Source organism: Thamnophis elegans, chromosome 11 (genome assembly GCF_009769535.1).
Source record: "Thamnophis elegans isolate rThaEle1 chromosome 11, rThaEle1.pri, whole genome shotgun sequence".
Taxonomy (NCBI): domain Eukaryota; kingdom Metazoa; phylum Chordata; class Lepidosauria; order Squamata; family Colubridae; genus Thamnophis; species Thamnophis elegans.
The window spans coordinates 41,567,007-41,639,095 of NC_045551.1; positions in this window are offsets into that span (position 1 = coordinate 41,567,007).

Here is a 72,089-nt window from a genome sequence, read left to right on the forward strand (position 1 = left end):
TTAATTCTGATTATTAAATTTTATTGCTTTTAAAAATAATTTAAATGTCATAATATAAGAGATTTGGAATTCAGTATCCAACTGGAGGCTGAGAAAACTAAAAATGCATTCTGGGATTTCATAAAGCAACCATATAGAAATAGTAGACAAGATCACATATTCTTCTTGTTTGCATGTCCCTGCAAAAACACACAATGATTATAATGAAGTGTTTTTTATGAAGGCAGCCTGGTCTATCTAAATAAGAAGCAGAGCATATTGCTTCTGCTTTCACCTTTCAGCCCCAATCCAGGAGCCTTCGCAGGCGGGCGCTTTCACAAGGAACTACTTTTGTGTTAAATTTATATTTGTTGGTAAATATAAATTTAACAATGACTATAATGGTTTTTTAAACAATGGTTGTTTTTTTTTTATGAACCAAAATGCCGTAATGTACACATCATAACACCATGTGTCATGGAATTATTAGACCCCAAACTTGAACCATATAATAGCTTAAGATGATATGTCTGACTAATGTGGTGGAAGCTATCTGCTCTTAAGGTACTCACATTATTTTGATTTGCAAAATTGCTACCATTTTAAAATTGGAAACTAAAACTGAAGTGGATGTATAGGAATTACCGGGATTGGGGGGGGGGGGAATAAAAATTAGCTTCTCTTCAGCTGACATTCCACAGTTTCATAGGTGGAAGCAATTTTTATATGAATGGAACATATGGATACTCCTGTGAGAAAACTCATATTGAAAACCAGCCACATTATTTATTCCATTTTATTCCTAAATATGAAAATGTCAGTCTTGTTTCACGAAGTGATCCTTCTTACTTTCAAAATGAAAAAAGCAAAGTTTTCCTAATATAAAACAAAATTGCAGCATATTTTAAGGATGACACTTTGTTCTGTAACAGATTGACAGGCATCAAAGATAAATTTATATAAACTTGTTCCATGGTTAGTATAGATTCTTTCTATGGATTGCACACACGTTGGCTTCCTTGCACTATGAGGTAAATATTTTATGTTAATAAAGTAGTTTTGGAACAATTTATTTTTGGGGGATACAAATAATTAAATGAAGAAGCACACCTGAATAATGAGGATCTTTTTAATAGGCATGAACTTTTTAGTTTGCAAGCTTCTTTTACTGTAGGTTTTAATCTTTAAAAGTTAAATTATTGAACTCTATTTCTTTGAATATTATAATATTTAAGCCCTATTGTAGTCAGAAGTGCTACTTATAATGAGCATTCCAAAACCTAAGTGGGGCACTGACCAGCTATGGGATGCAGTTATACCTGATATACAAGATATATAACTATTTATCTAGAAATGAGTATTTTAGAAGAATTGATAATAACACTGCTCTTTAGAAGGCCAGATCCTTAAGATGAAACTCAAATACTTTGGCCACCTAATGAGAAGGAAGGACTCACTGGAAAAGAGCCTAATGCTGGGAAAGATTGAGGGCAAAAGAAGAAGAGGACGACGGAGAATGAGGTGGCCGGATGGAGTCACTGATGCAGTAGGACTCACTGCATGCAGATGGAGTCACTGATGGAGACTCCAGAGGATGGTAGAGGACAAGAACGCATGGAGGAATGTTGTCCATAAGGTTGCGATGGGTTGGACACGACTTCACAACTAACAACAACTCCTCTGATTCATACAGCAATTGATATAATTAATTTATGATTAGGCTCTAAAGAGTCAATTACTTGATTAACTGAATAAAAATAAGCATAGTTAAATCATAATTAAAAATATTGCCAGTATTCAGAAAATTCATATTAAATACAGAAAAGGACACTTGTCATCTTATGTTAAGCTGTACTCAGCTTCCATTTCTTGACAGGAAAAGATGGTTAGAAACAGTTGCTTTTGCTCTTCAAAATTATAATTTCTAGTGTAATGCCCATAAAGTACAGAATGGAACCAGTTGATGCATGCATTTGTGATACTTGTTTATAAACAAACAAGACTTGTTCCTTAATAGCTGATTGTGTGAACTGCCTCAGCTAAAAAGCATGAATATCTGCTGAAATCAGGCTGAACAGATCTTGCCATGCATGCAAGCACGTAGAAGTATATCAGCTGTCTCATCAAGCTTGCTGAATCAGGAAGTTTGAGGCAAAGGTGTGGGGTGCTAGATTTGTGAGGGTGGATTTACAAATTCAAGTTATGCCTGACGTAGCCAGCTGGAACATTAACCTATGTAAACAAATTCAGAGATGTTTGATGGAAACAGTAAGATGCATAAGATAAAAGAAATATGCATTTTCTCCACACCCACATCGGTAGTCAAATGCACAGATAATTTAAACTTAGTATGATGTATGGAGACGATGTGGAATTAAAAAGCAGATATCCCTTTTTTTTTAAAAAAAAGTCATATTTTGGACTTGAGATGCTTTCAGGAAAGCAGTTTTAGCTGGGTATGAATGATCCAGAAGGGCTCTTCATGACAGAAATTAGAATTGTGGCTGGAAACAAATCCTAATGCATTAATGCTGCATGATACATTATAATAGATTAGCCCCTTCAGGGGTGATACATAACTCAGAAGCAACTTGTGACATTACAGAGGAAGACAGCTTTTTAAAAAATGCAGTACTCCATATTCAGCAGCTGATTCATATGAATATCGAAGAGAGAATTTCCAAAGAAATTCACTGAAGCGCACTAATAGCACACAACATATTGTTACTGATATATAATGTGGTACATAGTTGTCTCAGTGAACTAAGATAAGCTAAATCTCATACATGCGACAGAGAAGGAATATATTGTATTTAAATTCAAGCATAGGAAAGGAGCAGGATTACAAGGAGGAACCAGAGCAATGTAACACAGACAAAAAGATTTACTTCCATCACTTTACTGAATTGCAAAAGGATTTCTACTTAATAAGCTGAAAGATTAAGCTCTGTTTTCTTGAAGGAGTGTTTAATTCTCAGTGATTTGGTTTTGAGATGCTTTGTTAGATAGTACAGAATACACTTCTAAGAATATAGGTGAGGGGGGGGAAACGCAAGCTGTTCTCTCCCCCCTCCCTAATTAGCAAAGGAAACCTCAGCAGCTACTGTATTCACAAAACCTCTGATCGTCAGCAAAAGCATCAAATATCTGAACCTAATTGCCAGAACAAAACATGAATTAAAATAGATGCCTCAGATCTAATATCTATTACTATTCTAGGAAACAGGTTTAGCCTGATCTTTCATTTGAAGGAGCCAGTAAGATGGTCTTTCTTTCTTTCTTTCTTTCTTTCTTTCTTTCTTTCTTTCTTTCTTTCTTTCTTTCTTTCTTTCTTTCTCTCTCTCTCTCTCTCTCTCTCTTTCTCTCTCTTCTTTCTTTCTGCTTTGCTTTGCTTTTTAGGGAAAGAAATGTCCACAGAGTTGTTACAGCCATGACCACACATCCCTTCTCTAGTGGTGTCTGGGAGGACTTGAGGAGAAGTATTAGAAAAAATATTAGCCTGTGGGAGTTGGGGGATCATAAATGACAGAAAACAGCAGAATTGAATATGCAGAGAGTGACTTTCCACCAGCAGCCCATTTATTTATTTATGGGTGCATTGATTTGCCTGTTTGCATCACCATGCATTGGTCTCCATGCAGTTTTTTTTTTTTCTGGTGGCTTTTAAACACCTTTAATACTCATGAAGATGGCAGATAGTCTGTCCTGTTGTGGAAACGTTTTGCTTAGGTAGTTAAAATGTTTGACGAATGTGTGTAATGGAGGGGAACTCTATTTTATGATTACTGTCAATGGAGAAAACCAATCGCCAATCAAAAATGTTGAAATCCAGCTTAGTAAGCTCTGCCAAGTTCTGCTACTTGCTTCTCTAGGTAGACAATCACCATGAAAAATGGTAGAAAGTAATAATGTTTGGGATTTTGGGGGACAGGAGTACTATGTTTCAACTTGACACCCATTGATGGTAGCTGCTCTAGACCCATCATTGTATATAAAGTACCATTCTAAAGTCATCCACTTCTGATACTGATTCCCATGATGGGTGAAAATGAACAGTGTGAGAAATATATCAAGCATAAATTCATTACCAGTGAAGGTGTTGGAAGAAATATCCATCTGGATCAGTTCCAAGTGGGGAGAAAGGCATTGGAAACATGGAGACTGATTGGAAAGATGGTTTAATGGTGAAGTAGAATCACCAAGCACGTGTGATTCTGGGTAGCTGACTACATGGAATGGAAAATGAGCATTATTTATACCCTCTCTTGGGCCTTGAGCTTCGTGTGCATGTACACACACTTCGCGTGCATGCACAATACAGTAAACATTGTTCTGCACATGCGCAGAAGCCCAAAACAAGATCACAGCACCATAGGCACTGCCAGGAGAACTAGTTCAGGGGCATGGCAGGCCTCGGTCAATGCTGGTTCCAGCAATCCAAGACACCAAACCGCTTCCGGTTCATCCGAACTGGTAGGAACCTTCCACTGGTGTCTTCTGTCTGAGAGCCGCTCTTCAGCACTTCAGCAGGTTCAGCTATCATTCCATTTCCCATCATGGGATCATGCTAACATTTTAAAAGGCATTTTAAAGAACACTGTGATTTCTAGATGTCAATAGAAGAATTTGAATTTAAAGTTGCAATCTAGGCTGTGATTGTTGCATTTAAGCTCAATTGATTATGGTGCTTTAGTGTCCAAAACTGGAGACTTGGTTGCAGCTAGATTTGGAGTTTCCTGATTAAGATTTGCTTGTTAGTCTACCAGCAGATCTGCCCTCTCTTTATTTGTCATTTGTTAGTTGACATTTCTGAGTTTTTTAAAGTGAAAGTTGATTTTCAACATGAACAGCAGTGGTAATATAAGCTTTTAAAATTTTATTTTGCAATTGATGCCCTGTATGTTATTTCATTTTCTTTTCTTCTTTCCCATTTTGGTACAAAGTGATTGCAAAGTGAGGCCGTGAAATTATGATTCAACAATTGCCATAGGGAAGTTTTGGAAGATGAAAACACTAGACTTCTGATGTGACCTGATGCAGTTGAGTGACTCCAAAGTCACCAATCAGTTTCCAAATATAAAAAAAGACATCTGATCAGATTGTCATGCTTTGTGTTTAATGAAGTGTTACAAGGACTTTGACACAAGCCATTACCCAGTATTTACTTATCCAAGGCAGAAACCTACTGGAAAATTGAGTGAAATTATCCATAGTTTAAACAGCTTCAAGCAGATTGCAGTCTGATACACATTTTTAAGACATGACCCTTTGAGTTTGTTGATGTTCATATATTGTTGTAGTGCAATATTATACCTTAATAACTATGTTTTATTGATTCTTTTTAAATTTCAGGATACTTCATGCAGGAAAAACATAGTTTGCCAGTGTTATATTCAAGCAAATACTAATATCCTATTTCATAACCAAGCTAATCTCTTCTTTGATTGAGCTAATATATTGTGATAGCATACCCTAATCAAATTCATACTGGCTACAAGCCTTATTGTTTCATCCATTATCAGCTGTGTCTATAGAAAGCAATTATATGCAGGTAAAGCAGACAGAATTCAAGTAAATGGTTGGGACGAGTGATAATAATGCTCTGCATTTTATAGATGTCCCAGTATTGATCTACATTTTCCTACTTTGTTAGTGTACATTGATATATGCTCTCAAATCAAGAAATTGACCTCTTTTTTAGAATGTACTTGGGATCATTAGCATTATGTGATACATTATTTCACAGTCATCAACATTTATCAATGAGAACTTTTAGTGGCCTGCAAATTCTGTGTGGAAAGTGAGTGTGCAGATATCCACTGTGATGTATCTATGCTGAAATACAATCATACAATCATCACAGATGACAAGTACAGTCTGCAGGGGATTTAATTTTGGGTTCTGGTACATTTAAGAAAGCATATTAACATTTCCCTCTATGACACAAGTATACTTTCCAAAGACTTTCCTATACAGCAGCCACAGATTCACTTAGGATATGTTGTAAGGAACACTGGGAGGACAATTATCTGCTTTGTATAGTAGGGATCACCATGTGAGATTTGTCTTTTTTCTCCCAAACAATGAATACCTGTTTAGAGACAACATGTGCTTCTAGGTCAGGGTTGTCAAACTGGAGGCCCTTGGGCCAGATGTGCTATGTGCAGGCTATGCCCACCCCAGCTTCGTGAGTGGGAAAAAACATTGCAAAAAACCACGTGATGGCAATGTGATGCTGCGAGTTTGACACCTGTGTTCTAGCTGATTCAGCTTAACTTTGTTCTCCATTATATATAATAAAGTGCACTGTCCATTGTTTAAAGGTGTAACTAAAGTATATATTATATCCCTCATTTGGTTAAGATGGGACGAACTCACAGTCTCTTGCTTTCTAGCTTGGCGCCTTAACCACTGGATCAAACTGGCACTCTCCATATGAATAAAGATCTTAAGCACTGTAACTGTGGCAGTACATTTTTTTTAAATAAACAGAAAAGTATCATTTAGGAATGTTTGTACCTCCACTTCCCATTGGAAACTTGGTATACAAGAATTTGAAGAAATATGGCAATATATAATGATTTTCCATGGAGTTTTGCATTTTAGGGACCACTCCAGGGATGTCTCAGAATTCAGTCACTTCCTCCTGTCTTTAGACCCCTTAAATCCCCAAGGAGACATCTTTCTCCCTCTATGGTGGGAAAGAGTCTTTGGCTGCAAGATCCATAAATCAGGAAAGATTCCTCCAAAAAGGGAAAAACAATGTATCGGAAAGGAGAATTTGCAGAATCTGCCCAATTACACTTTTGAAACAAGAATGACAAGTGAAAGTTACAATATTTACAATGCTGTTTATGTATGTTCTGGCACATGCTTTACATGCAATGTATGGAATCGTACTTAATATCCTTAAGCATCAAGAATTAATATATCTATTGAGAGCAATGCCTATATTGGTTATACTTAAAATATTTTAAAATGATTCATAACTTGATAAAACTTTATAGAAGAGGCCAATATTAAGGACCTCCTTGTTAAAATAATATATAATTGAAGATAATAGTGTTTTAATTTTCCTAATTTTAAACAATATCACTGCACTTATCGGTTAACTTAAACATGTACTGGAATGTACATAATATTGACTATGCACCATTGTGGCTGAACTGTAAGATGACACTTGAATGCTTGGATAATTCTTATCCCAATTAAAATTGAGCTACTTTTCCAACACTGAAGCTGATTAGACATATTTAGCCATTAATGGACAGAAAAGAAATGAAACTGATTTTTTCCTCTTATAAGAAATTGATATTTTGGAAAAAAATAATTCATTTATAATAATGCCTTTTCTTTATTTTTTTAGACATGGACTTTTCTTTGCCCTTAACCATTAAGTAATTACTATTTTATAACTTTGTGAAAAATATATAATTCATCTAAAAAGGCTGAGTAGCACTAATATTTTTTGACCCAAAGCCCTCCTGGCCTCTTTAAAGAAAATTAGTGTGGTGGAGGAAATTTTATTAAAACTAAATTTTATTAAAACTAAACTACATATATAGCCAATATTTTTAGAAAATAAAATTAATTTTGGCCAATCTACAAGAAATTTGAAATAGAAATTCAGAGCTTCCTATATTTGCCAATCAATGACTTCCAATTTTAAGGAATATTCATTATTTATGAAGTTGAGCAAAATATTTATTTTGGCATATTGGACCCCTCATAGAATGTTTTAAAAATAGTTGTCCCTTTGTTTGTTTGCTGAAGAAAAGATATATTTGAAATAACTTTGTTTTATATGCTATGGGTGTGACTTATTGAAATTTTATTAACCATATTGGTTAAATATTATCACTATATATTGTTAATGATATTAATGTTTTTATTAGATGTTTAAAAAATCTGGAATTTTCTGTATAAGAAAGCTTTGGTTATATTGAGCTTCAGTTATTGAGAAAACAGGAATTATATATTTATGGAAGAATATTAATAGAACACAGCTTCCGAAAACTGCAAGTAGGCATCGAATACTGCTCAGAGGCTAACATACATGGACAGAAATGAATTATAAAGATTGCTTAGAAGTGGGAGATACTTCCAATATAATCTTCCAGATCTCCTGCATGGATTGTCCCTGTGACTCTGTAGGACAGATGGGAGGAAACTAACTACCAGACTGCAAGAACACAAGCAAGCGGTCAGACAAGGAGACCCAATTTATTGGTAGAATCACATTGCAACAAATATAGGCATACATTCAATTTTGCAGTTAATGAGATTGTTGGGTGAGCAGCCATAAAAAACAACCAGAGATGTGATTAAAGGCTGGGAAGCAGGCCCCTTGTCAATCAACAGAAGGGCTGATTTACCCCAGCTTATCAAGTATTTAGGAGGTGGAGGCTTGGCAGCACAAGGAAACAACAGTCAACAATTTAATAGCCAGTCATCAACACCCCGATCTACATCTAAAAAGCTACACACAACAACCACCATATAAATACTCTACGTAGAACAGCCCAGGGAACACAGAGAAGTTCCCTGAGAATGGGTTCTAACATGGGTCTGAAAGCTCAGAAGACAAAAACTCTGGTCCCAGTGACAGACCCAGATTAGACCCTACAGAAGTCAATTCTTTTAAGAAAGTTTAATATCTTACTGAAAATAATTGTGGTTAGGTTAGGGTTAGGTAGAGGCTGGATATTATGCTGTTTTAGGTATTGTAATGGATTCTGCACCAGAAAAGGGTTGAAGTAATTGACTTTTAAGATCTCTTCTATATTTATGACAAGCTGATAACATGGGAAAATGTCCGGACCAAACGTAATGTTGTACAGTAGAACTCATTTGAAGGCACAACAGGCTGTATCATAACAGAACACAAACCCTGAGGAGTGTTAGGGGTGTCTTACCCCCAGAGTATTTCTTTTCATAGAGTAAGTCATCTATGTACCAAGTTTGGTCAAAATTGCTCGAAGCATTCCAGAGTTATGCTGGAACACACACACATAGATACACAAACAGCCATTTATATAGATATAGATTCTATGTTAATAGTGACTTGAAAAGTTTCAGGATAGTCAAGAACAGAGAAAAGAAGACTAACATTTCCTCTCCCTGTTTGTTCTGCTTCCAGACTGGCAAAGTCGTTTGCTGGGGCTTTCAGCCCAATGTAACAAAGTCAAGAGTCAAGGAAAATTAACCAAATCCAAGGCCAAAGTAAAGCCTGGAGGAGATGTAAGTTGCAGATACCAAAGATGCAAGACTAACATAACCCAATTAAAATTATCCAACAATAATCCAATGCCCCAACTTTTTAATGAAATAAGTAAATCCTCCAAAAGGACCCTTCTCATTAAAATCCTTCCTTCTTAGAAATATTAATCATCCTCTGCTCAAATATATGAATAATACTAATTTAGTCCCAGATGTAGGAGCATTGCCTAAATTAAGCCTAAGTACATTGGGGGATCTTCCAGTTTTGTGCCAAAGAAAGGATGATAATTACTGAGCATTTACAAAGCTAACAGGTTTTTTTTCCTGCTCAATTGTATAGGGAAAAATATAAAACTAATTTATAATCTAATATATAAATATCAATTCTCATCCCCTGGTGGCCCCAATGCTACTCAAACAAAAATGGAGTACACTGTTTGCCTCAATGTAATTAACACTGCATTTAGTTTAGACAAGTAAATCTCAGGAGGTGTATTACATTTGCAGTGCAAGATACCAACCCAAGCTTGCTCTATTCACATTCACTACGTTTTAGAACAGTTTTCAAAGAATTAATTAGAGTAAACTAGGACAAAACTGAACATTCTCAAATATAACAACTGCATTCCAACAGAGCCTGTAATGCTAAGTTACCTCTTCAGATAAAGTCTTGGGACAAAGTCAAAGATTAAACTTGTTTTTTCATCATATAATGTAGCTGCACTAAGATGAGACCCAGAGGTTAATCATATTAACAGAATCCAAATATGGGGAGGAAGTGGGTCAACAGAGAAATGCTTGAACATCTGCACTGACATTTGAAATAATTGGCTAGGCTCAAATGCCATCTTTTAAAAGATGAAAGTTACAATTTCCTTTTCCCACACCAATCATCCTGGCTGAAAGAAATATGGTTCTCAACAGAGACTAAATATATGCGCACATTTGGCAAGGCATAGAAACTTTCCAGCATACTCCTATCATTAGGGAACAACTCTATACATATTTACCAGGAAATAAGCCACTCTAACAAAGTGGGACTGGCTTGTAGGTAACATGTACTTAATCCAATACTTGTGCTCAAGCTTTGTTTTATGTGTGTGTATGCATGCAAACATGTGAGGGTCATTAAGTCAGAATTAACTACTAGTGACTGCCTGGAGAAATGGCATGGTCAAACCCTGCAATTTTCTTAGCAAGGTTTTCAATAAGAGGTTGCCTCCTTGCTAGGGCTGATAGGAAAGTGACTGGCCCAAGCACATCCAGCTGGCTTTGTGCCCAAGGTGAGACTAGATCTCATGATTTCCCCTTAACCACTACAGGAACCGGCTCTCATAACTCTTTAAAGTAATGAAAAGCTTTACATTAAAGCTTTTCCAAGGTGGTGCAATGTTTAGTGCAGTACTTCAGGCTACATCACCTACCATTTTCTCTAGGCGTCGTTGAAATGGTTGTATCTATTCAAAAGCAGTCCTGGGATATGCACAAGCATACTGTATCTACGTGTGTATACAGTTTTTAATCTTCTGAAGCATCAGAATAATTTTGGAATTAAGTGGCTTAGACTAAGAAATAGCACAGGATCCTCTATGTTCATGCTTAGTTAGCCATGAGCCATGGTGATGGAGTGGTTAGAGTGCAGTACTGCAGGCTACTTCTGCTGCCTGCTGGCTGCCTGCAGTTCAAATTTCACCAGCTCAAGGTTGACTCAGCCTTCCATCCTTCGGAGGTGAGTAAAATGAGATGCAGATTGTTGGGGGCAATGTGCTGACTCTGTAAACCATTTGAAGAGGGCTGTAAAAGCACTATGAAGTGGTATATAAGTCTATGTGCTGCTATTACTTCAAAAAATTAAACTAATGAGGTTATTTTTCATGATTTCCCCATCATGTTGCATATCTTTTGTGGGCAAACAGCTGCTGGAAAAATCTGAAGGATTTGCAACAAATATAGGCATACATTTAAGACAATTGGGAGTGTGTGCTGAAAAGTATACTTGCTTGAGCTTCTTGATCAGGCTTGTAATTCAAATGGTGATAATTCACAGATTAGAAACCTGAATCTTTTAGGCATTTTATAGATTTTTAGATATCTTTTGCACATAGAACCATCATTTAGCATGATGTTCATGATCATGGAGGCCTACGTAGCTATTAGCAGGTGATCAGTAGGTGGTATTTCCATCTTCAGCTGACCTCATTAGCTTGTTATAGCCAATCTTAATCCTGGACAAAGTGATTAATATGAACTATATTTTAGGATGGGAAAACTCATCTATCAATTTTGATGAATTATCCTAGCATATTACACTAAAATAGCATTCTCCAGCATGGTCAATTTCAACCTCCAAGATCCAATGGGACTATCAAAGGGGTCAAGGCTATTATTCTTACTAGTTGTAGCAATATTAAAGTAATACATAATTTTTCATATAACAATGTTTGTGCATTGCTGAACAATCTGCAACTTCATGAAGGGGTCCATGAGCTGAAGCATCTGGGAATCCCTGATCTAAACTGTAGTCTACAGAATCCATACCTTTGGTTTAAGCAAAAATAGAAAGTGTAATTTGTGAAAAATTACACCAATGCTTCCCAAATCAAAGTCATGATAAGGGAGGAAAAAGGGAAAATTTAGCTTTTCCAATCCTGTAAAAATGCAGCCAAAGATTATGTGTGAATAAACAAGAAGAATGCATCAAGAGAACAATTAGCAATCAAAGAGAAATCATGGCAGACAAGAGAAGCAATCAGTAATGTTAGTTTCATGATTTTGATAGTTACCCATCACCATCTCTACTGATGAGTTACATAGCAACAGAATTCATTCTATGTAGTAAGCCCTAGTTTGCTTAATCATGGCTTATTAAATAAATACAATTTAGCTAGTTAATTTTTCCGTGTAATATTTATTTATCTTAGTTGATTAGATATAAGGAAGTAGAAAAAGTTTCTTGTTTCAACCCTAACAGCCTTTTTTTTTGACATGTTTGTAAAAACTACAGATTCTTAATCAATGATCTCTGCAGCTGGGACTAAAACATTCCCAGATATCACTTTGTATAGAATCAATGAGATTTTAGTCCCACACATCTGATGATACTAAATTGAGATCTGATGTATACTTGTAAGGTTACCATGATACATCCATAGCTATAAAGATCAAAATCATACAGGAATAGTTTTCCCTCTGACATTCTATTGAGATAAATAAAAACTGGACTTTGAGGAAACAGAATAGAAGGAGTATTGAACTTTATTATTGGAGAACAACTCTTGAAAATATCATGGATAGCCAAGCAAACAAATGAATAACAGAACATATCAAACCAAAAATTTTAAGTGAAAGTATAAGTTACAAGACTTAATTTGGGATACATTATGCAAAGACATATCACTTTTGAAAAATGCAAAATGCTGAGAAAATTAAAAGAAAAAAAAGAATGATGAGCAGCAAACTGAAGTTATTAAATTACAGTACAATATTTTCTGACATTCAACACTAACTTGATGGTATACAATCAATCAAATCAATCAATCAAGATTCAAAGAATGTCAATCATCACTCAAGGTGTATAGATATTTACACAAGGACCTTTTTATAAATAAGTTATTTATTTATTAGCTTTATACCCTAACTAAATTTATTAGATTTATACCCCACTACATTCAGGAGCACAATGTAGCATACAGGTTGTTGTCTTCTCTTTTTCCCACAGCAGCAACACGGTAAGTTTGGTTGGGCTGAGAAATGGTCCAATTCAAAGTGAAGCAAGGTGTGTACTAGATCCCAGCTCTCCTAGTCCAATGGTTTAGTCACTACACTACAATGGCCCACTCTGCCTTTGTGTAGTGCTTGATTTAATGAAGAGTTGTACTTCACAGAATATACAAATGGTAAGAATAACAATAAAATAAGTTATACATACCATTTTGAGTATCAGTAGTGTCCCCAAACTTTGTTAGTATAGGACCAAAGTCTTTTTCATAGCAGAAGGGAAAAAAGGAGAACAAACTCACTGCCTAGTGTGTCCTCAGCCACAAACACGTGGAGAAGAACAGTCTTCAGTCGGCGAGCAGATCACACATACTTCTAAATCATACAGAGCCAGCTCCATTCTGCCAAATCTGATGCTTCAAGACCCTGTATCACCCGGGAGCTTTTTTGTATGATCTTACGGCATTTCAAAGAGTGAGGGGAAAAGATTCAACAGACTAGCGAGAAAGTAGGGTTTTCCAAAGCAAGGGTTTTGTTCATAGCTTCCATTATATAAAAGAAAAAGGAGCACTATCTTTCTTTTCACCATTTGCTCAGTTGGAACCCAGCTTCCCATTCACAAAACAGTCAAGTCACCCCTTGTCCAGCCATTTGTTCCAGAGCAATTCATGCAGATTGAAGGATTAGACATAAGCCACATTTACACTTAACAACAACAACAACAACAACAACAACAACAACAACAACAACAGGTTGAGAAGGTTCTAGGGAATGAGAAAGTCAAGATCTTGTGGGACTTCAGAATTCAGACTGATAGGCACTTGGCCCACAACACATCTGACATAACAATAGCTGAAAAGAAAAAAGTATGGTTCATCGACATTGCAATACCTGGAGATGCACAAATTGAAGATAAACAGCAAGAAAAAAAATCACAAAGTACCGGGACTTGCATATTGAAGTTGAGCGACTGTGGAAAAAGAAATTATGTGTTGTCCCGATTGTAATTGGAGCGCTTGGAGCAATACCTGAAGGGCTACCTCGCTATTTGGAAATTTTAAATTTATCAGACTTGAACATTCTGATTCTACAAAAAACCACCCTACTTAGAATAGCTTATATCCTCCAATGTTACCTTAACAGTTCCTAGGTCCTTGGTTAGGACTCGAGCTGTTGAGCTACCAACCAGCCCCAAATCTCACCAAAGATTAACCACATAATAATAATACATCTTCTTGCAGCTATTGGGTTTCATAGCCAATAGTGTTTCTCCCTTAAGGTTTATCTGTTCATAGGCTTCAGATTTATTCATTGAGGCTTAAATTATAATTTTGTTTCAAGATGTTTGGCTAACAATAGCAGCCAGCAAAATCTTCTTAAGAATGATTTGACTCGGCCAAAATTAATGAAGACTAAACAAATACAAAAAAACCCAGGACAATTCTTGTGGTTTGGGAGAGAAAAAAAAGAATGCATTGATAATAGCATACTGGCAGATGTCTGTGTGAAATGGGGAAGGGGTGTGTGTTATGAACAGAAATAAAGCTCATAATCCATGCAACGTTTTAAAACAGATGCGGACTGGTTGCATGGCTTCCAGAAATTGGTTTGAGACATGCTAAGTAAATGTATAGCTGTCACCAGGAATATAGCTTACATTCTTGCTGTCTTAACCTCAGGCAGAAAAAAACCCCTCCCTTTAAAATTAATGCTTATTGGCATAACACATTTTCCCCTCAAAATAAGCACCTAAATTAATGTCCTAGGAGAAAGATGGGGTGGGGGGAATTTAGTGAAAAGATAATTGTTCCAAAGAGCAGTAGGTTTTTAGTATGGAAGGAATGCAATGTACTTGCTCAATCTCTTTTTTTTTCTTTTCCAATTAAGTAGTTATTCTTTCCCCCCAAGAGTTGTTTGTTTGAAAACTCATTTAACATGTGTTCCTCATCTGGATAGTGAAAATCGGAATACAAAAGCAATTGTTGGCAAAACTCTTGAGACAAGGATGTAACACCCATGTGTGATCCTATCTCTTCTAAGAGAAAAATTTCCTTACTCCCCCAAAAACTTTATTTCAAAAAAAAATCATACACAGCCTTTTTTGATCAGGTCTGGATTGGTTTAATGCAAGGGTGTCAAACTCAAATTCATTGGGGGCAGCATCAAGGTTGTGCTTGACTTTGGGGTGCCAAGGTGGGCATGGCCAGGGTAGGTGTGGCCATCTTGACATCACTTGTGTCAGGGGTGCCTGTGGTGGCCCAAGTGCTCTGCCAGCGAAAATGGGCTCCCAAGCTTCAGTCCTCTGCCAGAGAAAACAGAGTTTGGGGTGGGAAATCACAGCCCTCCTCAGCTCCATTATCGACTGTGATGGCCTCCTGCAGCCCTCTATCAGTGCCCCCCCCCTTGAACTCTGTTTTCACTGGCAGAGGCACCACGGGCTGGTCCTTTGCTGTTTCCAGGGTGGTTCCATGGGCCCCATCTAAGCACTCCAGAGGCCAGATCTGGTCCCTAAGCCTTGAGTTTGACACCCCTGGTTTCATGCAACAACACTCTATAATATTGTATTGTGCATTGACATTAAATTGCAATTATAGGGATTTGTTAAAGGAAAGCAATATAGGACATTGGTTTGTTCTCTGATTTTATTCCATTAAAATCTATGCACAAGATTGAATTATGCTGACTACTTGTTTGAGGTATCCTTCCCCAATATATATTCCTGTTTTTGTTCCATTCTTTCACAGTTTACAACAACTATTAGAGCCAATATTAACATATTTCTAACCCATTGTTTATGAAAAGGCAATGGTAGAGTTGAAAAAGGAATGCACTTCCCAGGAAGCTGAGCTTCCAGTTTCTGGCACATGCATGCATGCTGGCCAGCTGGTCTTCATGCATGCATGTGTAACAGAAACCATAAGACCATGTGACTTGCATGCATGCATGCCAGAGAACTGCTTTTCCGGTTTCCAGTGTCCCCCCCCCCCCCAATGTGTGCTCCCGTTTCGATACTTGGTGTTGAAAAGTTTCACCAACACTGCCCTAAACTCTTTGTTCTGCCCTTTGGTACATCAGGTGATGTTCTTACATGAGATGAAATATCCTGAATGGGCAGAAACGGAAAATAGAGATGTGCAAAACATGATGAATTCAAAAATGTTCTGAGCTCCAATGGTATTTGGGAGGGGGTGCTTAAAATTCAAATCTGAAATAACATAGAAGATTGGGCGAGTTCTGGTGTTCTGAGCTTGACATGTGATTGGTTTGAATTCAGAAGTCTTCTGGAATCAGTGAAATATCACAAATGCATCCATGAAGGGCAGACTAGCCTTTTAAAACCTGAAACATAGTTTTGAGCTTAGAACTTTTTGAATGCAACATATTTTACTGCTTTGGAGGATTCCAAAATTGCACCAGTGAATTCAGAAGCCAAATAAATAAATAAATTCCTAAGCACATTATTTTCTGCATCTCAAAAATCTATTAAGCATTTTGGAGGAAGAATCTTGTAAGCCTATACTCTTTCTTCAATATCTCTTTGATCAGCCAAAAGACAAACCCAGTGCAAAAGAATTACCCATCCCTGGAATATGCGTGTAGATTTCGTAAGGAACAATTTGAGGTCCATCTCTCAGAGAAGTAGAAACATGAAGAGTTTGGTCAAAATGTATCCCTGCCTCTTTGGAGACCTTGAGTCTTCTGAGGAAGACTGTTATTTGTCCCAAGATGTAGAATCAAAATTGTGGGGCTTGGGACCTCTATCCTCGATATTAATGATTTTGTCACAGATTCCTAAATTTGAATATCTACTGTACTCTTTAGTTCTTTAGTTGTTTGCTTTTAAATGTCTATTTCTTAAGTAATACACAGCAAGAAATAAAAACTTCTTGATGATGTATGAATGAACTTTCTGCAAAGAAATACTGAGTGATAAAATGTCCTGCAATTCAAACATGAAAAGCCATTACAACTTCCCTACCTCCTCTTTTAAAATCTCTTCTAGGAATAGCTGGTAAAGAGATGAACTTTGTAAAATACAGAAATGCAGAAAATGAATGCGAATACCGCTAATGAATTAAGTGTCTTTTTTATGACTTGTCTGTCTGATAGGAAAATACCAGGGCTGGTAAAAACTAGTAAAATGATGATTGCCTAGAGAGTACCTTGAAATAAGGAATGCGAGCTTATAGGAATGTTACTATTTTCAAATGATAAACTGGGGGCTATTTTGCACATTACATTATTAAAGGGATGCACCTAAGATGTCTTAAGTGCCACTGAGGTTGGTGGTTCATTTCTTTATTGTTCAATTGTTGATAATGAAAGCATTTTATCAGTCCGAAGTAATAAAATAAATGTTTCAGCATTCTTCATTTTGCTGCTGCCTTGCAGCGCACACTTAAAAAGACACAATTCTGTCATTTTGCTTTATTTATCTATTGTTTCTATGTCTAGACAATCCATCACCAAAAATCCTTGATTAATGTAGAAAATGCCCAAATCCTAAACATGTGTTAAAATGTCCAAAAATTATACAATCTAGAATTTAAATAGTGCTGTCATGTTGGGAAGAGACTTAAAATGTTTAAAGAAACAAGGCCAGATTAAATATATGGTGTTTTTTTTTTAAAAAAGTCTTTAGTATATTTTCTATTACAAGGTATAACAAACACACAAGGAGAAAATAATCAATCAGTGACTGTACAGTAGAGGAAAATAAAAACAAATGCATATTTTGAAAATATTTCCGTCTCCATAAACTGACATTCCTTCTTACAAGGCTCCATTTAGATAATCAATTTTTTCCACTTTTAACAGTCAACATACATCTTCATAGCAGACAGAAAAGTCAGAAAAAGAAAGACAGTATATTATTGGTGTTCTCATTTTCTGCATTTCTGTATGTCACCAAGTTCATCTCTTCACTGGGGAAAAAAAAGAAACAAAGAAAAAGGGGAGAAATGTTCTTAAAAATGACTGTGGATGGCATTCTCCACATTATTTTAGAAGCAACCGAGAAGACTTGCCCCCAAGTGACAGGCATAATCGATTGGCTGCCCCCAGAGATGTACCTCCCCAAATGCTCTTAGAGGACAATGGATGTCTTGAAGGACAAGGCATTATCTCAGGTGTACCAAACCATGCAAGGCTCTAAAAATAATAAGTAGCACTTTGGATCTTACCTGAAAGCTAGTTGGCATCTGGTATAATTTTTTTTTAAGTGATGCAGTCTGGTCTCTGTGGTATACTTTGGAAACCAAGCTGCTGTAGTTTTCAAGTCACACTCAAGGACAGCACTTCAGAAACTAAACACGTATTACTGTTTTTATGTGATTTTTATCTAGAGAAAAACATAGTTAAAGACAATAAAGGATGTTTCAGGCCATGGTCTCCACCTGAAGGATCAAGATCAAGGAGAGATAAGGATCCAGGATCACTAACCAAGTGGCACACCTCCTTTTTCTGAGAGTGTGACTCTATCTAGAATAGGGAGATCTATCACAGTCTTAGAATTATGAACCACTACCCCTCCCTTATGTGTGTTGAATCAAGGAAAACAGCTTTTTCTCACAACATTAATATTTTCCAGACAGTCCCCAGAGCTCTGAGCAGGTAGAGAAAACATAAAACAAGGGGACAATGGGTAGATCATCACAATAACCTCCTTATGAGTTATATATTGAAACTAATCCTGCAACTAAGGCACATAATGGCATTTCTGAACACTTCTGACTAAATCTAAGGCAGGATAGCTGAGAACTGGGGGAAAAAAGCATTGCCAAAAGTACTACGTTTGATGATGCTGGATTCTAATCTGAATCCAGAAGTTAAGAAGCAGAAGTTATTCTCTCACAGTTTTGAACAGCTCAGCTGGAGGAATCTGCAGTTGTGATGTGTGCATGATTTCACCTCTGAATGTACACAGGATCTCAAATATTCTCCATATTGTGCATCTTCTGTATGGGAGTAAATTTTCTACCTCCTGCACATTGGTCATTTACCGTTGCTACTTCAAGTCACAGATTTCTTTCCTGATGCAGGGGCTGATCTTGAATGGTTTGACAAAATTATTGGAGGAAGCTGTGTTTACTATTCCAGGGACTAAACCAGACAATCAACAGAATTTCCTGCATACTTAATATTAAACATTGAAACCTTCAGGCTCAGGGAAAGCCTGAAACTGAATTGATCCTTTCTTTCTTTGCAGATGGAATGTAGCAATAAATCAAATCTGAATCAAGTTGTTACCTGAAAATCTAACCATAATAAAGTAGCAATCCACTCCAAATGGACAAACTATCACCCCAAATAGGGCAAGGCAGAAACTGGTAGATAGAGGACTCAGGAGTTCTCCTTGGTTCTTTTCAAGAGCCAAGGCAGTTTCACCAGTTTCTGGGCAAATTTAGATGATCCTCCTTTAAATCCCATTTATATACCTTTTTTTAGGGTTAATAAAAGAGTTTTGGGAGAATCTTGCATTGGACAAACCAAAATTTACATGCTATTAGAAGCAGAAATAGGGACATGGTGGTTCAGTTGGCTAAGACTCTGAGCTTGTTGATCAGAAAGTTTGGCAGTTCAGCGGTTCGAATCCCTAATGCTGCGTAATGGAATGAGCTCACATTACTTGTCCCAGCTTCTGCCAACCTAGCAGTTCAACAGCATGTAAAAATGCAAGTAGAAAAATAGGACCACCTTTGGTGGGAAGGTAACAGTGTCTATGTGCCTTCAACATTTAGTCATGCGGGCCACATGACCACGGAGATGCATTCGGACAGCCCTGGCTGTTTGGCTTTGAAACAGAGATGATCACTGCCCACTAGATTCGGGATCGACTAGCACATATGTGCAAGGAGAACCTTTACCTTTACCTTTAGAAGCAGAAATGGAAAAATTGTGTTTTATGACACTACTGGCTGATAACCCGGCATTGCCCAGGTATTTATTTAGAGGGGAAAATGTTCAGACCAAACATAATTTCCAATATTGGATTTTCCCCCTTACCAGAGGGAGCCCCCTTGTGGAGTACTGTGAGGCCATTACCATGGCAACTCCACTGCACTGTACAGTAGAAGCCATTGTATGGCAGTACAGTAGAAGCCATTTTAAGGGACAACAGGCTGTATCTTAAGAGAACACATATGCCGAGAGGTTTTAGGGGTGTCTTACCCCCACAATATTGATTTCCTGAGACTAAGCCATCTGTGTACCATGTTTGATTGAAATTGAGGAGTTCCAGAGTTATGCTGGAACCTACAGACAGACATCCCCCCCGTTTATAGATAGAAGATATAGATAGATGATTGATTGATTGATAGATAGATAGATAGATAGAGAGAGAGAGAGAGAGATGAGAGAGAGAGAGAGAGAGAGAGAGAGAGAGAGAGAGAGAGAGAGAGAGAGAGATTGCCACAGATGTGGGTAGTTTTTAATAAAAAGATATTCAAAGTTTTTGTAATTCTGTTTTTTCCCCAGGAGGGCAATTGCACTGTTATGGAGAGAATGTGCACTGGGCAAAGACAGCCTGCATTTGCTGCTAGTTTGCAAATAGCTTGCAAGACCTTTTGCAATATTGCTTTCAGGGAGGTAAATGTGCACAAAATATGTTCATTGTACTTATCTGTGTCTTCTCCTTTTTGTAAATGGAGCTCTAGTCAGGATTTCATGCTGAACTTTAGAATAATCACTTCATTTAGGCATTAAATTATTCAGTGTTACAGTGGCTCAAAAAAAAGGCTGGCTTGTTTTTAAAGAGAGTGTTAAGGTTTTATTCAGCACTTGGAAGTAATCATGTGAAATATTTAGTTTAGTTCTGAGTTTCAGACCATTAAATATCACAAAGGAATAAATCTGGAGCAATGCTCACAAGACATATGCATCTTCATGCACCATTGTTATTTTAAAAAAATACAAATCAAAACAGGACCAACGGACCACTCCAGAAAATGAGAAAGTGTAGATTTGCAAGCCACTAGTCAGTTCATAACATTGTGGATCAGTATGATTATATATGTTTGTTTCTCAGAATTAGCCCTATATAGACCTATACAGTAGGTCAAGTCTGGGACAATGGGAATGAAAATTTAATACATAGGATAAAGAAAGATTAAAATGTTGGTGCTTTTTCATTTTCTAGCAAAAAAAAAAGAAAGCATTTCATTGTTCTTATAGCCTCTTGCACATTGCAAGACATTCAGGAGACATTTTAGAAAGTCTCCATCCTACACTACAAAGCAGGGTTTAAATACTACAATTGTTAGTCAATTCTGCTAAAGAAAATGATACTAGTCCTGTTGGAAGCACACTATTAAGCCAGTTATGTGTCACCATTGTTCATCATTTCTAAAATACATTTTGACTACTGTCAAAGTATATTCATGAACTGGAATAGGGCATAGCAAGAAAGTCAGCCAATGGGAGCTGAAACACTTTGGTGCCTGGGCGTGGCTTAGCTATATAGCTCTGAGTCTGTGCAAAGCTGTAAACTAGTCATCTGCTGCTTGAACTATAACCAATCTCTCCTCGCTACCACGTTGGAAGAACCACTGTTGGTATTGCATATATGTCTCATATGTTATATTGTATATAAAAAGAAGTTAATGAATCCTGCTAAATCAGTTACCTGTGTGTGCTTTCTGGTTTTGATTTCTGCAACAAACACTGACAACTACTGTACAGTATATGTCAAAGGTCAAAGAATTTCTTCCCAGGGCCTCCTTCTATCTGCCAGCAGCATTGAGCGACTTTCCAGAAATACCTTAAACTCTTGATTATTTATAAATGTAAGGCCAGTTTGTTATAATGGTTAAGGCACAAGGCTAGAAACTGGAGACTTGGGAATTCTAGCCCCATCTTAGGCACCAAGCCAGTTGGATGACCTTGGGATAGTCACTTTCTCTCAGTCGTAAGAAAGAGGCAATGGCAAAGCACTTCTGAAAAACCTTGTCAAGAACACTGCAGGGACTGCTGTCTCTGGGAATTGGACATAACTAAGTGGAAGGAAAGGAAAAGCACAAATATAGAGTGCTTCCATTTGCTACAACATGACAGCATTAAAATACTCTTCAGGGAAGGGTTCCATATCCATGGATAAAGCACAGTTTGGCTTCAGAAGGAAAGACAAGAGCAGTTAAAGTAGTGTAGGCATGTTAAAATTGAGCTTAAGTATGACTGTAGAACGGCTTGCTTCTTTATTTATTTATTAAATGTATTTGCCATCCATCTCTTTGCAAAGCCAATCTAGTTTAAAGGCAAATAATTTCAAATGGGAAAGTGAAACCTTTAACATGGTTCAACAGGGTAAAAGTAAAGGTTCCCCTCACCCATATGTGCTAGTCGTTCCTGACTTTAGGGCGTGGTGCTCATCTCCATTTCAAAGCTGAAGAACCAAGATGTCTCTATGGTCATATGGCCAGCATGACTAAACCCCCAAGGCTCATGGAACACTGTTACCTTCCCACCAAAGGTGGTTCCAGTTTTTCTACTTGCATTTTTTAATGCTTTCAAACTGCTAGGTTGGCAGAAGCTGGGACAAGTAATGGGAGCTCACATCATTATGCGGCCCTAGGGATTCAAACCACCGAACTGCCCACCTTTCTGATCAACAAGCTCCACTTCTTAGCCACTAAGCCACCGTGTCCCTGAAAGGTTCAACAAGAGTTTCCCTTAAAATAGCAGAGGCAAAGAGTTGTATTATATTTCCATTTAAATTATAGTGATTATTCATATTCTGTCATCTATGTATATCAATGCAGTTGCACTCAGGAGGCATAAGAGTCCTCCCTGCTTTAACCTCACAGTTGGTGGATTTTCCAGAAGTATGTTCTATTTTGAAATTATTTCTTTCCTACTCAGAGAATCTTTAATGAATCTAGCCAATATGCAGCCCTTATATTTTTTGCTACTTATACTATTTCTTCCAATTTATGCATCTATTTTGGACAGTCCAGTTTCAGACATGTCTCCTTCACATACTGTATCCTGGACTGATTATGTCCCTTTGGAGGCATTTACCCTAAGCAGCCTTTGTGCAAAGAAACTAATAGGCAAAAAAAAGTTGATTGGCTATATAATTTAATTGACATTTGTGTCCTAAAATTCACCTTCTAAGCAAACCTGGTTTTCTTCTTCCCCTCCTAATCAGGGAGTTTGACTGCTTCCTGTTACTGGCTATAGCCTTAAGGTATCCACAAGGAGTTAAAGGCAACATTTCTGTGTAGATTAGCATTACATTTCATCTGTTGAAGGCAGAGACTGTGGATGGCCTGGCTGTGCTGATCCAGCAATTAATGGCCATTTTGTTATTATTTCAGGTCTTTATCTTTTCCTCTCCTGTAGGAACATGACACACAAGTTTCTCCTGGAAAGATACTGAAAAAGAGTTTCTTTTGGCTAGCCTTAGGGAACCGTCTCTCTCTGTTCTTCCAATTTTTTGTGCCTGACGTCAGTGACAACTGGTTCTAATGGAAATCTGATATGCCTGTCCCCCGATGTATCAAAACAAAAGGACAATGTGTGATGGGATATAAAGACCAAGCTTAGGTTATGCACCAGATACATCAAAGGCAGAGGCATTTCAGAGAATGGTTTACCTGTGCCTAGAAAAACATTTTACCACACTTTATTAGGAGCAGTTAAATAGTACAGCCTTTGCATTAAATAAAAAGAAAACTCTCCACCTTTCCAAAACAAACAGGGGTAGGAGAAATTATGATTGAGAGGCTGCCACTTCCAAAGCCCTTCTCAACTCTCACCAGTTAGGATGAAACAGGAAATAGGTAGCTAAACAGGAAATAAGAATGCTCAACTGTCTTTTCACGAGTATTTCAGGAAAAGTCCATCTCATCAGAAGTTTAGTGATCCAGATTTTACATTCACATACATGAGCATATACCTTTGCTAATAGTATAACCCATTTTAGAAACCCCAACATCCTTTCCTAAGTGCAAATCTTGTGGAAAGATGTTATGCAGTTGCGGGAAGCAGCATCCAGATTCTAGGGATCTTAAAAGAATGTATTTGAACATGTTCTTCAGCTTTAGTGTTATTTGGTTATATGTGCATTCTCTGCTTTCCTGTATTTACAACTGAACAAATGTACTCTAAACAGGGATCAGTGTTACAATCATGAATAAAGGACAACTGGGAACAGGCAAGCATCAGTTAAGCCCCCCCCATACATAGTCCTATGTAACCATATTTTTATGTCATTCAACTTTTGTATCATATTTTACATTTATATCACTTCACTCAACCTAGTAAGACAGAGTGGCTCTGAGCTTTTGTCTGTAACCCCTGGGCCCATGTGGTATTTTATCCCTGACTCTGGATGAGGTGGCATTCTGCCTGCATAAATTGGGGTATAATTTGGGGGTCTTCCTAGCCACATGGCTCCTCCTCAAGGAGCAGGAGGTAGCCATGTTTAAGGGGGCCTTGGCACAAATTCATCCGGTGCACCAATTGTGTGCCTCCCCATATGGGGAGGTCTTGCTCATATTCACACATGCTTTTGGTCACTTCCCATTTGGATTTCTGAAATGTGGTCTACATGGAGCTGTACCTGAAGACCATTGAAAAGCTATAATGGGTCCAGAAAGCAGTAGCATGCACAACAATGAGTGCCTTCAGCCATATAACACTTCAGTTACATGAACTGCACTGGCTTCCAGTTTCCTTGGATGCAATTCAAGGTGCTGGTTATTGCCTTTAAAGCCGTATGTAATACGGAGTCAGGTTATCTATCTATAGGACCACTTGTCCCCTATGGACATTTCCCAATTCTACCAGATCAGATAGGACACATATACTTTTAGACCCTTCCCTTAAACATTACTGTCTTATGGGATCTAGGAAGTCTGTCTTTTCCATGGCAGCCCCTATCCCATGGAACATTCTTCCCTCTGAAATTCAGCATCCATCCTTCTAGCTTTCCAAAAAAACACACAGGACTGGCTTTTCCCCCAAGTACTGAGACTGAGGAGATAATTTAGAGACAGGCTGCATGTGAAAGTTTAACTTTGGTGTCATCTTTTAAGGTTTATGATTTTAATAAATATAGGTATGTTCAAGGGCATATTGATATCATTTTAATGGTTGATTGAGAACCACATAGTGTTCAATATAAGGTGGGTAGCTATATTAATGTTTTAAATAAATAAATTCTGGAATCTCCCATTTTTCATGATGCCTTGCAAAGAATGTTAAAGTATAGCTTTTATGTAATCCAGAATGAAACCTGCAGATTAGGTATGTAAATAATTACAGAATTAATTTCACTTCAATATATATTTTCCTAGCATGGAACATGAATTTTCATCTTATCTAGCATGGATAGCTGTCTGCAAAAAAAAAAAAAATGTTATTCTGATATAAAGTTCAAATGTTTTATGATTGGGTGTTAAATGACAAGATTTGCTCATCAATCTCTTGCACATAAAATGGCTTTGAAAATGTCCTTTACAGGACAATCTGTGAAAAGACATTTCAATATTTTCTTCCTCCCCTGAAAAAGCTTGTTTATTTTAATACTACTATAGTTACTATATATAGGGATGTGGTGGCTCAGTGGCTGACACTGAGCTTGCCGATCAGAAAGGTCTGCAGTTTAGCAGTTTGAATCCCTAGCGCTGCGTAATGGAGTGAGCTCCCATTACTTGTCTCAGCTTCTGCCAACCTAGTAGTTCGAAAGGATATAAAAAATTCAAGTAGAAAAAATAGGAAACACCTTTGGTGGGAAGGTAACAGAGTTCCATGCACCTTCAGCATTTAGTCATGCTGGCTACATGACCACAGAGATGTCTTTGGACAGCGCTGGCTCTTTGGCTTTGAAATGGAGATGAGCACTGCCCCCTAGAGTCAGGAATGACTAGCACATAAGTGCGGGGGGAACCTTTACCTTTACCTATATCACTACAGTTTGGGCAGAAATTCTAACCAGGTGAGTGGATCAAGAAACTCATACTGTATTTCTTTTTCTTTTCAATTTTCTATGCCAAGCTTTCCTTTCCAATAGGCTATCTTATCAAACTTTGATGTCACAAAGGAATTTGATCATCTATATACTATTAAAATTCTCCAGTTTGTGGGTAACCTTTAACTGGATGAAAGAGTGCATTGTAGGGCAACCATTTTTGAACCAGATACCTCAAATGGACTAACTTACAGATTGACTCCAAAACCCATGAAATATAGCAAATTTAATAAAATGTTTTGTGACTTAAAAATGATCATAAAGCATTTTTATGATGTAATACAACAAAACCATTTCCTGAGGTCAGCTTCTGATATTTGACTGTGCAAATACAGTTCAATATGGGCTACTTTCCAGGCAGGTCCATCACTGAAGATCTCCCTGAATTTTAAAGAACTTTTCCCGTGCATTAGAAGCTTTGACATTGTTGAAGGCATTGAGAAATCCAGTAAGGAAATATCTCTGAAATGATGACCTAGCAGGTCACGGGTTGTCTAGTAATTATTAATATTGTAGGATTTTCTGCTTCATGTGCCAAAATAATGTGGACTATATTTTATACCTTGTACTTTGATAAGGCAAGAAAGAAATATGATTCAGCTCTTCCAATGCAGGGAGCAGGATATTTTGAATTGGCTCTGGTTGTATGCATGAATTTCCAGGTGGTAAATAATGACATTCTGGAAGATTTGATGTCAAAATCAGCACTGTATCCAATTCAACTGCAATACCTATTTTCTTTTAGTGTGCATTTCATCTCTGCCATTCGAGCCTTATTTCAGAAAGTCTGAAAACCCTTTAAAGAAGTTGAACATTGACATTGAAATTACTTATGTGTCTCTGGCTGTAATATGAAGCAAGACACTGCAGATCATTTTACCCATAATACCATATGGAAAAGTACTAAGAGAATCAATGAATTATATTGATATAACTTCCTTCTGATTGTCTCCCCAGTGAAATCAGTTCACATTTACTTTCTTGGTTGGTTTTGTCCTTGGGATTGTTCAATACATCCCTTCTCTGAAATACATGATTTGAACATTTCATTAACTATTTCAAAACAGGACCAATAAGTAAAAATAATATTGTTATGGTGTATTAAGTCAAACTCTTGGTAATTATAGGAACAAGGCTCAGCAGAATTTTTTTTTTTTTTTTTTTTTTGCAATATCTGGGGGAGTAGCTTGCCTGTATTTATGGTCTTTTACTGGTGAAGTTTTTTATTGTTATTGTTTTTGCCTTCATCACTACAAATTCATCACTACAAATGCAGGTAATTTATATATGTAACTCAGAATGAACTTTCTCCCCTTCTGTAAAACAAATTGAAGAGTTACTAAATCATATGCAAAAACATATTTGCTGGTAATCTAGTTACACACACACAAAAAGTGGAAGGAGATTATTTATTTTATTTTACAGTATGGTTACAAATAATCACAGGTTATGTTGTGATAGCCTCAAATTAGTCTCCAAAAAGCCCTGAAGCTTCTTAGCCAATACTGCCAATTTGATTAGTTTGTAATTAATAGTATAATAAAACAAAAATTATGATCTTTTCTAAGTAACCAAGAGCATTTAACTAAGATGACCAGACGTCCCGATTTCAGCGGGATGGTCACGCTTTATAACAATTTGTCCCGTGTCCGGGGCCGTTTTAAAAAAGTCCCAATTTTCTGGCTTCATGTTGAAAGCCCAGTGGATTTGCTTAAGAAATCCTAACCGGGGCAAGACAAAAGACACCCTGTCTAACCTCTCTCTCTGTCTCAGTACTTTCATTGAAGATATTAAAACTTTAAAGCAAGAAAACGGACCACCACCCCACCCCTTTTACCTCATTTTATAAGAAAAAATGACCAAGTACCATAGAGCTCCAGGAAATGCTTGGCTAGAAGGGCCGCGAGTGTTACTTCCTGGATTTTCTGGAGGGAAGGGGCACGGAGGTTGGAGGTCGGCTCGTGTGGAAGAAAAAATGGTGGCAGAGTTTCTTTGAAAAATATTTCCCTGACTAATTTCACCATTTTAATTTGATCAGTTCTTTGTATTAACATCTACATCATTCTGGATTGACTTGTGCCTGCTGGTAAGTGAGATGGTTTTTTTTTTCTTTTATTTTTTTAATGTATTTTAAAATAATATTTTATTTATTGTGCATAGGATGTTTTAAAATAGCTTTATTCTGTGTGGATTCTATTTTTTAAATTGTCTTAGACTATTTAAAAAAAGATTCTATCCAAAATACAAAATACCAGCTGCAGTTATTCACTTAAGAACTGTGGCAAGAAAGGTGGTATAGTGACCAAAGTTACAATGGCATTGAAAAAAGTGACTGATGACCATTTTTCACACTTAGTGACCATTTTCACACTTAGCGACTGCTGCAGCATCCTCATGGTCACGCAATCAAACTTTTGATGTTTGGCAACAGATTCGTATTTTGATGGTTTCAGTGTCCTGGGGTCATATAATCACCTTTTGACAAAGTCAAATGGGGAAACCAGATTCACTTATGTTACTAACTTATCAGCTGCAGTTATTCACTTAAGAACTGTGGCAAGAAAAGTGGTATAGTGACCAAAGTTACAATAGCATTGAAAAAAGTGACTGATTACCATTTTTCACACTTAGCGACCATTTTCACACTTAGCGACCATTGCAGCATCCTCATGGTCACGCGATCAAAATTTTGATGATTGGCAACAGATTCGTATTTATGATGGTTTCAGTGTCCTGGGGTCATATTATCATCTTTTGACAAAGTCAAATGGGGAAACCAGATTCACTTATGTTACTAACTTATCAGCTGCAGTTATTCACTTAAGAACTGTGGCAAGAAAGGTGGTATAATGGGCTTAGTGACCAAAGTTACAATGGCATTGAAAAAAGTGACTGATGACCATTTTCACACTTAGCGACCATTTTCACACTTAGCGACCATTGCAGCATCCTCATGGTCACGCGATCAAAATTTTGATGTTTGGCAACAGATTCGTAATTATGATGGTTTCAGTGTCCTGGGGTCATATTATCATCTTTTGACAAAGTCAAATGGGGAAACCAGATTCACTTATGTTACTAACTTATCAGCTGCAGTGATTCACTTAAGAACTGTGGCAAGAAAGGTGGTATAGTGACCAAAGTTACAATGGCATTGAAAAAAGTGACTGATGACCATTTTTCACACAGCGACCATTTTCACACTTAGCGACCATTGCAGCATCCTCATGGTCACGTGATCAAAATGTTGATGTTTGGCAAGAGTTACAATTTATATTTGTAAATTGTAGTTATGTTGAAATAAAAAAAATCACAATACTATTTTTGCGTTATATGAAAAGTTTTGTTGCTCCATATAAAAAATTTAGCCCCCACCCCCACCCCGGTCAAAGGTGTCTCTCTTTACCAATCTGGAAATCTGGTCACCTTACATTTAACTGAAAAATAATGGTGATGTTATTGAACATTTTAAATTTTTTAAAAAAATCCTTTGATACCTCCAGAAGGAGAAGGAGATAATCATTCCCAAATGATTACAAAATGAAACACATTTATGGCCAAAGGGTAACACATGTTCCTTTATAGTTTGATCCTGTTACAAAGTCAACTTCACCTCATTATGGATTTACATTTCAAATTTATGATACCTCTGGTATAGGGTCCAATATGCTTCAGTTGGGAATTATGTTAGTGACGTTTTAGGGAACAATGTGTTTTTTTCATATTCAGGTACTAGCTAAAATTAAAGTATTCTTGATTAGATCTACCTCCTTTTATATTTGTTCATCATTCCTAATTTGAAAAACGACACACCCTATAAAACTGCTGATGTTATCTATGCCCTATGAGGCAGCAGGAGAAGTGGGTTTTTGATTTTTTTTTACAATTAATCACAAACATAGAACTGCAAAGTGATCTAGAAAGTGCCTTTGCCCATTATCTTATGAAACCAAACATGGGAACTAAATCCTCTCTGCATCAAGCCAGTCTGTTATTGTAAGATTTTGGCTCTGCACAAATGTTGGAATGTTTTTTTTATCAAGGTTCACTCCAATTTTCTTCCATCTGCTATCCTAGAGGACAAATATAACACATTAATATTTTCCAACAAATGTGGTGGCTTCTGTGGTTTAGAAGCTGTTGAAATCATTAAGCATTCCTATTTATACCGCCCTTTTCGTAAGGTTTTTTTTATAGGGAAATTATATCACTTCTAACTCTGCATTTCTGCAGAAACTTGCTGTTGTTTTTTTTCTTTTAGCAGATAAATTTCCTGGTACAAGGTAGTCAAATCTTGGTTAAGGCTTGTAAAACCCATTGGAAGGTTGTAAAGACACCTGTCATGGGATGTGGTGGCTCAGTGGCTAAGACGCTGAGCTTGTTGATCAGAAAGGTTGGCAGTTTGATGGTGCGAATCCCTAGCGCCAAGTAATGGAGTGAGTGCCTGTTACTTGTCCCAGCTTCTGCCAACCTAGCAGTTTGAAAGCATGTAAAAATGCAAGTAGAAAAATAGGAACCACCCTTGGTGGGAAGGTAACAGTTTTCCATGCACCTTCAGCATTTAGTCATGCCAGCCACATGACCATGGAGATGTCTTCGGATGGCGCTGGCTCATCGGGTTTGAAACGGAGATGATCACCGCCCCCTAGAGTTGGGAACGACTAGCACATATGTGCTAGGGGAACCTTTACCTTTAAAGACACCTGTCTATGTCTTTATGACATTTCAGTTGAGATTCTGATCAGTAGCATTTGTATAATGATGTATGAAAGCTGGTCTTATTTTTAAATGGTATTAACACTGAATTGAGCTATTTTATGTGCTCTTTGTGGATGAGGATAAAAAACAAAATATGAGTATGAAAACATAAAACATTTTAAAGGATAAGGATCAACCAGGAAATGAGTAGGCTGAGGTGGAAGTTGGGGTTAAATGCATCATCAGTTTGGAATCATTATACAAACAGAAGACACACACACACACACCCAAGTCCAGCTCCCCATGAATTCAATTGATCTATATCTAGTGCCAATTTAGCTTGCACTATTAGTTGCTGAGATTCTTGTGGTCAGGTACAGAATAACCTCTTAGTGCTATATCTCAAGTCCTGTTCCTGGTTATTTGCACCTGATAGCAGATGATAGGTAGGGATCACTAAATAGTATGTTTCAAGTTTGTCCGTAAAAATACCAATAGTTTATAACTGGTTTTCCATTGCCACATTTTCCTTTGCCTCCTTTCTAATGAATCTTGGCTATCCAGGGACAACCCAGCTTAGCTTCTGAGTTGAAGCAAGTTCATCTAGGTGCTGCTGACTGCTGAGATTTAGCACCTAGTACCCCTCAGTAAATCACAGGTGTTCAAGGTTCTTCTTGAAATGACTCATTTATTACCAATGGTGTCAGCAAAATTATATATGTCATAATTCTGCTTACATTTAAACTTTTTCTGCAGCTTGACATTGAGAAGGATAGCTACTACAGGAGTTATACTGCTGGCTTGTTGTTATTTATATCCTGATGACAGCAGGCAAATTGTGTTCAACTTATTTCACCTGGCATGATGGTTAAAATTAGGTTACTATATAAATAGATGTGGTTATGTGACTTTGTAAAATGAAAAAATGCTATTAGCATTAGTATTCCGGAGTTTATAAATGAAGCACTAATGTCGTTTCAGTCAAAAGGGTTATATTAAGACTCTGTCCAGGAAGCCTTTAATGCTATTTCCTACACTATATTCCACAAGGTGACTTTGAAGGATTTTTACTGGCTAAAGTCTGTGCATTTTTAGTGTAGAAGGCTTAGAATCAGGAGAGATTCTCCACATTTTCATGTGAGAACTGCATTCCTAATTGAGCACGCCATATCACAGCTAAATTATTCCTTCTTTGGGCCTAGGAAAATATAAATGCAAGCTGTGTATACATTTCCTCAAACACCTTTTCATTGTGAAATGTAAATTTTCCCCACTCTAATGGCTAGAAAACAGCTATTTTTCTAAACCCTCAATACATTTTCTAAGGTACATTTTTCAGAGTCCTTTGAAAGAAAAATGTTCTTCCAATTTTACTTTTTTCAACCCAATGGCATGTGGTAAAGAAATTATGCAAAGCAATTTTACTGTCTACCTATCTATCTGTCAGCACGTCGGCAGGATAATTTTCTAAAAGTTGAACAGCATGGCACCAAATTTGGTATAGTGTGATAAACGAGCAAAAGGATGATTAAGTTTGAAAATGGATTGGAACTGGTTTGGGTCTGCAGAAAAAAAATCACCTCCTCTCCATAGATCCCTGATGGGGAGAGAATTGGGCAGAGACTCACAATGCTGCTAGCTGCTCCACTCTAAGCTCTTTTCTCCTAGTCATGTGACTCCAAGTAGGGCATATGGAACTCAACCTATGGTTCCAGTGTATGCATGCACACAAACACAGGGAGAAACAACCCAAAGTGAAGTAGAAATCTACACACTGAAGTAAGGCCCAAAGGTGCTTTTTTCAAGAGGCAACTGGACTTTCTGCTTTTTCTTTGAAGACGTTTCACTTCTGATTCCAAGAACCTTCTTCAGCTCTGACTGGATGGTGGGGAACGGAAGGATCAATGTTACTTGCAGGCAGCTAGTCATTTTCATTCTTTTAGTGGGTTGTTAAGGCCACCTGGAGGTTTAACTGTGTCATCAGGGTCCTTTTCGGAACTGTTGAAAGGACTGTCATAGATTGGAGATAGATGATGTCGTATTCCTTCCCCTCTATTCAATTTTCTTGAATTTTGACATAAATGGCCTCTTTAACCCCTCTTTCAAACCAGCAATCCTCTCTGTCCAAAATATGGACTTTGTTGTTCTTCAAAAGAGTGGTCTGTGTCTTTTAAATGCAGATGGACTGCTGAATCTAGTCCTGATATATTTGTTCCCCTATATTGTGCCATGCGTTTATGAAGTGGTTGTTTCATTTCCCCAATGTACAGATTTGCACGTGGCTCACTGCATTGTACTGCAGATACCACGTTGCTCACTTTCTGTCTGGGTGTTTCATCCTTGAGGTTGACAAGCCTTTGCCTTAATGTATCTTGGGTTTGAAATATGCACGTATGTTGGCTGAATATTCTCCTGCACTTTTCCAATATGCCTGCAAAGTATGGAATGACAATGTTACTTTGTTTATTGTTCTTGTCGTTGTCTGTGACAGAGGAGCTCCTGTAGGGGCTTTTTTGAGATTACACTGAAGTAAGCCGCTATTTTGTTACACCCTTTAAAGTCACTATTAGTAAAAGAGGAGTGAATTCCAAAAACTATGCTCAGCGTGCTTCCCCTAATTCATTTTAAAACGTCTCTCTTCAAGTAGAAATTGAAATGTTCTGAAGTAATGTGATAGTTTGTAATTAAAATGGCCTTGTTAAATTTATTTTATCTTACGAGCCTATTTTTCGTAACAAATTATGCTTGGGGTGATCTTATACTTTGGTAATAATATTATTGTGAACGCTTTAAGAGGTGAGGACATTTCTTTTGTTTGATGGGCAAATATTTGGTGTATTGTTCCTGGCAAACTGGGACGATGACTTTACAAAATGCAAGCGCCTGCCTGCAGGGTAAATCCACAGACCATCCTCAATAGGATAGGGGGGATTGCCAGGATAAATTCAATCTTTGGGAAGTGAGTTTATTTATGAGCACTAGGAGTATAGACAAAGGGAAAGGATGGGATAGAAAAATATTTAAGAAACCATTGTAGCAAAGTAAACGGGAGATGAACGTATTGTCATTTGGAATAATTGTGCAAGACTGGAAAATAGAGAGAGATAGCTGGGTGCATGTTGTTGGAGAGAGGGGTTGAGTTATTGCAGTGACAAAGTTTGTATAGTGATAAGTTGTAGATTTAGCCTCGAGGCTCTCCTTGTGTTCCTTTTGATAAGGGGAAGATAGCAAAAGGAAATGCATATCACACCTGGATCACAGAGGGTCATTACTTCTCTGTTCCTTTTCTGTAATCCAGAAATGGCTTGGCTGGTTAAAGCTTTTCAAAAAGAGTGCAGCATGCTGTGAGTGGGCCTGTATGCTTTTCTTTTCATAGATCACCTACATTACATTTATCACACTTTCCCAAGTCATGGGAGGCCAACTATCTTGGCATAAGCTTAGATTAGGGGTCGGCAACCTCAAACACTCAAAGAGCAAAAAAAGTCCTAAATGGAAACCTCCATTCAATTCTGGAGCCAACCGGAAGTCCAGTTCCCCCACCATAGAGTCTCCTCCTAGCACAGTGTCCTTTTTCCTCTACCTGTCCTAACTGAAAACCCTATCAATTGTGGAGTCGATCGGTGACACAGGGAGCCGCAGCAGAGGGATGAAAGAGCCACAGGTTACTGACCCCTGGCCTAGATAAAGGCTTATTTAATGAAATCAGTCCTGGAGAGACTTTGACTGAGCTATCAGGTGATTAGTTTATGGTACTCTTATTCTTACATATTTTGTATTTATCTTAACATGCGTTTGGCATTTGTTAAGCCAAGGCTGCTGTTTCTACCATCAGGCTAATTATCTACCAGTAGATAATTAGCCCGAAGGCCTCATCAAAATGAAATCAATACTATAAGAGTTGTGGTGGCACAGTGATTAGAATGCAGTATTGCAGGTTAATTCTGCTAATAGCCAACTACCAGCACTTTGGCAGTTCAAATCTCACCAGCTCAAGGTTGACCCAGACTTCCATCCTTCCAAGGTCAGTAAAAGGAGGACCCAGATTATTGGTGATAATATGCTGACTCTGTAAATGGCTTAGAGGAGACTGTAAAGCACTGTGAAACAGTAAGTACAGTAAGTCTAAATGCTACTGCGATTGTTTTGTTGAAAGATAAACCTAACAATTCCAATCAATATCACAATGTAATAAACAGTAACATTGTATGATAAAAAAAATTCTTTCTTATCCCTCTGGGCGGTCCGTGTCTTCCTCAAATTTGAATCCTTCTGGAAATAAATGGGGAAATTCTCTTGTGATCAGTGGTGTATCAACCATTAAGCACAATAAACACATGCTTAGGGCACCAGGCCAGTGGTGGGTTCCGGATCCCGTTCCAACTGGTATGGTTGGAATGGGCCCGGTGGCTTCCACATGCACATGCATCTAAGCACTTCCGTGAGTCTCTGCGATACTCCAGCTGCTCAGCAGAGCAGAGCGCAGGTGCTGTATGCGCCATGCATGTGCGTGGAAGCACTGAAGACTTAAAAGACCAGTAAGGAGCTCGGGCGGGCAGGTGGGCCCTCTGGATCACCGTAACGGAACGGTATCCGGTGCTCCGGGCAGCCTCGGGTACGCCCGTACCAGGGCATATTGCCTGCAACCCACTACTGCACCAGGCCCAAAGTTGAGAAACTGAATAAAAAACCCAATGAAGATTTGGTTTATACAGTATGTGCAAAGGAGGGGTACCAAAATTTGTCAGTGCTTAAGGCACCAGTGATGCTTAATCCGCAACTGCTTGTGATCATTGAGAATTTTGTCTAGCTCAGAGCATTATAGGAAATGGTCTGAAGTTCTGCCATGCTCAATCATCTCCTTGAGGCCAGGGAGTCTCTAGCATAGGAGAACAAGACTAATCCTGCTAGGTAATAAGTTTATTGACTGCAATTTCCTTGACTTTGGCGTAATGAACTTTATAATTAGGTTCAAGCCTAAATTTGTGAAAAGGAAGCTAAATTCATCCAGAACTTGTGTGGAAGTTATGGCTTTGTAGCTTCATCCCCTGCCATCACTTCAGCTTCAGGATTGGTTCCACAATGGTGGAAATAATAAGTTATATCATGATCAAAAATGCTCTCCTTAATATTGCACCAACCCCTCTTGTAGCCAAATGTAATATTCTAGGAAATATTAAAAAGGCAGAATATTATATTTCCCTGAATGAGAAATGGAGAAACATGTTTTTTTAGGCGGGAATCAAACTCACTCCTAATAGCCCCCAGCCTCCTCAATAGCCCACAGCAGATGTCAGCACTTAAGAGATAAAGAGATAGCTAGGTCTATTCATAAACAAATGCCCTCATCTAAGATTCAACAAAGGTAGGATTGGCTCTCTACCCATTTTGCAAGAGAACCAGAGGTAGTATTCAGCAGGTTATGACCAGTTCTGTAGAACCAGTAGCAGAAATTTTGAGTACTTCGGAGAACCGGTAAATAACACTTCTGACTAGCCCAACCCCCATCTAGTCTCTGCCTCCCAAGTCCCAGCTGATCAGGAGGAAATGCGTTTTTTGCAGTAACCTTCCCCTGGAGTGGGGTGGGAAAGGAGATTTTACAGTATCCTTCCCCTGCCATGCCCACCAAGCCATGCCCACCAAGCCACATAATGTCCACCAAGTCACTCCCACAGAACTAGTAGTAAAAAAAGTTGAATCCCACCACTGAACAGAACTCACCACATGGCACTTGGGGAGATTACATCACTCAGCAAGATTCCACCAAGCTTGGGACTCAAGACACTACAAGGTTACCCCTGCATAGTCCGATGGGAGTCTGACAACCAATCATTTCTTACACAGGAACAGGAAGCTGCAAGGCGGGGGCACAAGAGAGGGTATAAATCTCTCTCTCTCTCCCACCCATGTACTTTTTCTTTGCCCAAGGTCAAAAATCCATGTTGTCCTGTGCACCATTAAACCATATTTCCAAGCAGTTTCCATGTTTCCAGTGTCTTTCTTTCCACTTGGAACTGAACCCAGATGGATATTTCTTCCAACAATATAAAGGGATAGCACAAATTTCCCTCACCCTCCTATTGTATTCCCCCCCTTTCATCAGTCTAGCTTTGTTTGTGATGCTGGCCCAAACCCAGAAGAAAAACTAAGCCCAGTCAATGTATGAGCATCTATGGGCATTGCTGAAGTTGGTATCAAATGAGGAACAGCACTGCCATGCATCTCACAATTCAGCGCCTTAAGGAAGTTATTAGGACTGCTTTTCAGTGCAGGAAGTCAAACCTGAAGCAGTGCCCAAGGAATGAAATATGTAAACAAGAAATGAATGATTATCCCCAATAGCAATCTGGAGGGGGAGATATTTTGGATTAGTCTGTGTCTGATGATGTCTTCTCATCTCCCTTGGGTACAGCAGTTGAGAACAGGTATGCCAAGTGAAATCTCTTCAGATTGCTGGGGCATGAGCAGGCTTATTATTAGTTAAAAATAATTTAAATTGCACTCTTGGAGCAATTTATGAGCTTGCTCATGGCAGCAAGTTATTATTTTGATCAGGCTGCTCATTTCTGAAGTCTCTTGGCAACAGCTTTAAAATAACTTTCCCCTGGGAATGAAGACCAATCTGCACTAACAAATTAGAATGTACTAAAATAAACACACATTTCTACTCATCTTTTCAGGGGTATTGCGAGACACATTTGAAATCTGACTTAAATTTGCTAACAAGGAAAACACAATGAAGTATCTGGTTCAGTGATTTTTTATTTGCTGCTGGCTGGGTTTCTTACTGGTTAAAGGCAATTCCATCAAGCCATTCTCCACCCTAGTTAGTAGCAGCTGCCATCAGCAATGCGGGAATCGTCAGAATATTGCCAGGAGAACAGTGGTCTAACAAACACAAATTTGCCACATAATGGATGTTGTCAGCTAATTAAAAGGGTTCTGTGTAATTCCAGTTGCAATTCAAATAATATGGTTTTAGACATGTGTTTTCCCTTCAGTTATTGGGAGACCCAGTTCTACTTTCCTATTTAGCTGTAAAGGGAAAAGATATCCTATTTATCTCTTGGAACAACAAGATAATCAGTACAGCACATGTCTGATTTTAAGTCAGTTCACTATTAAGGTGGATTCTTGCAGAATTGTGAAAGCAGAAATAGTATTTCTCCAGCTCCTTCTGACACCCACAATTGCTGGGACCCATAGGGACCCTATTATTGTTTGTTGTTGTTGTTGTTGTTGTTGTTGTTGATGTTGTTGTTGCAGTGCTACTGGCAAGATGCAAGGAATATGAATCCTTCCATTCTCCCCCCTCCCTTCAATCAGTTCTGAAGAAGCTTCTTGAATGAGAAGTAAAAAGTCTTCAAGGAAAAAACCAAAGAAAATCCAGTTGTCTTTTGCAAAAGCATCTTTGTGACCTGGATAGTTGAGAATTTTCTTAGACATAATCCTTCAAAATTCTATCCTATCTTTAAAAAAGAAAACATGGAAGGAGGATATACGTCGCGATGTTACAACGTGCGGTCTCGATACTCTGAGACCGCCATTGATACTTTTGCCACTGAGGGGTCCATTGAGACCTAAACCATCCCGTAGAGATGGTGATCAGGAAGACAAAGCCTTGCTGGTCTCAGGGATATCACAAAATCCCTGATAGACGCAAGGGAAATGCTTCAAGCCCGTGGTAAACAGGCAGCCCCTAGGCTGATGAAATCGGGATGCTCTGGAAAGAAGGAAGTGAAAAGAGAAAGTGAGTCCATCTAGTGAGGCATTTTTTCTATTTTGCTAAAGACTGCCCAAGAAATGCTTCTTTAAAGCCAAATTAGATCCTTAAACAAAAAAGCTGAGCAGCAAAAATAATCCTAATGGGATCTCTGTGGAAAGTTTTTTTTCCTTTGTCTTTCTAACTATTTTTTGTGGATTGAAATGCTCGTAACCGTCTTCATCTCTCCTTTTAAAGTGAACGGATTGATTTTTTTTCTTCTGCTTCTTGTTGCTTTATTTTTTAACTTCTGGATTAAAACCTTCCTTTTTATTTTAACAATTCTTCCTAATACTTGTTATTAAACCACACTAAAAGAAATCTAAAGAACTTTGTTTCCTACAGAAGGAAACAACTGCGACTCAGAGGTTTTTTTTGAAACAATGTATCTCTCTTCTTACTTGACATCATTAACTTTGCAGCTGAAGGGTTTGCAACTTGTTTACAGAAACTGATAAAGAGCCAAGGGCATGAACTGTTTTCACAGGTGCCTCTGAGAATTATTTTGGCAGGGAAAGAAAGAAAGAAAGAAAGATAGGAAGGGAGGAAGGAAGGAAGGAAGGAAGGAAGGAAGGGGGACAGAATCCTTCCCCTTTGAAGAGCATAAAAGAATTGTGTTCAAGTCAATTTAAAATAAAAGTAAGAGAGGCCTGGAAGACTAGAGTCGCAGTCATTATTAGTTTTTTTCTCTCTCTTCCATGTTTTGGAAACATGGATCAATACTTAGATGAGGAAACCTTAAAATTCCAAAATATCTTGCCTGGAATTCAAAATCTATTGGAAGGATATGGGAGAATTGAGAAGACATTGGAAAGACTAGTCTTCCTCACAGCAAAAGTTGATGGGGCTTGAGCCCCAAAAATTAAAGGGGAGAATGAAGATATAGAAGATAAAGATAAGACAATAGATGAATTTATTAATGGAGCAAATGTGGGTGAAAATGGAAAGAAGGGAATATGGAAAAGGGAATTGAACAATTTGGAGCTTTATCCCAGATTCCAGGACACAGAAGAGAAAAAAATACTAATGATGACAGACATAAGAAGATAATTTTTTTCAGAAGTGAGATTGATGGACAAGTTAACTTTAGTAGCAACTGGTGGGCAAGGAGATTATCTGAGAGACCCTTCAAGCACAAAGTGTGGAGAGAAGCCTATAAAAACCTTATAAAAGAGATAAAAAGAGAACTGACTCCACAATTAGCAAGAGATATAAGACTGCTTTGTTACTGGAAAGATACAGGTTGACAATGAAAGTTGGTAATAAAAAAATAGTTTTTTATTATTGGTGATTAATAAGTAGGAATTTTGTAACTCCTAGCTTGTTTTAGATTGTTATTAAATGTTTACTTGCTAACAATTAATTAACTATAAATAATAATAATGAAATGATAATGAATACAGTGTAATGATATATACATGTATTGACAATTTAGTAAAAGAAATTTGGATATAAATTGTAAATTGTGACTTGGGAAAAAGACCTATAAATTTATTAATTTTTTTCATTTAGATCTTGTTATAAAGGTGTAAGGTTTTTTTTGCGGAGGGGCTGATGAGAGGAGATGGGGAATAAATAGTAAATGATTTTTAGCCAATTATAATAACAACAAGGAAATGTTAATGAACATGGTTTAACAATATATACATGCTATGGTATTGGCTAAAGTAACTTTGATATAAATTTTAGTCAGTGAGTTGGAAAAAAGGGGGGGGGGGGAAGGCTTAGAAACTTTATTAATTGACTTTTACTTAAAATATGCTATAAAGATGTAATGTTATTGGAGGATTTTTTTGAAATAGCTAATGAATGCCATTATGTGGTTGTGCCTGATTGTGAATGATTTGAGGTAAAAGCATGTTCAAATAATTGTAGTCAAATGAGAATTGTGGTACATTGATAGTAAGATATACAAAGATTTTGACTTAAAGTGTATAATCTAATATGAACTATAAGTAATGACTGTGGAAGAAATGCATGAAAGTTATCTGAAACCAATCAACAAGCTTTCTACAAGATATAATGAAGAATGATTCTTCTTTTGTGTTTTTGTTCAATTAAAATTAAAAAAATAAAAAAGTAAAACATTTTTTCAATTGGAGGGATTGTTATAATTAATTTCAAAATCTTATTTAAAATGTATGTGGACCCTTAATTCATTCATAGCTTTCCAAAATTAGAGTTTTAGTCACCCTTTAATGTTTATCTCCCATCCCTATTTTTTTAGTCCTTATCCTTGTATTTAGGTTTTCTTTCTCTAAGGATTGAAGGAAACTCACACAGTGCTTTAAAGCATGTCAATCCAAAGGTTCTTAGTGTCTGAGAAGCAATTAACAAGCAATTTCTAAAAGTGATTAAAAAAGGAAGTATGTGTATCCAGTGTCATTTCAAAGGCACTGACTGCAGTTTGAGCAAAATGGCTATTTCCTCATCTCCTAGAGCTCTAAACCCACTTGCATTCTCCAAATCAGGATGAGCTGTATGGATCCCTTGTGGGTAACCTCAGGTTTTCTCCTTTGGTAGAGAGAAGTTACTCCTCATTCTGCCACAGTCTTTTAGTTGTGTTCAGTTTACCATTTTTCCCTTGGAAGCTGGATCCAAAGTTATTTTTCAATTGTTTTCCCCATCCCAAAATACACTGCCTTCGTTTGGATCCACACACAGAAACACATTATGTATCATTTCCATTTGACACACTGAAAAACTGAAATATATTCCTTGTATCCTAAAGTAGCAGGCATATTTTGATATAATGAATCTTTTGATCACAAGTATTATTATGTTACATACCGTATATACTCGAGTATAGGCCGACCCGAATATAAGCCGAGGCACCCAATTTTACCACAAAAAAACTGGAAAAGTTATTGACTCGAGTATAAGCCTAGGGTGGGAAATGCAGCAGCTACCGGTAAATTTCAAAAATAAAAATAGATACCAATAATGTTTTTGAATATTTATTTCAAAGAAAAACAGTAAACTAGCGGTGTATTCAATGAAATACTTCACTCACCTCATGATGCTGATGTCCCGCTGTGATGATGATGTCCCGTGCAGCCGCGGGAGCGATGTCCCGCCTCCTATGACACACGGCACAGTGATTCCTATCATTGGATCACTGTACCAGAGGAGGTGGGACATCGCTATGTGGCTGCTTGCCATAACAAGGAGGAGGTGGGACATCGTTGCAGAGCGGCAGGAGGGGGAGGAAGGGGAATCGTAAGACAGCCCTGCATTACATTAGAACGTGAGGAGGGGGGATGGTGCGGTGCGCGCTGCGCGGCAAACTGACACAGAGGGAGGGGAAACTCACAGGGGCACTGGGCCATTCACGAGTGTCACCCAGCGGCATGGCCCCGCCCCTTTTTCTCCTCCATTTCGGGCAAATTTTTCACTGACTCGAGTATAAGCCGAGGCGGCTTTTTTCAGCCCAAAAAGTGGGCTGAAAAACTAGGCTTATACTCGAGTATATACAGTATATTGAAGGCATCGAGAGCTGCTTTATGAAGATAGGCAACTATCTACTTTTTAAAGTAGGGAACTCCTCACCATCTTAGGATACCCAAGTACATTTTCTACAGAATCTTTTTCTTATCACTTTTCTTTCTTCAGTCCCAGACAAATATTTTCCCCTTGGATTTACAATATTCATGTGCTTGTTTATGTACAAACTCATATACAACATTTAGCAATGCAATCTCTTTCCTAGTCTAAACTACACTGGTGTTGATCGAAATATATAGGCAGATGTTTTTGGTATCGAATTTTCCTTTTGCAAAATGAGTTCATCATCTTAAGACCTTGTTATATGATGTGATATCTGTCTGTCTGTCTGTCTGTCTGTCTGTCTGTCTGTCTGTCTGTCTGTCTATCTATCTATCTATCTATCTATCTATCTATCTATCTATCTATCTATCTATCTATCATCCATCCAATCATGTACTGTATGTATATGTATATGTGTATTTAGATAAATAGACAAGGCAGACAGAGGAAGTAACTTTCCACAAGAAGAAATGTCAAATAAAAGAGCATCACAGCTTCTTTTTTTAATTACACTCAATTAGAATGACACAGACTCAAAAGAACAACAAAAGTATGGATCTGTACCTTTTTAATATTTCCATATAAAGATTGAGGAGATATTAAATTTTGAAGAAAAAAGGATATAAAGGCGAAACCTGAAATTAATCTATATACAGTAGGATTGCTTTCTATTGTCTCTATTCTATATTACCTTCCATTGCTATTGCCATTACTATAATGATTACTATACCCTGTTATATTGCTATTTAATGATATCATTACTATTACAATATGTCTTCTATATTATACTCTATAGTATTACTAGCAATCTTTTCTTCTTAGAAATCTATTCTGCCTTCTGCATTAATTCATCTCTCTCTCTCTCTGGGATACCTGCTGCTTTTTTCCCTCTCCTTTGTTAATAGTTAGCATGTAGAGCATATGCCTTTCCACATTGTGATTTGCTTTGTTGTGCACCTGTACTTTCTCTTCTTCTGGACCATACAATCCCTTTGAAGGAAAGACACCTTCTTCCATCTGGCTGCTTTTCTCCATTTGCTGGTAGCTGCAGAGTTTCCCAAACCATTTCCCTATCCTCTCTTCCCACAACTGTGTTCAGATTGCAGCTTTATTGGCAACTCTATTGTGCTGTCACCAGGCAGGAGGCTCAGACAAGAGGAAGGAAGGAGGGCAGCACAGATGCCTGAAATTTTTTCTAAAGAGCTTGCTCTTCCACAAAGAGCCAATCAAATGGATCAGAAGGATAGGGGATGAGGTTCAAAAAATGCTCTGTATGACTGGAACTCAGAAACAATTTTTAGACCCCGCTGGAAAAAAAAACAGATTTGAGATTCCAAAGAAAAGCAAAATATGGTGCTAAAAAAAAGATAAGAGGCTTGGTAGCAAATGAGAGAATATATGGAATGGAAGTGCTAAAGATAATGACAAAGAGAACAGCAGAAGTTGGTAACTCTTTATTACAAGGAACAATAATGTTATGTAGCAGCCAAACTCTCTGGATAATGAAATATATTGCCTCCCAGGATTACAGGTCAAGAATGCTAAGACATGTATGTCCTTTGACAGGCATCTTTTCTGTGTCATCAACATGGGACTAATGGCAGCATCCAAAGAAACTACCGCTACATCATTTCAGATTCTGAAGCTCAAGGAAAGAATTTTAAGGAACTACATCTTTATACATTGCAAGAAGACTCAAAAGGGAAAGAATAATAATACAGATAGGTACCTGAGTTTGAACTCTTTTTTGAGGATGGCAAATATCAGTTAATAGATATAATTGAGAATTGTGTGGGAAAGTGACTCTTATGAGTGGAATACAGCCACTGAAGGCTACAGAAACAATAGACATAGATGAATAGTTGTAATGTGACTTAAAAATAACATCTACCCAGAAGTCCAAGGGAAAGAATTTGGTGCTGTCTTTGTGATCGTCAGGGTTAAAACCAATGGAAGAAAAGAGTGTGCTCTTGATTACCCATCAAAGAAGAAGGTATGGATGATATTTTCCAAAAGCAAAGTACAGATTTTTCAGAGAACTGTGAAGTAGTAATGATCATGTATTTTTTTTTATTATTAACTTGAATCTATTAAGAAAGAAACTCTACCAAGCATGGTTCTTCCAAGCAATCCCTGAACTCTTTTTCTGATCCCTTACTCTTTCAAAGGATAAAGAAAGATGTGAGGTGAAACTTTATTCTTGACTTGATATTATCTAAGAGTGAAGACTTGAGAAACAAAATCAAAAGAGGTCACAATGGAAGAGAGCTCATAAAAAAGGAAAAGAAAACTAAAAAAATGCACTTAGCAACAATTCTGCAGACAATGTTGTTACTGCAGACAAAAACCTTGAAAATGAAAACAAGGAAGGAAACACAGAAGGCAGAAAGACATATAAGTCTCCAAGGAAGAACGTGTTCAAATGAGATTTGTACATATGATATAAAGAAAATAGAAGCTTAGAACAAGCTGAAGTAGCAAAAGATTGATAAATAAAACAGATTGTTCAGGGAAATTCAAAATAAAAGAAAGGGGGAGAATGAAAGTCCTATGAATGAAAAGAGCAACATAGAAACTTCTAATGTTCCATTTTGAGATACTTTCTTAGAAAAGAAGATATCCATTATTACAGACAAAAGAGATGAAGCAGATTTTCAGTTTACCCTTAACAGAAACTAAGCCAGGAGAATATCTGGCCTCATAAAGGTGTGTGCATGCAAGTTCATACCATTCAGGTTGTCCCAAGGCAAATATTTCATAAAATACAAATGAAGTTTTAGGCTGCCTCAATAGGAATACAGTGATTCTATAGTATTTCAGTTTTGAGCTGAAAACAAAATGTTTATGTTACACTTTATTTTATTTATGTATTTATTCAACTTCTGTAGCCACCCAACTCAAACCAATTGACTTTGCATCAAAAGTTGTTTTGACACAGGAACAAACAGCTTCTTTTGACCTCAGAATGGGACAGTAGATATTTTGAGAAATGGTGTTTTGATTGTTTTGTCATAGAAAACAATCTTGAAATGAACCATTCTGGCCTTCACATGGATCGTTTTGACTTTTCAGAGGTTGAAATGAAATGTGCATGCTCTGATAATTCTGGTCTGAAGTTGGAACGAAATACTTCATGGCTTTGTTCTTAGTGAATGCAGCCAACTTGACTGTTTTGATGTACATTTGAAGTGGGACCCTATGATCTGTTTTGTTTGAGATTCTCAACAAAATATTTTCCATTTCATGCTTACCCCCATTTTCAAGTATTTGAAAGAATATCTTACATGTTCTCTATCATCTGAGAGCACAGAAAACAAAATGATGTTCTTGACTTATAGGAAGACAGACTCCGGTTGATTGTTTAGGGGGGAAATTCTAAAAGTAACAGCAGTTTGACAATAAAACCACTTACGAAACACTCAGTTCTTCTTCATGTGGCAAAGACCCATCATCTTTTTGACTGCTGTAAACATTCAATGGCTGATGTGATCCCTTCAAACTCCATAATATTATTTTGTTGCCAAAACTCAACTGTAGAGATACTTTCTCCACATGTGGAGTATCCATTTCTATGTAGCATTGTCCTACAAAATAGAGAATGTTTCTGTTGGAGGTCCATCTGCAACTCCTAATCCAGCAACAAATATGGAAAAATAGATTGTTGGACTGGAGTTTCTGTGTCAGTTTTATATTACAATTGTAAAGTGATAAGAAGGTAAAGGTAAATGTTCCCCTTGCACATATGTCCTAGTTGTTCCCAATTCTAGGGGGCAGTGCTCATTTCCATTTCAAAGCTGAAGAGGCAGTGCTGTCTAAAGATATCTCCGTGGTCATGTGGCCAGCATGATTCAACACCGAAGGTGCACAGAACGCTGTTACCATCCCACCAAATGTGGTTCCTATTTTTCTACTATCATTTTTACATGCTTTCAAACTGCTAGGTTGGCAGAAGCTGGGACAAGTAACGGGATCTCACTCCATTACACAGTGCTAGGGATTCGAACTGCCGACCTTTCTGATTGACAAGCTCAGCATCTTAGCCACTGAGCCATTGTATCCCTATAATGTAAGAAGGTAGAAGGTGGCTTTCTTCAAAGTTCTGCCTTTGAACAACGAACTAGTTCCTCACCTCATTAGTCTAACATTGTTTTGAGCAATGTTTCCCATCCTAAGCAATTTCCAGAATTGGCCATCATTAGTTGGAATCTACACAATGAAGGTTGCCCAGCTAGGAAAACACTGTTCTAGAGTTCCATTCAGACATTATAGCTGACAGTAGAAACAGTAATCTATTTTGTTGAATTTGTTATGGCTAGGGACATGGTGGCTGAGTAGCTAAGACACTGAACTTGTTGATCAGAAAGGTTGGCAGTTTGATGGTTTGAATCCCTAGCACCGCAAAATGGAATGTTACTTATCCCAGCTTCTGCCAACCTAGCAGTTTGAAAGCATGTAAAAATGCAAGTAGAAAAACAGGAACCACCTTTGGTGGGAAGGTAACAGCGTTTCTTGTCCCTTCAGCATTTAATCATGCCGGTCACATGACCACAGAGACATCTTTGGACACCGCTGGTTCTTCGGGTTTGAAATGGAGATGAGTCAGGAACAACTAGCATATATGTGCGAGGAGGAAACCTGTTATGGCTACCCACACTGACAGACTCTGAATGGCTTAAAGAGTCTAATACAAAGTTAAAATAATTACAAAGAGAAAGCAAAGCATCCTGGGCTGAAAGGAAAGGAAAGGATAAAGAAAGGGAAGGAAATGACAAGGGAAGAAAAAGGGAAGGGAAAGGAGGAGAAGCTAATTATGCCCTTCTCTTCCTTTTTCTTCTTCCTCTCCCCTACTCTTACCCCTTCCTTCCATTACTACCTATCTGTTAGAAAAGCAAGCTCCTTACATGTAAGGTTGACACATGTAAGGTTTCAACCTCTCAAAAATGGTAATTGTGCCAAGATAATGAGATCATCTGCAGAGGTGACTGCAAAAGCTTTCCTCTGTTATGAATGGGGAAATTGAGACAATATGACTTCAGTAAAAATATTGTGGTTGTGGAGGGTGGAGGGAGTAAAATATAATGCTACATTTCAAACATCATTATGGAAATATTGAAAACTTTATATGCCTGGCATGGTGCGTAAACCAATCCTTGCAAATCTTCACTAATACTGTCTTCACTAGCATTTTAAAAATGAAGACGGAAAAAAAATACAAAACCACATAGTCCTCTATTGACCAGAAATGCTTTTCCAGACCTCTTTCTATTTGAAGCTTCTTTTTAAAAAGCAAAGAGGAAATTCTTCTGGGTTTCATGATTGCTGCCAGCCTCTTAATATAACCACACCATTGAAAAAGAGCTGTTTCATGACAGTTGGTTTGACTCATTGCTTTTGGAGAGTGTGTTTGTGTGAGTGTGTGTATGTATGTATGCGTATGTATTATGTTGTGGAAGGAGACCATGTATGGATCATCTTTCTCTGATTTCACCACTGTGGGACATTCCTATGGTTGCTGCAATTCTTTCAAAGAAAATAAATGATAGAAGGAGAACGCTTTGTCCCTTAGGAGTGGTATAATGAAACCTTAACATCAGGAGGGACAGAAGAGATGGAAGAAAGAGTCATGTAATTGCTAGAAGCCAGGGACCAGTCAATATCATGCTCTCCAAATGATTCGGCTTCAATTCCCATCAGCCCCAACCAGCCTAGTGAATAGCAAGGGATTGTGGGAGTTGTCATTCAAAAGATGTAGCAGGCAGCAGGGAGCCTGCACCCAATTTGACGCTTAACAACTTTTTGGAACAGCTTCCCAGGATAACGCCCAAATGACAGTCGAAACACTTGGCCTTTCCCCAGTATTCCAGGCAGTGTCTTCTCCTTACCCATTTTCCAATTTCTGAAAAACTGTGAACACTAAAGCTCAGATGTTGCAAGGAATAAATAAGGCAAGGAAGCCTTTCTTATTATGCCTGATTCTATGATGGAAGCAGACCACTGGCAATTTGGCAAAATTTTGCCTCCCTAAACTACTTCTATAGGGGAGGAAGGGGAAAAATTGTATTCCCAGTACCATGGGAAGCAGTGTGAGATTTTTTTTTGCTTTACTATATGAAATAACCAAACAATGGGAATATATTCCCTCTTCCCTTTAGATCTGTTCCTCCCAAGAAATTTTATCTCATTTAGGGTGGTGGTCTTTTTTTAAACCAAGTTGCAAAACTCCTTATAAAATGCATTCTTTGGGTGTAATGTGCATGTGTGTTTGCGTGTTTATACTTTTTATAATATTACATCTTATACGTACCCTGTTTTCCCAAAAATAAGACCTCCCCAGAGAATAAGCCCAATTAGGCTCTTGAACACATGCACAAAAATAAGCATTCCCCCCAAAATAAGCCCTCCCCAAAAATATTGCAACACAGCAGCAGCCATGAGGTGACCATGCTCGCCACTTCCTGCACCCCAAAAATAATAAGGCCAACCACTTATTTTGGGGGACAAAAGAAAATAAGACCCTGTCTTATTTTCGAGGAAGCATGATATATAGAGCAGCATTATATTTTCATTCCAAAGACAAATATTGAGTTCAGTCTTGTTAAAACACCAATATGGAGGCATCTGTTTGCTCAAATGAGTCTTCCAAATAGTGCAACTTTCAGTCCAGTGACAGCATCAAATGCTCTCAAGATAATTTATGGGGATTTCAAGTTTTTAAGAAAAGATTGGACAGCTATTTATTTGTAGCATTACCATGTTGGAACTGCTTTCAGATTGATATTCTTGCATGGATTAAAATAAGAACATCAGAAGACCACCTAATCTGATAAGGGGCCTAACAAAATCTCTCTTGACTTTTGTTGCTATTGTACATGTTAGTCAGAGTCATGCATGGTATGTGAGAGTGGCGACTGTATAAATCAAATAAATAAACAAACAAATAAAAATATTTTAATCAGGACTCTACCCATATGCAAAACTGCATGAGCATTATAGATAAGAAAGAAATGCATCATTTCTGATCTGATTGCAAAAATAGCACTTTTTCCTGATGTCAATTTTGGCACAGTTGACTAGCTGTGAGATTTTTGTTCCAATGCCTTGGAAAACACAATAAGTTTCTTAATTAGAGCTGAACAACGTGATCCTTGTGGGAATTAATTTAGCCATAGAAGCTTCCTTAAAGTCTATTTCCTCAAATTAATGTACATATTTTTTTTCATGAAAATCAATCAGTCAATCAATCTGGCACTCTATAAAGCAAAACTGTAGTCTCCAGCATCAATTTTTTTTTTGCCAAGAATGCCTTTACAAAAGCTCCAGAGACAAATCAGAAAACAAAAATTTTGGATGGCTGCTACCCTACACGATGCTTAAACAACTGTCTATAGTCTAGAAAAAAAGAAAGCAAAGTTATTCCTGAGGAACCTCACCAATGTGCTATTTTATGTATTCATGGATGTATTTTGTGAATATACAAGCTCTGCTCCCCATGGTAACCATTTTATGAAACCACTCACAACATATCCCTATTCTAAATGCTACCTATTCCTAGCAATCTAGGTTTGCTAGGTTTGTTCAACTCTAGGTCTTGCTCTAGTCGCAAGTGACATTTTTGTTTTGGGATGTTCACACAGTAGTGAATTTTTCTGCTTCTAAACACAGAGACATTTTAACAGGCAATAACCAATAAAGGAGAATATTTGTAGCTCAGGGTTGAAATGAGAAGTGCTCTCTGAGCTTGGTTGCTTTCTTGCAGACATTTCATTACCCAAACTAGCATCACCAGTGCTAGTCACTTGTTTGATTATGGATGTGGGTGGACAAACTGTCCATAATTTGATTATTCAGTTGGAAATTCATATGGAATCTGTTTAAATCCAGGGAAGATACATTTAATGTCATCATCTCAGTGAATTCTGGAATGAGATTGCTAGATTATGCATTTAAGAAAGGAAACTGAACATATTTCTTTTTTATAATACAGAAAGTAAAAAGTATCAAATCCATTTGAAAACTGAATATGATTCTGGATCCATGGTTATAGGGATTGTTGTGGGGATTTCTGATTTTTTATTAATTTTATTCCCAGCACATTGAAAACAGCCAGGGATTTTTGCTTAAAAAATCTTCTCTTTTACAAGCAGATTCTAAGAAAATGAGCAGCTTCTGCAGAAAGTTGCAACCAGAACCCTATAAATGTATTTCTCTAATGCTATCTGGCATAGTTTTTGACCTGCAGTGGCATCTTCCTTGTTTCCCATATATATGTCTATTGTTATCAACATGATTTTTAAATAGCAATATAGCCAAGAATTTTATGTCATATTTGCCAGTATTCCATAAGACCGAGCTTGTCACCTACATTGGTAGTAATCAGATCAAATCATATCTCAGGCATGCACTCCTCTTTTTGAAAGAATGCCAGATATATGGCTCAGATGGTTCAATTCAATTTATTACAGTCCTAGACCAATAAAAACACTCAGTAAATATACAATTAAAAATTCTAGTATAAAATAATAAATAACAACTAAAATCTATGATAAAATCCAGTCTGTCAATTATACATGGTCTAACTATACTAAAATTTACAATCCAGATGTTTTAAGGACCCTCATCAACAGTGCATTTTGCACAAAGTTTTCTGTGGATAGATAAGATTGACCATCTAAAAGTTATGATTGAGACCAAACTTCAAACTGGGCTGCCTGCTCAGGTGACTTGCAAACATTTGCAAACATCATCAAGGTTGCAGTAATCCTTAGAGAAAGATCAGTAAATTTTGTGAAAAGCAGTAATTAGGATTTTTTTAAAAAAAAAGAAAGAAAAAGGCAGGCTAGATCACAAGGAAATTTCTGTTAGGGCTTGTTCTAAAGTTTGTAAAGAGATATAAATCATTTTATAGCATTTGCAGGTTGATATGCAACTTTCTTTTCAATTTCTACTACTAATTTCTTTTCAGGAATGTCAAAAATTTCCCCTTAATCCTTCCTTCAGGTTTATATGACTGTGTATTGAGGGAGGTTAATTTGTCTTGAATTAAGGGTAATATTTTTAAAACCCTTTGCAAACTGACAAATTATCACAGGATCTGCTAATCTCCCCTTACTCCATTTACCTCACCATGTGTCATGCCTTGTGCAAGAGAGTGTTTTTCTAGAAATCTGACTGATACTACCATATTGGGTATTAGGATGGTAGTAGGCCTTATTTGCTCCTCTAGAGTTTATCAGCAAAAAGTGCTGAGGAGTTTGAAAATGACTTTGAGAATATCCTGTAGATAGGGGAGCTCCTGATATAAAAGTGGTAAATCAAATGGAAAAATATAATATTAATATAATGTAATGCAACCATTCTTCATATGTTTTAGCCTCCAGTCCCCTAATCATCTTTGTTGCTCTTCTCTGCACTCTTTCAAGAGTCTCCACATCTTTTCTACATCACGGCGACCAAAACTGAATGCAGTATTCCAAGTGTGGCCTTACCAAGTCATTATAAAGTGGCATTAACACTTCATGTGATCTTGATTCTATCCCTCTGTTTATGCAGCCTAGAACTGTGTTGGCTTTTTTGGCAGCTGCTGCACACTGCTGGCTCATATTTAAATGGTTGTCTACCTTAAACTCAAGGTTATCCACTTCTTGGGAGGAACAATACAGGCATGAGTGAAAGGCAGCTCATACAGGAGAAGGAACTCAGAATCAAATCTGGAGGAAGACATTCCATACAAAACTGTGTGGATATGGCTTAAACATTTAGACAACTTAGATGCTAGATGATGATACCTTCATATTAAAATATTCAATCTTCTATCTTGATTTTTCTGCTTAGTGAGAAATAACGTTGAACATGAAAGTGATGATTAGGTCATATCAAAGCTGTCAGGACATCTGATCATGGAAGGTGCCACTAGGTGGGGTGAAAACATTCCTTGCTTACAAGTTGGTTCATTTTATATTCTGTTCAGATGAGCACATAGAATACGAAATGCTTGAACCAAGAAACAGTTGAATCCGTCAAAGCAAAAATGAAGCAAACTAAACTAGACGTTTTAGGAATAAGTGACTTTAAGTAGACCAGAATGAATAATTTAAATCAGATGATTACATGCTATACTATTCAAGGTATAAGATCTTATGAAGGAATGGAGTGGCAGTGATATTCAAAAAGGTCATCCCTATCTATAGACTTGGCTATAACTCAATAAATGACAGGTTTATATCTCTTGGAAATAGTGGGTGCAATATCAGGAAAGGATGCTATTCTATTAATGGATGATTGGAATTCAAAAGTTGGAGAGATGGAAGATTGGGAGTGAGCAAATGCAGTAATACAGGAAGTAGGTTAAAAGACTTTTGTGAAGAGAATTCTTTATTTATTGCCAACAGCTGCTTCAAGCCAGCACACGAACATCAGCAGATGCACAACAGTGGAATCAAATTTACTACATAATAGGAAACAGAAGATGGGGAAGTGCAACACAGCCAGCCAGGTGCAGATTGTGGAACAAGCCATGAATTATTGGTTTCTAATATATGTGTTAAACAGATACAAGGGGAAAAAGAAGGAGATAATGTTTTTAGGAAAATGAGAAGGAATTGCAGGAAAATTTATAGCTAAGATAAAAATACACAAATGTAATCGTAGAAGACATCTAATAGATGAAAAATAAGTTTAGTTAATAACCTAACAGGGGAAACCTACATTTTTGCAAATGAGATTATAAAATAATTGTGTGAGCATGTTTAAGAACCTCATCCAACTGAAAGAGATAATAGTTAAAGTCGAAATAGAAATCCAAATGCTACTAATTTGAGATACATAAACAACATAGATATGTTATGTGAAGATAAAAATAAAAGATGTGAAAATAAACTTGGAAAAGTGGGTGGATGTTAAACATTAAGAGGATGGTGAGAAGTAAAAATGGCCAATACTTTTTTTCTGTGATAGTGCATATACATTTGCTGCAGTGGTGGGTTGCTAACCAGTTTACTACCAGTTTGCTTGTGCTGGTGTGTGTGCTTGCACATGCACATGCAATGCTTCTGTGCATGTGCAGAAGCGTCCGGGTGGGTGGGCGGAGCCTTCCGCTGCCATCACTACTTGTTCAGCTGAACTGGCAGCAACACACCTCTGATTTGCTGGAATGTAGACAACATTATTTTGGCTTACAAGAAAATTGTGGAATGAGAGATCCTGGCTTGCACAGAATGATATGAGCAGGTTTCAGGTGAAAACAGGCTTTGGTTTTGACAAAATGCTCCCAAGCTGATTGATATGTTTCCTACTATTCATTGAGATATTTGCAAATGGCATTAGTAAGACTAAGGTAGGCAACCTTGTTCACACATCTTTGATTTTAGTAACAAGCACTGTATAAAAGCTTCAATTGATCAAAGCCAGGATGGGTAGTAGAGGTGATAGAATTATAACCCTATCTGATGGAAAAAAATTGAGAGCTAGGATATAAAAAACATGAATTAATCCCTCTCTGTCTCTGTCTCTGTCTCTCTCTCTCTGTCTCTTTCTCTCTCTCTCTCATATCATGAAATCTCCAGAACTGTAAAGCCTACAAACTTGAAATGTGCATGTATGTTCCGCTTGGTTTCTAGGTGCTCTCTAAGAAAGGATTTTTCAAAATGACCATCAGATCATTAGTATTTCTTATACAGTAATTAACACATTCTGATGCTAAGGAGTTCTACTTCTCCTCCTCACCTGAAAAGAACTCTGTTCAAACTGCCAGTTGCCTTATATTAACATGCTCTGATGCTAAGGAGTTAGACATTCTACTCCCCCTCCACCTGAAAAGAGCTCTGTTCCAACTGCCAGTTGCCTCACATTCTGTTACCTCAGTTCAAACTGGCAGATGTTCCACTCCTTCACTCAGAAGCGGTCTGGGGCTCCTTACAGTATTAAATGTCAGTACCTCAACAAAGTGTCTACATCTTCCACCTATGGAACTGATTTCAGATTCAAGGCAGTGGAAGCAATATTCCCTTAGGTGTTTCAATCACTGACCACCATTGAGCCAACAGATTGTGAACTGAATTTCTCCTGCATATTTGCTCATATAATTTAATGGTGAAGTAAAGGTATCCAGCTAGTAAATGAATAAAAGGTAGACAGTGATACTAAGAGAAAGGAGAAAGATTTAATAGATCTGAATTTTGCTGCTTAGCTCTTGTGAACAAGAATTGATGAATACACGAAGGGACTGAGATGTAGATTTATTATGAATGAAATGGCTTAAATGTATATCAGAAAATATCATTTAATTCATCTACATTGTTGAGAATGTTATAAACATAAAAACACAGAAGTCGGCAATTGTTATGTATTGCATGCCAATGAATTGTAATAATTGAAGAACCCACCCAGCATTGGGAAAAAAATTGTGCCAAAAAATGACATCATTGAACAATGTTAAAATATGGATGTGGCTTGTTTATGGAGACATTATGTGTTTAATGTCTATATTAATTGCTTGATGTCTGTACGAAAACTGTGTCACTGCTTGACAATTGTAAGAATGTTTTTTTTTTGTTTCCCTATATAGAGGCAAATGTGAGAAACATGAGTGCAAGAACCGCAGGAGGATTAATTCCTTAAGTGTGCCTGGGATGGTGTAATCTGACTACAAGGATCAATGAAGATGCTGAAAGAACTAAGATAGGTGAGAAGTCACTGCATGCATTTGCATGTGGAACTCACACAACTGAGATGGCTAAGAAAATTAAGAAGTAGGTGTATGGGGGCATGTTGAATTTGCATACAGTACAACTGGTGCTGTGGGAGTAACATATTTACTTACACATGAGATTGTCCTATGGATAGAGTACTTGGACCACTCAACTATGCTTCCTGCTTCTCCCTTTGGGATACTATATTGAACCAGATGTGAAAATACAAAGTGGTCCAAGGTTGATGTACACAGAGGAGATTTCTTAATGATGTAGGTGAGTCTAGATGAGTACAAGCCAAGGCCAAAGAACCCAACAGAAGTTAAAGACACAGTCGAAGAAACCAGGTGCCAAAGTTAGTTTTAGAAATGGGGGGAAATCCTGTCTAGTATTAAAGACTTTTAGATATTTTTTAGATATATTTTTTTTAGATATTTTATTAATATTTATAGGCCGCCCTTTTCCCCGCGGGGACTCAGGGCGGCTTACATAAAATAGGGAGGGGGGGTATAAACAATAAACATAAAACAATACATAAGAGTAAAATAGTACACAACATTCATTCTTCATTCGGGTGGGGACAGATTGTGATCTTATCCCCAGGCCTGACGGGATAGCCAGGTCTTGAGGGCTGTGCGGAAGGTCTGGATGGTGGTGAGGGTACGAATCTCCACGGGGAGATTGTTCCAAAGGGTCGGAGCTGCTACTGAAAAGGCCCTCCTCCGTGTAGTTGCCAGTCGGCACTGACTGGCGGATGGTATTCGGAGGAGGCCCAATCTATGTGATCTTATAGGTCGCAGGGAGGTAATTGGCAGGAGGCGGTCTCTCAAGTACGCAGATCCACTACCATGGAGGGCTTTATAGGTGGTGAGTAGCACCTTGAAGCGCACCTGGAGATCAACAGGTAGCCAGCGCAGCTCGCGGAGGATAGGTGTTATGTGGGCGAACCGAGGTGTGCCCACAATCACTCGCGCGGCCGCATTCTGGACTAGCTGAAGTCGCCGGATGCTCTTCAAGGGCAGCCCCATGTAGAGCACATTGCAGTATTCCAGCCTAGAGATCACAAGGGCCCGAGTGACTGTTGTGAGAGCCTCCCGGTTCAGGTAGGGTCGCAACTGGCGTACCAGGCGAACCTGGGCAAATGCCCCCCTGGTCACAGCCGTCAGATGGTGGTCGAAAGTCAGCTGTGGATCCAGGAGGACTTTTCCACTTTGGCTTAATGTCTTTTCTTCAATTGTTTTCAATAACTGGGTAGAAAGCTACCTCAGATTATGTGAATGCTTGAAGTCACCCACTCTTATGGGGAATGGCATACTGAGGCTGAGAATTGTCTGATGCACTGAATGTCTGTTGGGGAGGCACTCCTATTAAATATATCTATAAATCAATCAATAAATCAATAAGAGACAATATTTGGAAGTTACAGCTGGCAGAGCACACAGTTCTGAAAGCCCCTAGGGTTACATATATAACACAGCTATAACACAGTCCAATTGGCATTGGTTATCAGTTGCTTCCAGATCCAATTCAAGGTGTTGATTGTTACCATTAAAGTCATATATGGCATGGGTTCAGGGTATCTGAGGAGCCATCTCTTTCCAGTGGGACTAACTCACTTCACTTGCACCAGCAGAAGAAGTTTGCTACAGACCATGTTAGCTAACAAATTCTGGCAGGTGGAGTCAAGGAGAAGAGTCTTTTTCTTTGTGGCCCCATCCCTTTGGAACACTCCATCACCGGAGGTGAGAACTGCTCCCACCTTTTTGGTCTTCTGGAAAGGTAATGAAACTTGGCTTTGCCAGTTGGCTTGGATAGGGGTGGGCTGCTGGGGGTTTGCAGGGGTTCAGGAGAACCTCTAGCTAAGGTGCACTTTGGATAACCCCCAAATCCCCCTCTCGGCTGGCCCTACCCGCCCTGCTCCATCCCTCCCAGAAGTCCCCATGCGGCCCATTTTGGATGCAGATAAGTGCAGGGCAGGCATGGAGGCTCAGGGAGGGCAAAAAAACAGGCCTGCTGGAATTTCGGCAAGGCTGGAAATGAGCCCATTTCTGGCTTCCAGGGCCTGGGGAGGCTATTTTTGCCCTCCTGGAGGCTCAAGAAAAGCCTCTGGAGCCCGGGGAGGGAAAAAACGCTCCCCCTGCCATAGTGGAGTAGGCCAACTAGGCCAAACCCATCATGCTCATGCCCACCAAGCAACCGGGCAGAGAACCTCTTGCTAAAAATTTTGAAGCCCACCCCTGCTTGGGGCCCTGAAGAGAACATTCACTGCTGGAAATGGTTGAAAAGGGCAAAAAGACTTTATCTGCATGCCATCTGCCTCTTAGTTTTGGTTTTGTATTGTTTTAAAATTTTAATCTGTATAGTTTTAAAATTTTAATCTGTATAGTTTTAATATTTTAATATATTTTAATTGTTTTTCTATTTGCTTTATAATCTATAAACTACCCAGAGTTGCTTTGTAAGGAGAAGGGCAGCAGAAAAATGTATTAAACAAAAAAAAATCAAACAATTAAATAAATGTGGACATGGATAAAATACTAGACAAGGTAAATAGAAGATAACTTTGAATAAACCTAGACAGGTTCACATAGGATAGTTCTATGATTGCAAAGATAAAAACAGTTAAAGCTATAGCCTTCTCAATGCCGTGCATAGCTGAGAAGTTTGAATATGAAAAGAATAACAAGAGACAGATGATTGATATTTGAAATAATGAATTTGGAGATGGTCACTGTGAATACCATGGACTACAAAAATAAAAATAAAATCTCATTTAACTACTTTGGATCAAAGACTAACTGCTCCTTTGTGATGATGATCAAGAAGCAGAAAGTCTGACTTTTTGGACATACAAGGTAAGGAGTTGTTGGAGTAGAAAAAATAACTTTCCTTGACAAAGCTGAGAGAGAAGAAGAAGGAAAAGGCAAGAGCTAAGACAGAAGGGCAGGATCAAAGAAATTACACAGTGATCACTGGAACAGCTATAAGTTATTACTAGAGACAGGGTGAAATGGAGAGCATTTGTCCAGGAATCGACCCAATTTCAAGGGCACTTATCTACTTGCTCTGGAAATTAACTTGGGTAATAATAAGGCTTTCAAACTTTCCAGTTTTTAAAGAATTAGCAGGAGCAACACAATAAAAGTATGGACATATTTCTCCTACTTTCTTTAATGGGGAAACAGATTTCTAAGTCCAAGGAGTTACAATGGTATCCTAAAAATTGGGCATGACTCAGTTAGAAAGTGATTAGCAACAGAATTCTGATCGCAACTGTCATAAGTCAAGGACTACCTATATGTTCATTTGCCATAAAATGATGCTTGTATGCTTGTTTCTATTATGATGATCAATAGAGTTAGAGCTGACCCACAAATATTTTTTTTAAAAATATATAAATTAAGAGGTTAAAACAGATGGTAGTAATTCTGTGGGTCAGTGTGGATGACCAGAACTGCAAGGCAATTTTAGGACTGTTGCCATAAATATGGCAAAAAAATAACTCTGCATAATCTTCTTCCCTGCCTTCTATTGATTATTTTTACTTTTTTGCCATCATTGACATGACATGACTGATCAAACAACTAACTTGGAGCACATGCTTCCTTAAAAAAAATCCCTAACCCCGAGAGAGCGCTATATAAATTCTAGACATTGGAAGATTGTTATTGTCAGTGTAGAAGAAATTATGAGCTGGGATAGCCATAACAAGTCAGCCAATGGGAACTGTTTGGTGACTAAGAAACAGGATCTGTTGTGAGCAGTGACATGCAGTCAGGGGAGGCAGGGGAGGCAGGGCCTCACCACTGTCATCATGAAAAGAAAAGAAAAATAAAAGGAAAAAGGCTGAGGTAGTTGCTGCCAGAGTCACAGTGAATGACTCTGCTTAGTGCTTAACTGTTTAAAAAAGCCTCTAAAAAAGTGTCCTCTACAGGAGGAGGTGGGAGAACCACGTGCCTCATTTAGTCTATCTTTATGATCATTCGAGCAGAGTTAAGCAAGGGTTAAAAGCCGAAAACTTCCTTATGTAGATGAGGCACATGGTTCTCTCGCCTCCTCCTGTGGAGGTCGTTTTTTTAAGAGACTTTTTTAAACAGTTAAGCAGAGTCATCCATTGGGGACTCTGGCAGCAGCTAACCCAGCCTGACCTCAGCAGTCTTGCCTTTTTCCTTTTACATTTTTACATTTTCATCATGGCAGACAAGAGCAGAGTTGAAATCCTCTGTGAAACAGCTGGAAAAGGTATGTGGGTCGGAGGGAGGGGGAGGAATTCAAAATTAATGTAATTTGTAAGTAATTGTATTATTGTAAGTAATTTTTGTGTGTGTTTTACCCGCCTCTGCTGGCACACGGGTTGGCACTTTTTTTATGTTGGACATAGTGGCAGGGCTTTTGGACATAGCAGCAGGGCTTTTGGACATAGCGGCAGGGCTTTTGGACACAGCGCCGGGGCTTTTGGACACCCCGGCACTGTGTCCGACATAGAGGGTCTCCCGCAGCTATGGAGGCAAAGAAAGTCTGGAGCTCCCTGGGCTCCTGCATGCCCGAAAGGAAAGCAGTGGCAACAGCAGCGCTGGGGAAGGAGGAACGATAAGGCATGGGCTGTGGGCTGGTGTGGGCACCAGGTGGGCTGGGGGCGCATCAGCGAGGGGTTGCATCCTCCTCCTCCTGCTGGCTGATCGGGGCTTCCAAGCGCTGTAGGATGCCTCTATGTCAGACACAGCGTCGGGGCGTCCGAAAGCCCCACCACTGTGTCCAGCATAGAGGCATCCCGTCCCTATGGTGGACACAGCGCTAGGGCATCTGAATACCCCTGCTGCTGTATCTGACATAGGGCGGCTTTTGCTTGCTTACCTCACCAGCCATAAACCTCCCCGCACGTCACTGGTTGTGAGTCAAGTAAGACAGCTCAGAGCCTGGGTGTGGCTTTGCTTAACTGGTCTGTATCAATGGTTGGATTCAAAAAAATTTCTCCATTTCCACTCCACCACAAGGGAAAGATACTACAAAATCCTCATTTCTTTTTGATCAGCTGGGATTCAGGAGGCAGAGAATAGATGGGGGCGGGGCCAGTCAGAGGTGGTATTTACTGGTTCTCTGAACTACTCAAAATTTCTGCTACCGGTTCTCCAGAACTGGTGAGAACCTGCTGAATACCACCTCTGGTCTGTAGATAAATGATAGATAGATAGATAGATAGATAGATAGATAGATAGATAGATAGATAGATAGATAGATAGATAGATAGATAGATATAGAGAGAGAGATTGCTGCAAACTCTAACAATTATGTTGATATGTGAAAAAAAGTATCACACACTTATTGTATTGCTAGTATTTTTCCAAGTCAATATATCTCAAACACTGTTATTCCTACCAATGTTTTCCCCCCAGTTTTTGTATAAATCTGCACATAGCAAGTTCTGCTACTTTGTCTTGTTTTTCTGTCCAAAGTTCAATCCAGACTGGAACCTTTTCTTGTACTGCATAGAGTAAAAGAAACAGCAGTTTCTTCTCTATCCTTTTTTCTTCTCCCTGTACTATACTTTATGCATATATATAAGGATATCAAAGTCTACCATCAGAAGCAGTGAAACAAAAGGTTGCTAAGTATTCCTGCTGAATAATAAAATTTCCCTTGACCACCAGGCACATTAATGAGCACGATATGTTAAACTATGAAAGGTGAAAATTGGAGCAAATGTTTAGATTTGCTGGTTGGCATGAGACAAGGGCTTGGAGTGGCCACCCAGGTTGTAGCTCATTTGCAATATCACAAGCACATACTTCCTGGCAGGAAGCGTTGGGGGAAGCTATGTTGAATCAAAGCTTCCATGTGTGAATTTCAAACACATGGGGAAAGACCAATTAGGGTGGGAGATGGATGAAAAGCATACATCTTCTAATTTTTTTAAAAAAATCTATCTGAATTTGCATCTAATGTCAATCAAACTCCAAGTGTCTGATGCCGAAATATGAGTTGCTGTTATCTTTCTATTTGATAGTATAAATTGGTTACTTTGCCTGCTAATTGTCTGAACCCTTTTCAGTTTTAAAGAAACTGTTTTAATTCAAAGTAGACATAATACAGCAGTGATTATTTTGATATGCTGAGAAAGTTGCTGATAATCATTTCTTGGAGGTTTATTAAATTAAGTCTTCAGTTTCCCCAAAGTTCTATGTTCTGGATAGATTTATCTTATCCAACCCTATGTCATGTCTGATTTTCAAAGGTGCATTGAATGCCTCTTACCTATGGTAATATACATATCAAAATGATAGCCTCCTTGTTCCTTTTTTATTTGGTTTTAGAGCATATTGTTTGACCATTGAAAAAGAATCATGGAATACATTTTTTGTGTGTGTTCATGGTATGAAATATTACATATCCAAGACAGAAACTTTAATCTCTAATTCTCATTTCACTAAATGTTAGCCCTTTGAGATAGGCAAGGCAAGGAAATTGGAATGCACTTTAACCAATTTAGGGTGTGGTAAAAGAATCTTGAAGGCCTGTAAAAATGTTTTAAGAAAAATTGGCTTGTAATGACTGTTCTACCAGGGAAGTAAGTCAAGAGTGAAAACATTAACATATATAATTTGGGCTTGTCTTATTATTATTATTATTATCATCATATTTTAGATAAAAATCTAAAACTCTGTTAACATGAATTTAGATCAGTTGTTCCTTGACAAGGATATTTTGTTTTGTTTATATCTCTACCAAGTTCAAATACTTTGCCATAATTGTGAGTTTCATGTCAGGAGAATGGCCAAAACATTCCATACACCATTGGAAAAATGTATACTTGATAAACAGCACTGAATTGTTGCCACACTTTTAGACAAAGAAGTGAGGAAGAAGACTTGCTAGCAATTGGTCAATTTATGTGTGAGTGTGTGTATCATTTATGACACATTTTTCAAGGGCCTCTCTCTCACACACTTTCCCCCATTTTAATAATGTATTAATTTCTCATCACAATGAAGGGGTGCCATAAAATCTTTAAACCGTTAAGGGGTGGGACTTTTGAGAATTTTAAAACATTATTTGGCGTCTCCTTGTTCACTAGACATTTGAGAAATTTATTCTTTTGTTGTGCTTACTCTGACAAAACTAGGATTCATTTTTTTTACAGAATATACAGGCAGCCTAAGGCCGTCTAAATACATGACTTTGTTTTTTGCTCATTTGTAGAAATGAAAGACCTAGAAAATTAACTCCTAGTATTTGGAACTGGGCCTGCCATTTTTGCTAAATTGAATGAAATAGAAGCACATCATGGTGTTCCATTGAGGAATGAATTTAGCTACTTAAACACACTATCAAAAATGAAATAATTGGCTCTGCACTTTTTCTGCCAATTATTACAAATTAGAATTTGAACTAAATCTACTAAACAACCTAATTACTTAATTGCCCAAGAGAGATTACAACCTTGTGGATAAAGTATAAACTGCCTCTCCCACATGTGTTTACAAGAGAAACTATTAAAATTATGTCTTGCAGTCTTTTAGATTTTTTTCCATTTAATGTATTTATAGTAACCAGTGAAGGCATCATACATAATGTGGTGTGATATTCTAAACCTTTATAATCTAGTATGAAAAACACTTGAACAAACCGTGCACTGAAAAAAAGATTATATGGATATATAATTTAAAATATGCTGAAATTATCTCTATAACATAGTCTAGGAATATACTGAACAGTATTATTCAAAATAAGACATACTAAATTCATTCATAAGTGACTACCTCATCCCAAAGGTGCTTTTTCAAGAGGCAACTGGACTTTCTGAGGATTTTTTTGAAGACGTTCTTCAGCTCTTCTTGGATGAGAAGCAAAACATCTTCAAAGAAAAATCAGAAAGTCCAGTTGCCTCTTGATAAAACACTTTTGGGACAACCATATCCTGGATGACTGAAATTCTCCATAGACATACTACCTGTTGGTTCACCTGTCCATCCATCCACCTATTCATCCAACTGTCCATCCTTCCATTTCTTCAGCCATCTGTCTGTTGTGCATCCATTTGTGCATCCATTTGTCCACCCGTATGTATGTCCATCCAGCCATCTGTTCATTCATCCATACAGCTATTCGTCTGACTGTCCATCTGTATGTCCCTCTGTCCATCTATGTGTCTGTCCATTTCTATGTCTATTTGTTCATTTAACCATATGTCAATCTGTATGTCTGTACATCTTTTTGTCAGTCTCTGCCCATCCATGTATCTGTCTGTCCATGTATCTGTGTCCTTCTTCCTGATATTTGTCCATCCATCTATCTATCTGTCCTTCCATTTGTCCATCTGCTCATACATTTGTGGGAGGGTTAAAAATAATTGAAGAATATATAGATTAAGTGACTGTTCTTCCTTACCCTTCTATCTGAACAATTTACTTGCTTTTAAGCTTGGGTCCCCCCACCCCTATTAATGGGCTTGTGAACATTTCCCAAATGGATTTGTACTTGCTTATTTTATCCTTTTCTGAAAAGAAAAGAAAAATTGGCCTGGAATATTTATAGCTTAATTCTTATTAACAGGACTGAGATCTTTATAGCCTTTTCTTTCTAAAACAAAAAGGGAAATATGGAATGGACATTTCCTAGTTACATTTGTGGTTTTTTTTTTATTATTATTGCCACATGGAGAAGTCTTCTAAACATTTTAGTAATGGAACCATTTTTGAATGTTGATTGGGTGACAATAGATCGGTATCCTAATACCCTGGGTGTCAACAGAATATCAATAGTGCCAGGTCATTCACTCCGAAGAGGTCATGGGAGTAGAATGAAAAGAGGAAATTAAATGTGCTCACCAAAACGAAAAAAGAAAAAACCCATAAAGACAGTTAATAATGTGACAGTTACTAATAATAAGGAAATCCACTGTTCAGGCTGTACAGCTACAGAGTATCCCAATAAGGAAGTGGTTAAGAAGACTCCTGTAGTGTTGAGATATTAGAAGTCACCCTGAACTATAAATTTCCTTGTTTTTACTAGGTAAGGTTACAAGTGAAGCATTCTTTGAACAGCCCCTTTAGTTAGTGAATAGCCTTTATTTTTGTTCCGTTTCAAACTGGGTGCCTTAGAAGAAGAAAAATCAAGCATAATAAATTTCATAGCTTTTACTTAATAGTTATACTCTAGGTTAAATTTTTCTAAACAGTACTAAAATATACATAATTAGTTCCTCTTGTTTCATCTCTTAAATATTTTTATTTCACTTTATTCCTGAATTTATAACACACTTTTTGATTTATTCCAACACTCAACAATAGCAATAGCAATAGCAGTAGACTTATATGCCGCTTCATAGGGCTTTCAGCCCTCTCTAAGCGGTTTACAGAGAGTCAGCATATTGCCCCCAACAATCTGGGTCCTCATTTTACCCACCTCGGAAGGATGGAAGGCTGAGTCAACCCTGAGCCGGTGAGATTTGAACCGCTGAACTGCTGATCTAGCAGTAGCCTGCAGTGCTGCATTTAACCACTGCGCCACCTCGGCTCTTCCCAATGGCTTCCCAAAATAAAAAAGAACATATTCAATGCAGTTAAATTCAAAAGTAAAAATTAGAATTAAAACAATTAACATTTAGATTAAAAATAGGCTTTTACCATCTTCCTGAAGGCTAGGAACATTTGGAGGGTTCCAACATTGCAGAACAAGCTTTGTGTCTTAGGGATGTGCTTTAAATATATCAAATCCTTCGTTCTTCCCATACTTTATCCAGGTGTTTCCATGTGAAGCAATCCACTGTTAATCCGCCGTTCAAAGAATATATATATATTGCTGTGGACCCTAAGCAGTGGTGGGATTCAAATAATTTAACAACCGGTTCTCTGCCCTAATGACCAGCTGGATAGGTGGGGCTCAGTGGTCATGTGACTGGATGGGTGTTGGCCAACTCACCGTCACTCACATTGATGGGCGCTTCCCCTTAGCTGTTACAATGTAATACGGATTAACCAGAGAGGTAATTTCTGTAAGCAGGGCAATAAAGATTAGGCTATAAACAACACCAGAATGTTTCCTTCCTGCCTTCCTTTCAGGATTAGCCTGTAAAGTGAAAAACAAAAACAAAATGAGATTTCTTCCAACAACTGGTTCTCTGAACTGCTTAGAAAGTTAACAACCGGTTCTCCCAAATAGATGCGAACTGGCTGAATCCCACCACTGACCCTAAGATGACTCTGCAGTTCCTGTCTGAGAGGCAGTCTAGCACAATGGGAGCATTAGAAGTCCATTGCTATAACAACTGTACTGTTATTCTGTGATGCTATTCATAGTTTTTTGTCAACTTTTGGTAATATTTAATATTTATTTATGATAAGTATCTCGAGTGTGATAATTTATGTGGGCTAATAATCATCATTTGTAATAAGCAGTGATGATTATGACAATTTATTCTAACCAATTATATGATAATTGATCAATGATTATAATGTATGCAGACTAATAATTGTAATTTTGTTTAACTTTTTTACTTCTCTTGAAGTTTTTACTTTCTTTTTGTTTCTTTCTTTTTCTCCTCCTTTAGTTTGTTTTAGTTTTAATCTTCTTTTTAAAAAGATCAGTGCATATGTTACATTAACCAAGAGATAAACAATCCACAGTTACAAGGCTGAATGTAGCTCATGTAATCACAACTTTTTTTTCTGTACAGTAAAAATAGGCTTAGCATGGTTTTAAACATTTTTGCCTCCAGAAAAAAACACGGCAGAGGGAAGATTGGAGTTCTTTGTGGTCTCTGAGCTTGATCGTTTCACTGCCAATTAGGTAACATTGGTGTGAATGAGTATCGGAGCTGTTGCCTGTTTATGTGCCGTTTATCCTGCCAGATCTCCCCCCCCCCCTGCTTTTGTATTCCTTTCTGTCTGATTGCAGATCCTTGCATATCTGAATATTGGCTGCTGGAGGAGATGTGTTTAGCTCTTTTGTTTTCTTCCTAGGTTTGTTGGTGTGGTGTGGGTGTGGTTTGTCTCTATGTGTCTATTTATAGCTGATTTGTCTGAATACCATGCTTCCAGAAATTTCCTAGCACTTTTGGACTTGGCTTGATCTATTGTACTCACCTATAGTACTCACCATAGTCAAGGCTATGGTTTTTCCAGTTGCAATATATGGCTGTGAAAGTTGGACCATAAGAAAGGCTGAGTGCCAAAGAACTGAGGCCTTTGAATTATGGTGCTGGAGAAGACTCCTGCAGTCCCTTAGATTGCAAGGTGATCAAACCCAGCGTCCTAGAGAAGATCAACCTGACTGCTCTTTAGCAGGCCAGATCCTAAAGATGAAACTTAAATACTTTGCCCGCTTATTGAGAAGGAAGGACTCACTGGAGAAGTACCTAATGTTGGGAAATATTGAGGGCAAAAGAAGAAAGGGATGACAGAGAATGAAGTGGCTGGATGGAGTCATCAAGGTAGTAGGCGTCAGCTTAAATGGACTCCAGAGGATGGTTGAGGACAGGAAGGCCTGGAGGAACATTGTCCATGGGGTCGCAATGGGTCGGACATGACTTCACAACTAACAATAACAACAACAAATGGTACTCACAATTTCCCAATTGAAACTCGGGTTGTGTCTCTTCATGCGTTGTGAAATTAAGGAATTTTCTTCATGTCTTCTGACAGCTAGTTGGTATTTGTGGATTTGCTAGTCTTTTGACTGTTTAGCGACTGTTTTTTTTCTTCATGAGCTATTGGGTCTTTTGGTTTGCTGAGGATATTTTGGAGGGTTTTATTTGGTTTGTATTCTATGGTGATGCATAGGTATTCAACGTATGGAAGTGATATTCTTTGCATCTGTTTTACTGGTTGTGGAGTGAGTTACATAGTCAAACACATTTGGGTAAAGTTCAGTGGGTATCCATTTTGTTGGAAAACCTTGTCTAGATGGTTTGTTTCTTTTTTCTGATGTTCTGAGTTGCTGCAGTGTATTTGTACAGAGGAAAGAGTAGCAAGAAAATGTAGTATACTCACCCCACCCAGTGTATTCTGTCTTAGATTTACATGTTCCGTATAAATTAATTGGCTGAAACAGATATTAGTAGATCTATTTTATTTCACAGTATGGAGAAAGAACAAGTAAATCTTAGGATTAATTGCCATTCACAGCAAATGCAGTTAGCAGGTGGAAAGTGTTATTCAGATGAGTCATTACAAATTTGCTATGTATCTAAAAAGTATTGGCATAAATCACTCATGTTTAAGGGAGAAAATAGTTATTAACCATAAAAAAAAATCACATTTCTGGAAATTTCTACAGTTCGATAGGGGGCAGGATGAATAAATTTGGCAGTTAAATTACTGTTTACATTTATTAAGGAAATAAAATACGTTTAGAAAGAATCAATCAATCCAACAGAATTTCCTACGTTGAGCCCTTTTCTTGTGGCAGCTTCACTAAATAGATATAGCCTTACAGTAAATGGTAGTTGAGAAGACAATAGATTAGTATCTTGTGTTTAGATACTTGCAAATTATCAGATGCCATGGATTCAAATTTTATTCTAGAAGTAAAAGCAATATTATATAATTGTAGAATTAGGCTCTTTGGGAGTAAGATTAGCAATACGTAATATGAACAATTATGAAGAATAGTTTTCTCTCGTCTCTCCCTTCCTGTCAGTCTTGTGAATTAGTCCGGACAAGAAGCACATGCAAAAGTACCAGCTACAACTTTATTGTGCTCTTACATCAACAGAATCGTCTAAATCTAAAGTAAATTTCTCTCTCCCTCCCACCTCCCTAAGAAATTAGGACGGTCTCTTCTCAGCCTCCTCTCTCCCAAAATCATTTCCATGTACTATTGCCTTTCCCAAGAAGAGCCAAGGTGGCGCAGTGGTTAAATGCAGCACTGCAGGCTACTTCAGCTGATTGCAGTTTTGAAGTTCGGCTGTTCAAATTTCACCGGCTCAGGGTTGACTCAGCCTTCCATCCTTCCGAGGTGGGTAAAATGAGGACCCGGATTGTTGTTGGGAGCAATATGCTGACTCTATAAAACCGCTTAGAGAGGGCTGAAAGCCCTATGAAGCGGTATATAAGTCTAACTGCTATTGCTATTGCTATTCCCTTCTCTTGTTCTCTCTTTTTTTTCTTTTAAAAGAATGAACAGTTCCATTGTTACTAATATGATGCTGGAGTTAATATTCCAGTTCTCCTACTGATGAGAAATCCAAATACATTCAGTCAGGTTTTTATTTTTGGAATAAGGTCAGTGGAGTCTTATGATGTTGTGTGATATATGGTTTATTTTCTAACATTGTACAGGATGCGCATAAATAGCAGCTCAAAGCATGAACATTGTAGCAGATACTTTTCACACATTATATTTGGAGGGGAACAATTCCTTCAGCCACACTTGACCCCACACTCAGTCTGGCTGTTTATCCTGTAGTTCCTGCTCATAGATCTGACTCACCCTTCTTTAGAGGAAAAAAATAATGACAAGTAATCTCTGTCATATCCTGTGGTATCTTGGGACACATTAGTTCTCATTGTTAGTTGCTATTAACTATCTTTTATCTTGGGTCATCTTTCCTCTAATTGCCACTTGCTATTAACTAACTTCTAAAATATCTTAAGACACATTGCCTCAGATTAACCCACATCAATAACTTTAATATTAGAAAACTTAGACTTTGGAAGTGTGGAGTTAGAAGAGATTTCCAGGAGATCATAGAAAGCAATCCTTTCACAACTCTAGCAAAGGGAGTCTGAGCAAAGCTATAGTATTAATTTAAGCAGTATATGTGGTTGAGTTCGAAGAGTTCTGGTACGTAAGATACTTTTGATGTGTATTTATAGTAATGAAGCTATGACAGACCCACTGATATTTCTGGAAGTTGTAGTAGGAATCTATAGATAGATTCCATCTATAACAGCCTCTCAAGAGGAAAATAAGAGCTCAGTACTGAAGTCTGAATACAGGTACATGTATTACAATGCTAATAGAAGGTAATAACCTTTCCTTTGTTGATAATCAGGGTTCAGCATGCCATAGGGACCAAATCATGATTTTATTTTCCCTTGGAAAGCTCTCCAGAAGGATTTCTGCATGGTAGGAGAATGGGTCCCAAAATGGCAGATGTCATTCAATTAAAACAAGGGTAAGGTGATATACATTGGTGCCAATACTCTAACCACTCATATAAACTAATAGAATCAAAGCTAGCAATGACTCATGAGGAAAGAGATCTGGACTAAGGATAAACAGTTCAATTAAGGTGTCAACGCTGTGTGGTCAGGTTCAAGAATGAGAAAGAAGTAGGAAGTGGAACAGGAAAACCTTGGAAATGAAGGATTATGAGAATGAATGAATGAATGAATGAATGAATGAATGAATGAATGAATGAATGAATGAATGAATGAGCGAGCTTCTGGTCTGAATTGACAAGCATAGATTTATTTTCTTAGCTATAATTCTCTTTCTGCATAATCTTTTCAGTTATAAAATTCCAACAGAAAAAAATGGTTTTTTGTGTGTGTTTGTGCACGCACACACATGCACACCCTCCCACACCCACTATAACACTTGATTGAAATTGTGAGCTTGGATTTCAAACACAAACAATATATACGCAGCAAACTTTAATGTGGGTCTCATCCAGAGAAACTGGAGGTCCAGCATATTCTGGATATGGGAAAACTTTTTGTTGCATGAAGATATATGTTTTATAACAGACCACAGGTAGCCTGTCCTGTTAAAAGGTCTTGTTTTAGCTTTGAAAAATAAACACAGATAATTTAGGAATTCAATCCAGGCAGTAACTTCCTGCATTGGCAAGCTGAAAAACTTTGAATTGCACATGTTTTGTTACAGGAATCAATTCCAAAAGGAAGTCTAGGCATGTGATTCCTAATCTAACAAGACAGATGGAATGTGGGATGTATGTAAAATTTGGGAAATGTTATTCCTTGTTGAATTGTAACAAGCATCTAACTTTCTCCATTAACTTTCTGTTTATAGCTGAATAAACCTAATTTATTACTGTTTTGAAAGAAGATGATATCAACTAGTTTTGTTAGATCTCTAACAACTATGCCAACTTCATTAAATGGGCAAGACTGCTGAAAGAAACAAGAACAGTGGCAAAAGCAAACGTCACTGATGATTATTCTTCATAGATATTTCAGGTTTCAGATACCACTATTCAGATGCGTACTTTTCAAGCTTTACACATTCAGGGAAAATAGTATAAATCAACCTGCCTGCTGAGAATGTTGCTGGATCAAAGGGTAGCAGTCTGAGCTTAGCCAGAGTAGGGAAATATGAACTATAGCCAGAAGATTAGATCAAAAAATAAAACAAGTTAGCCCTAAGATGCAACTGAGAAGATTGATCCAAATAACTACTAGGGTGATAGAGATAAGTCAGAGGCCCAAAGGAACTCTAAATTGAAGTCTCCATGAAGATTCTGCCAGAGAAACTCAGTGTCAAACTCGGGTCATCCTGGCAGTGTCACATGACAGATCAAGACTTTTTCCCTTTTGCTAAACTGGGCGTGGGTGTGGCCAGCATGTGACACAGCTGGCTCACAGGCAGCAAGTTTGACAGCCCTGTGCTTGATGCTAATTTTACTACTTCAGGCAGCTTTCCATTGTACTGATAATCAATGCTTCCCACAGGGGTGGACTACACTGTCTAGAAAGTCCCAGTTTTCCTCCAATTTAATGACAGAACTTTACAAATTTTCATCTGGGGAGCACAAGTTTCTTGGAGGTTGGTTTGTGTATGGAAATGCTGGCTACAGGCTACAATTTATTGACTTCCTCTATTTCAGCTTTATTTAAATATAGGAAAATGAATTTTGAACATTTTCAAATTTCATAACTTCTTTCATTTACATAGTCTTCTCCTCCCGCTCCCATTTGATGTAATGCTGCCAAGGACCATTCTAGATCCAGATTTAGAGTGCACAGTTTGCTTTCTGTGTATATACAGCATTCTTGAACAAATATTATAATAGAGGTGGGCCCCAGAATGGCAAACACTATTCCTTCAATATTAATTGCATAATTAGCTTGGGAATCATTTTGTTGTTTTGGATGCACTTTGTAGAAGATAAACAGCTTTCTGGCCATTAATGGAGAAGAAAACGGTACTTGCACTTTGATTTACCTTCAGAAAATATAAAATCTGCCTCCCTTAGATTCATTTTCAATTATATAAATGTTCAACCTAAATTAGAAGCTGATAATGAGAAATGGAAAGTGGTTTGTTTGTATCATAAATCAATTGCTGGGGATTTCCCCCCCTTCATTTTATTATTAAAAAAGGATATAGTCACAAATAATGTACTATTCCAAAGAGTTTTGCCATGTTATATTTGTGTCTGCTTTAGTCTCCCTCTCCCCAAAGGGAAATAATGTTTTTTAACTCTGAAATAATACTGCATTTCTTGCTGAGAAAAGGCTATGATATCCTAACAGAGAAACAGATCCTTTATTCCTATACTCTAATTATAGCTAAAGGAATGGAGAAGAACCTGAAGCATTCCAGATGTTGAGGAACTTCAAGTCTTGTCCCCCTGAATTAATATGAGTCATCCAATCCCTGGGGCAACTGAATCATACTGTCTCCTGGCAGTTCATAATCCTTAAAGACCAGCCCAGACATGTTGTACACATTTTTTAACTTCTGCCATCTAATGCAAAGGAAGTTAGGAGGCTGGATTCTCCCGTGTCCTCTCCTCTTTCACTCCCCATCCCTTCCTCCTTTCCCAACGGCACAAAAATGAAACCAAGTGCTAGAATGGCCAATTCAGGATCATCAGCATCACAGAAAAGCCAGGGACTTGCTCATATCACTCTTTTCTGTCCTGTTTTTTTGGTTGCCCCAATCTAAAGCTTCAAATATAGAAAGGACAATTGATTCTCAAGACCCTATTTCAGGACATAGTTGACTGAGGGAAGATAGCTTATCCACAAACAGCCCGGAGATCTTTTGGTGTAAAGCAAGTTCTCTCCAGGTTAATTATTAGGGATAGACGAATTTAGCCTTTTCTGTAACACAGTGCCCCCTCTCCCCAATCCAATTAAATTTGTTATGCAAACTGGTCCATAGTCCTATTTCATGTTTTGGATTGGAGTGTCAGATCTGGTCCAGAGAAACTCAGAGCCAAATCTGCATTAGATAATTGAATTTTGGTTAATTTCTCTCAGCCTAAAGTTGCAAGCATTAAATCTAACTCTTCTTAATGGGAAAAATGTCATCTGCTGGAGGTTAAAAACTACATCAAGATGATTGGAGTGGCCAGGTGATCAAAGCCCTGCCCAATTTATGTGCATGCAAAGCATTTGAATATGGGTCAGATCAGAGGTGGCATTCAGCAGATTCTGACCAATTCTGGAGAACTGGTAGCAGATATTTTGAGTAGTTCGGAGAACTGGTAAATACCACCTCTGACTGGCCCCATCTATTCTCTGCCTCCTGAGTCCTAGCTGATCAGGAGGGAATGCAGATTTTATAGTATCCTTCTCATGCCATGTCCACCAAGCCATGC